The sequence below is a fragment of the Amborella trichopoda genome, chromosome 7 (assembly GCF_054954075.1).
Source record: "Amborella trichopoda isolate Santa Cruz 75 chromosome 7, AtrichopodaSantaCruz75HAP2 v2.0, whole genome shotgun sequence".
In the NCBI taxonomy this organism is placed as follows: Eukaryota; Viridiplantae; Streptophyta; class Magnoliopsida; order Amborellales; family Amborellaceae; genus Amborella; species Amborella trichopoda.
In genome coordinates, this window is record NC_142342.1 from 10,549,689 (window position 1) to 10,621,777 (window position 72,089).

At 35.6% G+C, this 72,089-nt stretch overlaps 2 protein-coding genes across 11 annotated transcripts in view; both read left to right on the plus strand.

Annotated features, from left to right (window-relative positions):
• The first annotated feature begins 15,726 nt into the window (after positions 1–15,726).
• LOC18444054 (3-isopropylmalate dehydratase large subunit, chloroplastic) lies at positions 15,727–41,600 on the plus strand. 7 transcript variants are annotated; one of them, XM_011628727.3, is made up of 15 exons: positions 15,727–15,975; positions 16,065–16,214; positions 16,296–16,466; positions 18,821–18,973; positions 19,131–19,199; positions 19,293–19,409; positions 19,639–19,713; positions 19,935–20,012; positions 20,124–20,219; positions 20,395–20,444; positions 23,155–23,209; positions 23,380–23,511; positions 24,356–24,403; positions 24,515–24,673; positions 41,170–41,600. In XM_011628727.3, exons 1-15 carry the CDS (start codon positions 15,928–15,930, stop codon positions 41,308–41,310), a joined length of 1,542 nt encoding a protein of 513 aa, XP_011627029.1. In that variant the 5' UTR covers positions 15,727–15,927; the 3' UTR covers positions 41,311–41,600. The 7 variants fall into 7 exon arrangements, 6 of the variants coding, with proteins under 6 accessions (XP_011627029.1, XP_088727371.1, XP_088727369.1 ...); XM_088871245.1 differs by having other exon boundaries at positions 16,296–16,452; XR_016058919.1 differs by lacking the exon at positions 23,155–23,209.
• Positions 41,601–58,533: 16,933 nt separating this feature from the next.
• The window catches only part of LOC18444053 (3-isopropylmalate dehydratase large subunit, chloroplastic), a 20,917-nt gene continuing 7,361 nt past the window's right edge, over positions 58,534–72,089 (plus strand). Inside the window, exons 1-14 of one of the 4 annotated variants that reach the window (XM_006854231.4) lie at positions 58,748–58,912; positions 59,013–59,162; positions 59,259–59,429; positions 64,157–64,309; positions 64,467–64,535; positions 64,628–64,744; positions 64,969–65,043; positions 65,288–65,365; positions 65,489–65,584; positions 65,768–65,817; positions 69,991–70,045; positions 70,218–70,349; positions 71,097–71,144; positions 71,227–71,385. In XM_006854231.4, coding sequence (XP_006854293.1) covers positions 58,865–58,912; positions 59,013–59,162; positions 59,259–59,429; positions 64,157–64,309; positions 64,467–64,535; positions 64,628–64,744; positions 64,969–65,043; positions 65,288–65,365; positions 65,489–65,584; positions 65,768–65,817; positions 69,991–70,045; positions 70,218–70,349; positions 71,097–71,144; positions 71,227–71,385 — 1,401 coding nt within the window. In that variant the 5' untranslated portion in view covers positions 58,748–58,864. The other 3 variants (XM_088871247.1, XM_088871248.1, XM_088871249.1) reach the window with 3 other exon arrangements.

A 72,089-nucleotide genomic window follows, 5' to 3' on the forward strand; every position in this document is an offset into this window, starting at 1 on the left:
GACAATGAGATCACTTACACACAAAGCTTATAAAATAAAGATCTTGGACGGAAATATCACTATTTATTAAAAACAGACTATTTTTCAAGAAGATGATGTCACTTACACACAAATATTTGAGAGGGAGCATCCGATAAAAATTCAACTCGAGAGAGGAGCTCACTGTGTTTCGACCAAAGAGAGATCTCAAAATTTTCTAGGGTGGGAGTCCTCACCTCCCTTATTTAAATTCTTATAACATATTATTATATTATTTTATTAGGCTCCACCTCATACCTGAGGTATCGCGTTAAAAGTCCGTTTTTAACATATGAAAACCACATCCACTAAAGGACGTGGCAAAGCAGCAAGCAAAAGCTTAAACCAGGTAAAAAATTTTGAAAATAGTGATGGTCCCTAAGGACCATCATGCTCATACGAACCATCACCTATTTAAAAGTAACTTTTCTCTTCTTCTTTTTTTTTTTTTTGAAATTTTAGGATTGTTACATTCTTCCCTCCTTAAAGAATTTTAGTCCTCCAAATTTGTGTACCTGATTACTGAAAAAGATAGGGTTATTTTTCTCTGATATCGTCTTCTCGTTCCCAAGTCGACTCTTCTCTTGAATGGTACTGTCATAATACACGGACCAAAGGAATCTCCTTCTTACGCAACACTTGCACCCTTCTATCCAGTATCAAAATTGGCTGCTCAATGAAGGATAAGTCCTTCCTGATCAGTAAAGGTTCATATTTCAAGATATGGGATGGGTCGGGCGGATATTTTCGTAGTGAAGATACATGAAAGACATTATGGACGTTTGCCAATTCGGGTGATAAGGCAAGTCTATAAGCGACGCCTCCGATTCTTTCCAGGATTTCAAATGGTCCGATGTAACGTGGGCTCAACTTTTCTTTCTTGCCGAATCTCATAATGCCCTTTATTGGTGAGATTTTTAGGAAAACTCGATCACCTTCTTCAAATTCAAGATCTCTCCTTCGGTTATCGGCATAACTCTTTTACCGACACTGAGCTGTCCTGAGCCTTTCATGAATTAATGTTATTTTATCTGTGGTTATCTGGATAATTTCTGACCCCAAAAGCTTTTTTTCACTAACCTCGTCCCAACATATGGGTGACCTACATTTCTTTCCATACAAGGCTTCATATGGTGCCATCTGAATACTGGCTTAGAAGCTATTATTATAAGCAAACTCAATCAGGGTTAAATGGTCATCCCAGCTTCCTGTAAAGTCAATAACACAGGCCCTCAGCATATCTTCCAAGGTTTGGATGGTCCTCTCCATTTGTCCATCAGTTTGGGGGTGAAAGGCAGTGCTAAAAGTGAGTCTCGTCCCTATGGCAGACTGTAGCCTAGCCCAAAATTTAGAAGTGAACCGAGTATCCCTGTCCGATACAATACTAACCGGAACTCCATGCAACCATACTATTTCCTTAATGTACAACTAGGCCAGTCGATCCAAAGTGTACGTCGTGCGAATCGATAGAAAGTAGGCAGCTTTGGTCAACCGATCCACAATGACCGAAAAGCTATCATGTCCTGAATTTGTTCTAGGCAAGCCAGAGACAAAATCCATAGAGATGTGCTCCCACTTCCATTCTGGCACAAGTAAAGGCTGCAACAACCCAACAGGCCTTTGATATTCAGCTTTTACTTGCTGGCATGTTAGGCATTTAGACACAAATAATACTACCTCTTTTTTCATATTATTCCATCAAAAGGTTTTCTTCAGGTCTTGATACATTTTAATACTTTCGGGATGTATCGTATAAGGAGCGTGATGTGCTTCTTCCAAGATAGTTTTCTTCACACTCTCATCATTTGGGACACAAATCCGACCTTTGAATATTTACGAATCCTCACCACATATAGAGAATTCATCTCTTTTTCCTTGCTTCACTTCTTCTACAATTGTTATAAGCTGAGGGTCTTTCTTTTGTGCCGATCGAATCTGTTGGATTAATTGGGGTTCTGCCTTAATGTTGGTAATCATACTTACCACACCATTAATGGACAGAGTCGGATGCCAATCCTCTATTTCCTCTAACAATCTCATTTCTTGGATCATTAGATGAGCTAAGACTGCCGTAGATTTTCTACTTAGAGCGTTAGCCACAACGTTCGTTTTTCCTGAATGATAATGGATTGTACAATCATAATCTTTTAAGAAATCCATCCATCTTATCTACCGCATATTTAAATCCTTATGAGAGAAGAGGTATTTCAAGCTCTTATGATCCGTGTATATTTCGAATTGCTCACCATATAAATAATGCCTCCATATTTTCAAAGCGAATACTATTACAGCTAGCTCCAAGTCATGAATTGGATATTTTTTCTCATATTCTTTCAACTGTCTGGATGTATATGCCACTACTTTCCCATATTGCATTAATACACAGCCCAAGCCTTTATGTGAAGCATCACTATAAATCACAAATCCCCCACTCCTCTCAGGAATAGTTAAAATAGGTGCTGAAGTTAATCGACCTTTTAGTTCTTAAAAACTCTCCTCACATTCACTTGTCCACTCAAATTTGACATTTTTCTGTGTCAATCGAGTCAATGGGGTTGCGATTCGAGAAAATTCTTCTACAAATTTTCTGTAATATCCTGCCAATCCCAAAAAGCTTCGAACTTCAGTCACATTACTTGGTTGTTTCCAATTAACAACGACTTCAACCTTTGAAGGATCAACTGATAGACCTTCTTTTGATATGACATGTCCTAAAAATGTCACTTGTTCAAGCCAAAATTCACATTTACTAAGTTTGGCATACAATTTCTTCTCTCTTAATATTTACAATACCATTCTTACATGCTGCTCATGTTCCTTCTGATTCTTGGAATAAATAAAAATATCATCGATGAATATCACAATAAATTTATCCAAAAAGGGCCTAAAGATCCGATTCATCAAATCCATAGACCATCATGCTCATACGAACCATCACCTATTTAAAAGTATCTTTTCTCTTTTTTTTTCTTTTTTTTTTGAAATTTTAGGATTGTTACAGGTTAAGAGCTAACTGTTAGGAGCTAGCTTGTGACATTGTAACTCAAGTCACATATACTATATATATGGGTGGGGTTCCATATAAGCATTTCCCATTCTTAAGTACTTCAAAAATTTTTATATTGAAAAACTCCTTCCAAGTGAGTTTTCTGATCCAATACAATATAAATAAACTATGCTCTTTAAAGAACCCTAGTAGGATTACGTGCATTGCACGTAAAAATGAAATAAGCAATCATGTAAATAATCACATAAATATACAACAGAAAGCTATTGGTTTTTTAGTTAGACTCATCTCTAGCCTCTAAACATGATGTCTCTACCTATTTTACATCTATTTTACATTGCATAAAATTACATCAATGTGTTAGTCATGGAGCATTTAGTGTTTATAAAAATCTGTGCTTTGATATTTAGAAATTGGTTATAAACTATTTAATATATAAAATTTGCTAAAAAAATAATATCATTTTTTGTATTTTAAAATTTCTAAAAAAAAAACGAATCCTAACTAAAATTTCAAAAAATAAAAATAAAGTATTTGAAATTATTGAATAACAATTAAAGTAAAAGAAATTATAGAAAGTAGAAAGCATGTCTATCCCTAGAACTTAATGTAGCCCAAAAGAGAATCAAACATTTTGTTTTATGGAACACTCAATCTTCACCAAAAATAAAAATTCATATAAAAGCTACGTCATCAAATTTCATCGACATATCAAAATGAAAACACAGTACTCAAAACAAAGAGTCTTGAAAATTAATTCATAATATATTTATATAGAAAATTTTTACTATAATTTTCTTACTAAAAATATTAAAAATCATAATAAAGAACATTAAGAATCATAAATATTTGTAAAATACCATAAATAATTTTTATGGAGCATTACGGTTTTTAAAGAATAAAAAGGAAACCAAATATATCCTTGAATAATATATATATATATATATATATATATATATATATATATATATATATATATATATATATATATATATATATATATATATATATATATATATATATATATATATATATATATGAAGAAACTGCAAATTAGCTATAGGCGTAAATGAACTGTGATTTCGCATACCCTTATCACCATCCAAACTTCATCGCACAGTCATAGTTGTCCGGTAGTATTTTAATTTTATTTTTTTTAATTAATCAGAATGGTCTGAAATTTGGAGCGTGCGTACTTCTTAGTGAGGTGCACTTAATAAGATATGAAAAAAATCATTCGAAAAATATTAATCTACCAAAATCACTAAGATACACACGTTCCAAATTTCAAGTAATATGGATTTGTAAAAAAAAATGAAAATTGAAACTCTACTGGACAATTGTGACTGTGCGAAGAAGTTTGGATGGTGATAAGGGTAGGCAAAATCACTGTTCATTTTCGCCTATAGGCGTTGCTAAGGGTTATATATATATATATATATATATATATATATATATATATATATATTTCCTTACAAATTAATTTTTTAATGATATTGAAAAAGAACAAAAATAAATATTGATGACAAAAAAAAGAAAAATTTGTTAGCTTACATGCATAAGTGTTTCACTATAAATTTGAAGACAAATCTAAACTAAATTCAATCAATTAGCTTTTTAATAATGATAAACTAAAAATATAAAATTTATATGATAAAATAAAAAAGATGGACATATTTTATTTAAAGGGCGCGGTTTGTATAGAGCCTACGCTCTAAACAATCATACTAGAGCCGACATTCAAATAGTGTCAAAAAATGTAGTTTCAATATTGGAAATCTTTGTGATAACTTTAAAATATATTTCGTATTTATTTATAAAGTTTAAAGCTTTAAAAACAATTTAGATCAATAGATCAATGAAAACTTAAAAATCTTGAAAATTGATGGTCCAAAAATGCTTATAAAATACAACCTCTTCCAGTGAAATTTTGGAGGTAAGCTCAAATTTGATTGTTTAGAGCCTCGGCTCTATATAAACTCTTCCTTTATTTAAATAGGCTTTGGATATAATGAGATATCTCAATTAGTACTTAGTCACCAACCTACATGATACAAATAAAATATATGAAAAAAAGAAGATAAGAGAAGATGATAAAATCAACATATAATAGACACAAACTTTATTGACAAAGAAAGAAATGGAAAATGTATATTGGATCATATAAAGTTGATTATGACATTATGAACAATTGCTTCAAAAGTTAAAAATATAATGTTAGGAGGAGACACAATTAGATTTATGTGAACTTCTAAGATGAAAGCTTAAAAAGCAAATAAAAAAAGATATAAAGCAATATCTCAAAGTGAATATGAATTTTGTCGCACTTTATTTGTTATTTTATAACAAAACAATAATAGTATTAGGAGGAGATATAATTAGATTTATGTGAACTTTTAGAATGAATAACTAAAAAAAAAGTAATATTAGGAGGAGATACATTTAGATTTATGTGAACTTTTAGGATGAATAACTAAAAAAACAAACAAATGAATTTTAAAAGCAACATACTAAAGTGAATCTGAATTTTGTCACACTTTAAATAAGAGTGAAAACATCTGCATAGAAATAATGTATCGATAAAATTTGGTCAGGAATTGATACATCAAAGTAACAGACTTTCACAAAGAATATCTTATTAAATAATAAAAAATAATTATAAGATATTATTATTATTATCATTATATTATATTATTATTATTATTATTATTATTATTAAATTCTATAATAAGATAAAAGCGGTTTAAGAGAAAGTGAAATGTTAGAACATTCTTTCTTTCTTTTTTCAAATCAATCTCTGTCTCCATACCTCCCTCTCTATCCCCTTCCCCCCTCCTTCTACCTTCTCTCTCATGCCCTCTCTCTCTCCCCCTCTTACTCTCTCTCTTCTACCATCTCTCTCCCCTCCCCCTCCCCCTCCCCCTCTCATGCCATCTCTCTCCCCCTCTCACACTCTCTCTTCTACCCCCTCTCTCTCCCCCCTCCCCTCCCCTCCCCTCCCCTCCCCTCCCTCTTTGCTCTCCTCTCTCATGCCTCTCTCTCCCCTTTCTCTTTGCTCTCCTCTCTCATGCCTCTCTCTCTCTCTCCATAAAACATCGAATAAAAAAAAATTGTAAGATCTAATTGGTATTAACTTTAAGAGACTTTAAGAGATTTGAAAAAAATAGGAGAAACAATATTGAGATAAAGACGGATATGGAAATCACATTTATACATACTTTGTCTCTATCTAATTAGGATAGGTCAACAATGTTGGGATAAGGATATATATGGAAATTTATTATCAAAATACAAAAATATTATTGATCTCTCTCTCACAAATTAGGATATGGAAACAATATTAAGATAAGCATTGACATGAAAATCTTAAAATATCTCTCTTTCTCTGTCTTGGTGTACTCTAGACATTTTTGAGATCTTCTATCTTTTTCTCTCAAATTTAATTATCTTATAAAATAAATTTCTATAAAATATTTATGTAGATCTCCCTTTTTTGCATACTCATTCTCTCTCATCTCTCTTGTGCGTACTTTCTCTCATCTCTCTTGTGTATACTATTTGTCTCTTAAATTTAGTTATCCTATAAAATAGATTCTTATAATCTCTCATTCTCTCCTAAAATCTCTCATTCTCTCTTGCATGTACTCTTTCTCTTCAAATTCTTTCATTTTCTCTCTCTTTCACGTACTTTCTCTTTCTCAAAATCTTTCCTAAAATCTCTCATCTCTCCCCTTGTGAATACTCTCTCAAATAAATCCTACTAAAATTTTGGTTCCCTAAAATCTTGTATTAAGAGATTCTCTCTTTATTTACTCTCATTCTATCCAAAAAAAACTCTCATTCTCTCTCTTACACATACTCCCTCTTTCCTACTCAAAATCTCTTTTAAAATCTCTCATTATCTCTCTCTTATGCATTCTCTCTCTTCTTCTCAAATTAAGACATGGAAACAATCTCTTAATTAAGATATGGAAACAATGTAGATGTGGAAAAAATGTATTATAGGTACTCTCTTTCCTTCTCAAAATCTTTCTTTATCTCTCTTGTACATACTCTCTCTCTTTCTCAAATTAAAATATAAAAACAGTCTCTATCTCACTCTTTAATTAAAATATGGAAATAATGTAGAGATATGAAAAAAATATAGAGATGTCTCTTTTGTGCATACTCATATTCTTTTTCTCTCTTAATTTAGGTATCTCTTGTGCATACTCTCTCTCTCCTTCTCAAATTAAGATATAAAAACCATCTCTCTCTCTCACTCTTTAATTAAGATATGAAAACAAAGTAGAGATATGAAAAAAATATAGAGATCTCTTTTGTGTGTACTCATATTCTTTCTCTCTTTAATTTAAGAATTCTAAAATAAGGTCCTTCTATATTTCTCTCTTCCCCCAAATTTAACAATATGTCCTACAATCTCTATAAAATTAGATCCCCTCCTTATTTTTGCGATATGTATCTATCCTTTAACTATTGCTTAATAATGTCTGGCTTAATAATATGGTATAAATAAATAATACACATGTATTTTTTCTTGAAACTAAGGCTTGAATAATTAATAGATGGTTCACATAGCTGCGCAAAGGTGCTAAGGAGGAATCTCTCGAGCTAAGGTTTAAAAAACCTCCCTAACCCACTTAGGGTTTCTAGTTGTTAAATAAGTCAAGAAGACCTTGAATCCCCCATGTGAAGCCGCCACTTAATCTTGGCACTTCATTGCTTATGTACATACACCAGCAATAATAATTGGAAAGAGTTTATATAAGGTTGCAACGTTAAAATGTAGAATTAAGGTGCACCTCAAAAATCCATCATAAATGATTGTTTTGATGGTAGAAAACAGTCTCATTGATCATCTCAACATCGAGATGTATGAATATGAAAAGAAAAAATATTTTAGAGTCCATTTTAGATACACAAAATAGTGTATCTTGCGACATATTATCTAGACCGTCCATTTTCAAGATTTTCAAGTGCCTACATATCTACTTGCTTTGAACCATTTTTTGATTTTAAGATTTTATAATTAGAGATGAAAATAGACTATCAAGCCATCCTAAAAAAAATTTACATCAAAATTATATTTATGATTAACTTTGGAGATGCACCTTAATTTGATTGTTTAGGAATGAAACCGTATATAAACCACACCCATAATTGTTTCTTATAAGCCCTTAATTTGTTATCAAATAGGCATGTCCTATGCTTCTATAGCACTCAGGCGGAGGTATTTTAAAGTTGAAGGGCTGACCGCACAATCCCGCTTAAGAATATGTATGACTGCCTTAGTTTTCATAAGTACATATATTTGGGTGGGTTTTCACTAAATTCGTTCAACCCTATATTTTTATTATTTTTTCAAATTTTTATTTTATTCTCGGAGTTCTCATTTTTTATTAGCCGATTCTTTAGTGTTTTGGCCGTTAGAACAAATTTGAATTGGCAATTTTGATTGAGACCGATTATTTTATTTGGTATTTAAAAAATATTAAAAAAACTCAAAAAGAAATAAGAAATATGCGAATTATCTAGTTTTTTGTTCTAACCTCCTTTAAAATTGTCCAATTAGAGTTGATTTGTTCTCAATTTCTAAAAAGAACCAATTCGGTCCAATTTTTAAAGAGATTGTTTACAAAGAAACCATTTATCTTTTGTCCATAGAGGAAACAATCATTCTTGTCCTTTAAATTTCAAAATAGGTGGTTGTAAGAATGTCATTGAATAGACAAAAAGTTCAAAAAATAATAATCTTGAACTTTGTAAAGCCATTCAATTCGATATCTAACGAGTGAAAATAATTGTAACTTCTATGTACAAAAGATAAACAGTATCTTTGTAGACAAGCCCTTTTAAAAAACGTACATATGCATTTGGATCGACAAATTAATTCCCCAGTGTGCGTGTTAGTCCATTTATGATTAACTTTGGAGATGCACCTTAATTTGATTGTTTAGGAATGAAACCGTATATAAACCACACCCATAATTGTTTCTTATAAGCCCTTAATTTGTTATCAAATAGGCATGTCCTATGCTTCTATAGCACTCAGGCGGAGGTATTTTAAAGTTGAAGGGCTGACCGCACAATCCCGCTTAAGAATATGTATGACTGCCTTAGTTTTCATAAGTACATATATTTGGGTGGGTTTTCACTAAATTCGTTCAACCCTATATTTTTATTATTTTTTCAAATTTTTATTTTATTCTCGGAGTTCTCATTTTTTATTAGCCGATTCTTTAGTGTTTTGGCCGTTAGAACAAATTTGAATTGGCAATTTTGATTGAGACCGATTATTTTATTTGGTATTTAAAAAATATTAAAAAAACTCAAAAAGAAATAAGAAATATGCGAATTATCTAGTTTTTTGTTCTAACCTCCTTTAAAATTGTCCAATTAGAGTTGATTTGTTCTCAATTTCTAAAAAGAACCAATTCGGTCCAATTTTTAAAGAGATTGTTTACAAAGAAACCATTTATCTTTTGTCCATAGAGGAAACAATCATTCTTGTCCTTTAAATTTCAAAATAGGTGGTTGTAAGAATGTCATTGAATAGACAAAAAGTTCAAAAAATAATAATCTTGAACTTTGTAAAGCCATTCAATTCGATATCTAACGAGTGAAAATAATTGTAACTTCTATGTACAAAAGATAAACAGTATCTTTGTAGACAAGCCCTTTTAAAAAACGTACATATGCATTTGGATCGACAAATTAATTCCCCAGTGTGCGTGTTAGTCCATAAAAAAAAAAAAAAAAGAAAAAAAGAAGTAAGCCAACAACAACAAAATATAGTACTAAGAGGGGCGCCAAGTTTCTTGTTAGACTCGCCCAGAGGAAGTAGCCCAATTCCTAACCCGAGTCGACAATTCCCGACCTGGACAGCACCAGGTTTTGAAATAAGAAAAATTACATAAATATCCATTATAGTTTCCGTTATTACCAAATAATTTTCGTTATTGCTCTCATGTCCCTTTTTTTCACTTCATAAATATTTTTTTTTAAAAAAAAATGTATTTTTACCCTTTTTCAGTTTTTTGTACAACTGAAATGGCTTGAATTTCGATTTTTCAAAATACAAAATTTAAAATTTTTGGTTTTTCAAAAACTGAAAAATTAAAACATTTCAGTTTTTGAATAACCAATAATTTCTTGCTGAACAAAACTCAACATAACTCCATCGTACGAACATAAAAGACTATTTTTCTTGATATTTTAGAGTTCTAAAAAATTTGTGTCCCCTAATACAATATCCTACGAACTTTTCTGTCCCCCAATTTACTATCCCACAAAGTTTAAGAGATTGGCTCTCAGTCTGATCGTGATTGGTACCTTTCTTACTTATGCATTATACTATTTGATTAATTTTGTCACAATTAATATAATATTATAATTTTGTATTACTATTTTTTATGTATTGTTGTCGTGGACTTTTTTTTGGTAACTATTGTTGAAGTTGTTTCTTTGTAGAATTATTTGTTGTTTATTTTGTGTTTGTATTAATATTTGTTGTTTTGGGTAGTTTATTGAACAATCGATTTATTTAGTAGTACATTATGTTGATATGTATAGTAGCACACTATATTATATTTGTTGTTTTGGGTAAATATTGTTCAACTTGTTTGTTTGTATTAATACTTGTTTATTTTGTGTTTGTATTAATATTTGTTGTGTTTTATTGTTTATTGAATAATTGACTTTTTTTAGTAGTACACTATTTTGATCGATTATATAAAACTTACATTTTTATGAACTCTAAATTAGTTAGATATATTCAAATTTTTTGTATTCCTTATTGTATTAATTTTATGTAACACAAATTTTGGTGTTCATGTAATACAATAGCATTGACTATGGTTATCGAGGGAGCACAACTGGTATTTCGATATGGGGGGTCATTTGAGACAAATCCATATGACAGACGTGTTATTTATAAAAGGGAAAATTGAAGGTTACGAAGTATAATGGAAATAGTTCATTGGATGAACTAAAAAGTTATTTTGGAAATTTAACATCGTGTGATCCCAACAAATTGATTATTATGTACCACAACACAAGTCTATCTAGTAGATTTGATTTAATTGATGTAAGTAATGATATCGATGTATCTTTTATGTTGGGAGGAGAGTCTATGGAATTTCGAATGGCAGAACCTATTGGTGATGGCCCATCTACTAGGAATAGTTACATTTACAGTTTACACTTTCATATCTAATTTGCTTTATTTAAATCTTTTATGTATACAAATTGTTGTTTTATCTTACACACTATCTTTTGTCAATAGTCGGCGTAACGCTCGTTTACCTGATCGACATGAGAACATTCAAGTAGTGTCCGAGCCAAGCTTGTACCAGAGCATGATACAGAGGATACTACACCATTTGAGAGCCCATGTAGAGGAGTTGGTAGCAAAGTTCAATTGAACATTAGGCAATTTTTTGAAAATCTCAATGAATATCAGCATCATTTAGTTGATTTTGCTACCTACAATAATTTTGTTATGAAGTTTGACAAAAGTGAAGGGACAGGTATGGGCAAGTTGTAAGTTAGAGGGATGTACATGGCAAGTGTGATGCTTACGCGTTGGTAGTACGACATACTTCAAAGTGAAGTCCATGATTAAAAAGCACACATGCAGAGGTCCAATGGGGATGGTCCATCAGCCACTAGCTTGTAGTGATTAGGTGACAAAAACAATTAAAGCCCACATTAATGACCAACCCAAAATTAAAGTCAAAGATATCATAACGGATATCCAACAAGATCATGGTGTCACGATTTCCTACATTCAAGCTTGGCAGGGAAAAGATGTTGCTAGAGAGATGATAAATTGATCACATGAACAACAATACAATGACCTCCCCTTATATATGAAGAAGCTCAAAAGAACCAATCCTATAATCAAAGTTCGCTTCCACATATATGAAGGCAGGTGCAAACGACAATTGATTGCTTTTCGTCCATGCATCATGGGGTTTTACTAATGGATGCAGGCTATTAATGTATATTGATAAGACATTTTTAAATGGAAAATATCAAGGCATATTATTGTGCGCCATTGCCGTAGATGCAAATAATGAGCTCTTCCTAATGACATTTGCAGTGGTTGAGAAGAAGAACTACCAGAGTTGTTATTGGTTTTTAAGTATACTGAGTGAACTATTGAATGAGTTTGCTAATATGTAAGCCTTAACAATTGTATCAGATCAAAAGCCTGCTAGAAACATTTTTCTAATGCTTTCCTACATGTGTTTCCAGTATTCTGCATGCAACATATGAGAGAAAACTTTAAGGGCTTTATGAAGAAGTCAACAACTATTGTAGTATTATATATGTTATTTTGGAAGGTTGCCCGTAAAACGACTATTTGTGGGTTTGACAAAACAATGTTTAATATATAGTGTACCAACCCAGAAGCATATGAGTGGATTAAGAATATCTCTCCTAAATCTTGGGCAGATGCCTATTTTTCAAAGGTGAAATACAATCATCTTACCTCTAACATAGTCGAGTCATTCAATGCTTGGATTTTATCTGCTTAAGAGAAGTCATTCATTGCAATGTGTGAAAAATTAATGGTACAGTTAATGACCAGGTTTGAAGAGAAGAGGGAGTTAGCTAATAGTTGGAGCGGCATGCTAGTACTGAAAGACAAAAAATTATTTAACTTGCAAAAGATGAAGGCAAGACTTTTATATACAGATATATCCACCATGGGTACGTAGTTTGAAATTCACTATTTTGAGAAGAAGTACAATGTCAATTTAACTCATTGGACGTGCAATCGTAGAAAATGGCAACGTTGTGGCATATCGTGTAGTCATGTCATTGCAGCTAGACCATATGCACTTGGATCCCACTGCATACTGCCTTCAGTATTTCACAGTGAAATACTTTAAAAGGGCATTTCAAACTCCCTTTGGGCCTATCCCGTATGATATTGAGTTGACTTGTATGTTCAACTGGACAGTGTTGCCACCAATGATGATATGCCTTCCCGGTAAGCCGAAAAAGCAGTGAAAAATATCAAAGACTGAACAGTCCACCACCAAGTCGTTGAAGTGCAAAAGATATGGTGCAATGAGTCATAATAGGAGGATCTGCAGAGAACCGATAGGCCATTAGGGAGTGAATCATAAATTCATAATGCTGTTTAGATTGCCATTTTGTATCAAATTGTTATTTTGATGAAATAATGAAGATCTTGAATTCGATGTTGTCAATTTTGTATTTTTGTACTTGATGTTATATACGCATCATTACATATATTATACGTAATAAAAAATGTGATATGTTTGTTAAAATAGGTGGAGATCATACTTGTATGAAAGGTCAATAGTCTCCTTTTGCACTTTCCCTAATATTAAACAACAAAAGGCAATGACTTCATACAAACTGCTTTTCTAATAGTGTTGAAAAACAAAAAAATTCAATTTTTCGGTTATTCAACAATCGGAAAATCAAAATTTTTAGTTTTTGTACAACCAAAAGCAAAGGGTTTTCGGTTGTTGAACAACCGAAAACTCAACTTCAAATTCTAGTAACCTTATAAAATTTGAAGTTGTATTTTCGGTTGTTGAATAGTCGAAAATATAAAATTTTCGGTTTTGCAACAATTGAAAATAAGACATTTTCAATTGTTGAATTTGTGTTTCGCAACAAAGGAAAATAAGATATTTTTCATTGTTGAAACACCGAAAACTCAACTACAATTCCACCAACTTTAGGGCCTATTTGGATAGAAGGAAATTAGGAATCTTAGAGATTTGAAATCCAAAAAAATCTATAGATTTTCAATATCAAAGATTTCTTTCATGATTCAACAAATCTCTTGTTTGGATAAACTATACAAAATTCATGGATTCTTTGCAATCACTTTCATGTCCATTGTTTGGTAACAAAACTTGATACAATTTCTCTCTCTAAAATTTTTATATATACTCTCTCTCTCTCTCTCAAAAACTCAAAAGATAGTGTATCTATAAACAATTTGAGTTAGCTTATCTCTCTAAAATTTGATATGGTTTCTCCCTCTAAAATTTAATATACTTTATATCCAAAATTTAAAATTTGAAATTGTCAATCTAAAAATTTTGAGATAATTTCTCTCTTTAAAATTTTTAGGTGATTACTATCGCTAAAATTTAATATAGTTTCTCTTTCTAAAATTTTAAGATTTTCTCTAAAACTTAAAACTTGAGATAATTCCCCTCTTCAATAATTTTGAGATAGTTTCTCTCTCTAAACATTTTTAAGTAGTTTCACTCTCTAAAATATGATATAGTTGTTCTCTCAACTTTTAAGATACTTTCTCTTTCTACAAGCTAAAATTTGAGATAATTTCTCTCTAAAAAATTTGCGATAGTTTCTTTTTTAAAATTTTTTTATGTGCTTTCTCTCTCTAAATTTTGATATACTTACTCTCTTAAAATTTAAGATGCTTTCTCTCTCTAAAACTTCAAGTTTGATATAGTATCTCTCTCTAAAATTTTGAAATAATTTCTCTCTTGAAAATTTGATATATTTTCTCCCTTAAGTTTAAAAATTTGAGATACTTTCTCTCTCTAAAACATAAATTTTGTGATAGTTTCTCTCTCCAAAATTTTTGAGATAGTTTCTCTCTCTAAAATTTTTTAAGTAGTTTATCTCTCTAAAATTTGATATAATTTTTATCTTTGCAATTTTAATATATTTTCTCTCTCTAGAATACCAAATTCGATGCTTCTCCCTAAAACTAAAAAATTAAGATAGTTTTTTTCTCTGAAAAACTAAATATTTCTCTCTAAATTTTTTTTTCGGCCGTTACTCTTTCTAGAATTTATAATAATTTTTCTTTAAAAGTTTAATAATACTTTCTCTCTCTAAACTTAGGACTTGATATAATTTCTCTCTCTAAAAATTAAAATATGAGATTGTTTCTCTCTCTAAAACTTTTGAAATAGTTTCTCTCGAAAGAATTGAGATAGTTTTTCTCTTTAAAAATTTGCATGTACTTTCTTTTTCTAAAATATGATAGTTTCTCTCTAAAATTTAAAATTTGAGATTGTTTATCTCTCAAAAATTTTGAGATAGTTTCTCTCTCTCTAAATTTTTTTTGGTACTCTCTCTCTAAAATTTTAACATGCTTTCTCTCTCTAAATGTTAAAATTTGATATAACATTTTGAGATAATTTATCTCTTTAAAAAATTTAGTATTTTTTTTCTCTAAAATTTTAACATACTTTTTTTCTCTAAAATTTTAACATACTTTCTCTCTCTAAAAGTTAAATTTTGAAATAGTTTTTCTCTCTAAAATTTTGAAATAGTTCATCTCTCTAAAAAAATTGATATTTTCTTTGAAATTTTAACATGTTTTTTCTCTTGAAAAGTTAAAAGTTAAGATAGTTTCTTTCTTTAAAAATTTATTTCTAAATTTAAAAATTGAGGTACTTTTTTTGTCTAATATTTTCGTACCAACCAAGTACTCTCTATGTTTTAGGTCGAGGGAGCCAATGAGTAAAATCCATGGGCTTTGCAAATACAAAAAAAACAAGTTTTAATGTAAAAATTAAATAAAAAAAAATAAGCCTCATTTTCATGATTTTGATTTTACTGATTTTAAGTACCCTAGTCATTTAGCAATCCAAATCATATACTTTAGCAAAATCTAAGATTTACGAATCCATGCCTTAAAATCCACCGAACGGGCCCTCCTGGAGTTTGCAGTAATATTACCGAAATTTTTCGTTTTGCAAATGAAAATTAGGCCGCCGCAGCCGCCGCCGCCGCCGCCGCCGCCGCCTATCCTCTCAAATGGCATCAGCAGAGACGTTACTGGGCCATAAAACCCAGCGACCAAGCTCCTGAGGAAAAAACATCTGTCGATCATATGGTTGCTGAAAATCTTACTCTTTCTTTCCACCATGGCTTCAGCTGTTATGGCTTCCACTTCTACACCTTTTACTGACAAGGTACTCTCTCTCTTTCCTCTCTCTAAGAAACATGAAATCCATGTTTTTCTTCATTGACACTTATAGTCCGTTTATGTGTGTGATTTCAGAGCAAGCTCCTTTCTTCATCCTCTTCTGCCGCTTCTCTCTCTGGATTTCTCCCTGATTCCATCCATGTCAACAAGAAAAAGTCATCGCTTGCTATTCATGCTGTCATGGCTCCACCTCAGCCGCAACGACCTCCTTCCACCACTGGTTCTGTGAGTGCCACCCATTTGTTGAGCCTCACTCTTATTTTCCTTTCCCTCTCTGTGGGTTTCTCTCTCATCTTGGATTTGCAGGTGAAACACGCAATGACGATGACGGAGAAGATACTGGCTAGGGCTTCAGAGAGGTCGCACTTGGATCCTGGGGAGAATGTATGGGTGGATGTTGATATTCTGATGACCCATGATGTGCTTGGGCCTGGAGCTATTGGTATTTTCAAGAGGGAATTTGGTGAGAATGCAAAAGTATGGAGCCTTTATTTGGGTTTTTGGTTTCTCGATTTTGATTCCACGGTTTGTCAAATTCTAGTTTTGGCATGCATTAGATTCTCAAATTCTAGTGTTGGCCTGCATTTATTTAATATGCTTACATAGACAAAAAATAAAACACCTATAGAATGAGTGTAGCAGAGATAACAATGTTGAGATGGATGAAATACGACACCCATAGAAGGGCTTGGATGAGGATATTGAGATGGATGAGTGACAAGACAAAAAGGAAAAGAATTTATAATGTATTCGGGAAAATTTAGACGTGGCACCAATAGGGGATAAGATGATAGAGAGTAACTTAGGTGGCCTAGCCATACTTGGCATTAATAAGTACAACACCTGTTAGGAGGTGTCAGTTAGTTCGAAGAGAAGGACTGAAAAGGGCAAGGGGTAGGTTCAAAAAGACGTGGTTAGAAGTAGTCGGAAAGGATATGGGGACTTATAGCCTCACCGAGGCATGACTTTTAATAGAGCAGAATGATATACCATGATTCGTGTAGCCGAATCCCATTAATTGGGAAACGGCTATTATAATGATGGTGATGACGACATGAACATGAAAACTCATTAATCCTATGTGGTACTCATAGATGTTGTCACTGCCATTGCTGCTAATAAATTCATTGACATGGTCTTCTTCATTGTTGTTTAGTTTCCTTATCAGGAACTTGGTGGTTACAATTGAGAAATAAATAAATAAATAAAGCAATAAAATTTACAAGTGATAAGTTTGAAGGAGAACAGAGTTAGGGTGGCATAAAATTCCATAGTTCTAACCCTATATTAACCACCGTATGGGCAGAGATGAAGTTCATTATGCAAAATTGCATTAAGTTCAAATTCCATATGGTTCCCGCATACCCATTCCCTTGATAATCATTTGTGGAAACTCCACTCTAATATAAACATGAATGAATGTGGGGATCTTCTTAGATGAAACCTCTAGAACATTTGAAGACTGAGTGACCCTTTTGGTTCCATTTGATCCTGATAAGAAAGATATCATGGACGTTTAGGTATTGTGTCCACCGGATTCATCTCTTCCTAAAATTAACAATCCTAAGCATGCAATCGTAATTTTTCATTTCACATGGTTACAGAATTTTGTTAACTCAATTTTACAGAAAAGCATTATATTGGTTTTTTCTTGACATTAAGTGAAATGCTGCATCGTTATATCTATGTTTAGAATCCTTGATCTAATAGCCAACAAGAGCATGACATCAAAGATTTGCTTAACCCCTTAGGACCCACCATCCCCTTCCTATCCCTGTTACACTTTTACAATGACTTTGTGCAGACACCCACTAAGCTATAGGCCAGAAATCCCTGAGTTCAGCCATTAGGGAAGAAGAGCACAATAAACTATGTAGGTGCCTTGCCTAACATATTAGCTTGACTTTGGAGCTTAGTAAATTTTTGAAAGTTTTCCATTAGTTTTGTGCCATACTTGGAAAAGGGTGTGCACATCTTATAGGGGCGCACTTGATAAAAATAAAAATGAAAATGAAAATGTTTCTGATGATATAACACTATTAAAATATCCCTGTAACTTTCATGGGTGTTTTAGTTATTTTCTAAAATAATTGTTATTTTTGCTAGGTGCCCCCATTAAGGTGAGGGCGTCTCTTTGGTATCGGTTTTAAAGAAAGCTTTGTCAACTGATATTATCTTGCCGGTAGGCATTGTCTTAAATTTAGTACTCCATAGGGAAGGCTAAGTGTATCATGTCCCTGAGATCCAAAATCGATTAGTTGTTAGGGAAGAGCATGATAAACTGTTTAGGTGCCTCACCTACCACAATGGTTTGACATGGGTACTCGGTAAATTTTTGTAAGTTCAACATTAGACATATCCCCACACTTGGATAACAGTGGGAAGGAACCATTAGGTCGAGGTGCATGGCCTTGAACAAACCAACTATCATCTCTTTTACGTTGGTTTAAAGAAAGTTTTGACGGCTCATATTATCTTGCTAGTAGGCATCGTCTTAGATTTAATATTGTATAGAGAAGACCTAGCCAGTAGATATACATTCGTCAGAGGAAACCACCAGTGCCGTATGTAGCTTTCTCTTTTCTTTGAATAGTTGTCCCCTACCATGACTGCAAAATAGCATTCATCTGATCCTTTTGTATGAGATTAGTTGATACTTGTATCGTATATTAAATGAACATGATTTATAACTACATTCACGTACATGTCAATATCTATAGTTTATGTTCGTATCAGTATGCATTGCTGGCTAAGATCAATTAATTATAATATCTGTCCTTAACACTTTTGAATTATGATGATTTTGACATACTTCTGTTTTTGAGTGTTAGGTTTGGGATTGTGAGAAGGTCGTAATTATACCGGATCACTATATTTTTACAAATGATGAACTTGCAAACCGAAATTTGGATAGCTTGAGGGATTTCTCCTTGGAGCAGAATATTAAGTATTTCTATGATATAAAGGATCGTAGTAACTTTAGGGTATGCATCTCTGTCTCCCATCTCATGTTGTCTCAACTCTTGGAGGTTAAAAGCCTTAGCATCTTTGTTGTATTAAATGGTTGATTTGGAAATCTTATTGCTTAAAGCATCTCTTGGTTAATGTCCCATGATTTAAAGGACACACCCTTTCCCACAGGCAAACCCTGATTATAAAGGTGTATGCCATATTGCCCTTGCTCAAGAAGGACACTGTAGGCCTGGTGAGGTATGCTTTTTTTTCTTTATTCATAATATTGATCAATGACTAGGTGGAAGGTTTCTCTAGAACAGGTTTTCAAGCTTTCGATTTTCCATTCAGGTCCTGCTTGGAACAGATTCCCATACATGTAATGCTGGAGCATTTGGACTGTTTGCTACGGGTATTGGAAGCACTGATGCCAGTTTTGTAATGGGAACTGGGAAAGCTCTGCTTAAGGTAAGCCCCTTTAGTGTCTTTCAGTGCATTGAGGTTACTTTTTTTCTTCTTTCTTTTCTACACATATGTACATAAGAATGTGAAAAGGCACGATGTTGGCAGTGATGGAATTTAATACACTGAAAAGTGATCACTACTGCATCTACTGATTGATTTTGTTTCTTAGCTCCTTTTGAGGCTGGAAATCAACAACTGCCAATTATAGTACTCCTGATTTGTGGAAGTGCAGGTTCCACCAACTTTAAGGTTTGTCTTGGATGGGGAAATGCCTGACTATCTTCTTGCTAAGGATTTGATTCTTCAAGTAAGAGTTCCTGTTTTAAGTTTATTATGTTCTTGCTTTCTCATTTTTCAACTAGTTAACATGTTATTCACGGTTGGCCCTTCCCAGGCATTGTTGAATCTTGTTTACATCAGATGTTCTATTTCATTTAACTTTAAAATCGTTACGCCTTTTCCATATCCGTGTATAGTTTACAACCACTGTAAGAGACAATAATGAGAACGTGATTGCTTCATTTGCAGATCATTGGTGAAATTACTGTGGCTGGTGCAGCATATAGATCCATGGAGTTTACTGGTTCTACTGTTGAAAGTTTGAGCGTATGTACTCATTAGCATCTGGCTGAAGTGGTTTTTGGTTGTTTAAATGTTGTGTACTTGGTTCATTTCTTTGCAATCTATTGGAACTGTGTACTTTATTCTACTTGATAGATGGAAGAGCGGATGACATTGTGCAACATGGTCGTTGAAGCTGGCGGAAAGAATGGTGTCGTTCCTGCTGATCAAACTACATTCAGTTATCTTGAAGTGTGTGCTATCTCCTGTGGTCTTGACATCTTTGGATTCTTGGGAATAACTAATGCCAGTAGTCATCATTTTGTGAATCTTGAATCAGTTTTGATGTAGTTAAATGATTGGGTCATGTTTGCTGAGGATCTTCTCTTATGTTAGAAAAATATCTGATGATGATTCCTTTTTTCAGGGAAAAACATCTGCTAAATTTGAACCTGTTTACAGTGATGTAAAAGCCAAGTAAGACCAGATTTGAATTTATCATGATTCTATTTATCCTTGAGGCTTTTTAGAGACCATAGTGTTTTGTTTTGTTTTGATTTTCTGTATGTATTCTTTTCATAGACACACCCTCTAGAGCCTGATAGTCATTCCTACTAACCAAATATTGTTTATTTCCAACATCCATTCAGTTATTATTAACTATATATGTTCAACTATCTCGGTTCTATCTTTTTTCAGATGAGTATGTTTAGAAATCTAGCCCTGCTTCCTGTTTCAAGCATTTAATTATTTCTTTGTTTTTGTCCATTTTCTGTGATAATTCATTATATAACCCCCATGTAGGCTGATTGGATGAGCGCCGCCTGTTTGATTGCTTTTCTGACAATGCGCTTTTATGAGTGCAGAATCAGCTTCATGTTAGATATTGATACTGATAAATTTCCCTTTTCTTTGGTAATTAGGTCTGGACTTCTGAAATGGACATTCAAGAGTCCTACTGGTGTTAAGTTAGCTATGAAATTGTTATGGGGCTGACAGACGGGCTGGGCTAGCCTATGGGCTGGGATTGAGCCACACTAATGGCAAGTGGGCTTGTCCCCTGTGGGATTGAGCTACACTAATGGCCAGTGAGTTTGTCCCCTGCCAGGCATACTAAGAGCCATTTATTTTCAGTCTGAGCCAGGACAAGCTTGGTCCGCCCAAAATACTAAAGACTATAGGCTGTATTTTATTAGTCTTTATATTCTATAATCTATGCTCTAGAAGTTCATATTATAGTATATATCATAGGTCTAAAACCTATGAACCTTTATATAAACATACATATAATCCATAGATTATAGGTCTAAATCCTATGAACCTTTATATAACATTGAAAGGTTATAGTCTATTGACTATAACCTTTCTATAGTTCATATAGGGCAAGGGAAAAAAAATCCCTAAATTTACAACCCCAACCAATCATTCTCTCTTCCAACTCAAAACCCTAACCAAGACTCAGCTCTCTCCACAGCTCTCTCTCTGTCATTAAAACTTGTTGCCAAAAGGTGAAAATCTTCTGTTTTCGTTTTCTGATGGGCTCAAGATTGATGGTTGAGCCAGTTCCAAGGGAGGTATGTTTTCTAGGCATGGAATGTTGTGGGATTGTTTGGGAGGGAGGGAGGGGGGGAAGGGGGGTGGGGCGAAGGGAGGGAGGCAAGGAGGAGTTAACAAAATTAGGGGTACTTTAGTCATTTGAGTTGTGTTACTTAGACATGGAATGTTATGAAAAAATAGGGGTATTTTAGTTATTTGAGGTATGTTATTTAGATATGGAATATTATTGTGTTGTTGGGATGGGTTGGTTTGGTTGTTGTTTTTCAGTGAGGGGGGTGTTAGGTCCTGCAATGAAAAATAGGAGCATTTCCATCATGTTGAGCACACAAAAAATTAAAACAATGATGTGCTTATCAGGTCCTGACCATTTCATTTTCGTGTAGGGCGCAAGTCCCAATGTAATAATTCAGGATGGCCCCTGGCCTAGCCAGAATGCAGATTCAGGCCCAGACTAGCCAAAGAAAAAAAAACATTTGACAGGGTTCTGGCCATGTCTGGCACAGCCGCACAGCCTAAGCCTTGCCCAAGTCCCGCTCGTCTCGACCCCAATTATGATTCTCCTTGCTTAATGAGGGGTGTAAGTTGGCATTGAACCCATGGAGAAGTTATCCCTTGGCAGTTAGAGCCAGAATTTGGAGAAGGGTGGGAACGAAATTTCATTTTGAGTCCATGTCACACCCTAAACGTCATGGCAGCTTCCTTGACACGTAGACCATGAACAACTTCACTAAATAAGTATGAATCGATTTTTATAGGTCTAATCTCAAGGTCTATGAGAGATCTTAGACAATGGTTTAAAGCAAGGTCAGCAATGTAACGTATGTTGTTTTGGGGTAGATTCATGCTCCAGTAAGTGCATGACTGGCCAAACTTTGAAGTGAGCTCCTATCCTTAGTCAGGTTATGAATGAGCTTTGGAAATTCTGCAATGAAATTTTTGGATGTGGCTTGAGGGTCTTCTCTAGAAGATTTTGGAACTTGAGGCGCTCGGTTTCAATGGGTTAGAGCCTTTAGGGTACTTGAGTGAATAACAGTTTGAGTATTAGGAATTATATGCTCTTGTACATTCTACACATTCCAATCTCCTGAATGAGTTTTTATCATAGTTGTTGGGATTTCTCAATCTAGTTGGTGACCTGCTCCAGAATCTTGCTTCTTTGTTTTGGGAAAGGATCTTCAAAGAATCTGGATTTTTAAATTTCGGGATCTTGATCCCCCTGTTAGGGATCTTGATCCTAAAATAATGTTTTTCAAGCCTGCTGGCAATGCAACTATACTTTTAAAATAGTTGCATTGTTTACTGGCTGTAAAACAAAGGGATCCCTACTTTAAAAAGTATGTATGGACTATTGAAGGTTAGGAGACAGATCCCCAAAAGGTTTATATTTAGATCCCAAAAGCTTGGGATCTCGATCCCTAACATGTGCATTGTATGGACAACGAGGGATATTTCAGCCTTTACAACCCCCTCGCTTCTGATCCTTCTCCAGTTCGCTCCCAATTCCAACAGCTATGGTTTTTATAGCTATGATGAGTTTGATTTGATAAATTTTTATCATTTGTAGAACTTATTTGTAGATTTTGCATTATTCTTGTATCCATATGGACAGCTGATGTATCTTGGATTTTAGGTTTCTATATGAGTACAAATTGAATACTGCCAAGTTGGAACCTCTTGTTGCCAAGGCAAGTCATGGAAACATTCTTGAACTAAATATTTTGAAATTGAGATGCCATAACAGTGCTGTTACACCATTTTCTGTGCCTGTGACCAATGTATCATTTTTCAAAAGAGTTTTTACTCTAGGAAGTCCATTGTGATGAACCTTAATGGATTTTCTAACTTACTTTTGCAGCCCCATTCTCCTGATAATCGTGCTCTAGTAAGGGAGTGCAAGGATGTGAAAATAGACAGGGTTTATATAGGATCCTGCACTGGTGGAAAGACTGAAGATTTCTTGGCTGCTGCTAAGATTTTCTTAGTTTCGGTAAGGATTTGAATTTTCCATAATCCAAAGATGTTGCTCCTTTTTTCTTGACAATATTTATGGATTTGCTTAGCACTTGGTTCAATGCGACATGAAGTTAATCAATCTAGACTTCGCGAAGTTGTCATTCCGAGTGTTTCTTTGATTTCTCCACTTATCTTTTTTCTGCGTCGCTTTCTTTTGTCAAATTTCTATCTTATTCCCTAAAAGCAAAGTGTGGGCCGAATCTTTTTTGAATTGGCCAGCTTGGTTTTTGAACCCTTGACCTTTGTTATCCATGCTGGTGTCTCACTATCACGACAAAGGCCTAATTGACTTCATACAAATAGGCCAGCTTGGTTTTCGGATTGAACCCTTCACCTCTCTTATCCATGCTGGGTGTCTCACTACTAAAACAAAGGCCTGATTGACTTCATGGACTATTTTACTCTTGCAAATTTGTTTCTCCTTTTAAATAGTCGCATATGGAGATTTAAATGGCTTGAGGAACCCTGCTAAATTCATCATGATATGTAGATGTATGCTGGTTACCATGGTCTACCAAAAAAAAAGAAAATAAAATTGACCTTTTTTGTAGTTCCTATTTTGTCTCTATGCTATCTTATTTTTCCAAGAGAACTTCAGTTAGACAAAAGAATATGCCTATCCTATATACATGCTTTGTAAAACTAAAGGGAAAGGCTTAGAGATCCATTTATTTTACAAAAATGGCAACTGCATGTATAATATCAGATAGACGCACATCTTTTTCTTAACTTAATTCTTTGTGCCATTCAAAAAACAATTTACTTGCTGGCTAGTTGTATCTTTTACTTGTTCTCATAAGGTTTAATGCTTTACACAGGGAAAAAAGGTCAAAGTGCCAACTTTTCTTGTTCCTGCTACTCAAAAGGTTTGAAGATCAATTTATTTTGGCTTTCTCTATAAATATCAATTTATTTTGGCTTTCACTATAAACTGTGGAAGTATTTTGTATGAAACTGTGAATTTATTCGTATTTCAGGTTTGGATGGATTTATATACCCTTCCTGTTGCCGGATCAGGTGGTAAGACTTGTTCTCAGATATTCGAAGAAGCTGGGTGTGACACTCCAGCCAGTCCAAATTGTGGTGCATGTTTAGGCGGCCCTCGAGATACTTATGCTCGCATGAATGACGCCAAGGTTGGTTATTTTCTTAAATTGCAAAAATCTGAGTTTTAATTTATTTTCCTTTTTCTTTTTTATATTGGTAAGACTTTTTATTTTGTTTTTCTGAATAGATCTTTTATATTCTAACATGCCAGAGCCTATGTGTATCATAATTTCTGCCACAGAGTCAAGTGATTGCTAATGATCTAAAGTCGTACACAAACTTTTCAGTTTATCTTTCTTTGTTGATGTCTATTTCTGTGCCTATTATTAAAGCAACAATCTTAGAAGCCATTATAGCCAAGCCACTTATATATGGTGGAAGCTTGGTTGGGGGTTGGGGACCCCCTTGGAATTCAGCGCTGGCAATCTTGGAGCGAGAACCCTGGCAGATTTTGCTCCTCCTCATCAGGGGATCTCAATTCCTGATTAAAAGGGATCTTGGTCCCTATGGCTTGGGGTTTGCAACCCCAGTGAGAATGGGGGCAGGATCCTGGTTTGAAGAGATCCCCAAGGGGAGTTTCAATTTTTTTTGAATTTTGAATTTGATGTCTTTGATTTTGTGCTGATTTTTTGCTTTTCTGATGATTTTCTATCTAATGACTACCTGTCAATGATTTTTTTTTTTTCCATTTTATGGTTGTGGCTGTATCAGCTATTGAAAACTGATGGGATGACTCAGGATTGCCTGAGTCAACTTGAACTCATGGGGATCCTTGGTCCTGGATATTGCCCCAGGTTTTCAGAATCAGGCAGTTCTTATTTGTAGTAAATTGCCCTGTCTTGCCTGTTTCACTGTAGGGACTGGAGCGATTTCTAAGTCTAATTCTTCTCATGACCCTAAAATATCGTTTTTCTCAATTTTGTATGGGATTTTCAGGTTATAGAGTTCTCGCTGTCCCTCTGTGTGTGTGTGGGCAAGTGCTCCCATATACAATATACATATAGTACACCTCTCCCAGGCTCCCTGAATAACTCTTCCAGGCACTTCCAATGTAGGGAGCTTGCTCCTACTCCCAACAACTATGAAGCCAACCTTAGATACCACTTTTATCCTTTGTGGCTATGAATAGCTGTGAAAGTTTATGCCTTGTTTTTGAAGCCAACCTTGCAAGCCATATTTTTCATGTGCCTTCCCACTCCCTTGCAAGCCATATTTTTCATGTGCCTTCTCCTCCCACTCCTAGGTGTCAAGCCCAAAGAAACTTTTATTCAAAATTTGTTATGATTGTTCTCAATTGTGCTTCAGCCGCTAACTGGCTTCTAAGGACCCAGCTACCAAATGGGTCCCCTTTACTTCTTGGACAAGAATGTAACTCCAGAAGGGACCTTTTTTTTTGGTGACTTGCTGCTTTCAAATCATGTGTTGCTTTCTACGATTACTAGTCTACTAATAGTCTAATAGTCCCTCTGGGGATTTATATTCATCTTTGGCCATAGATCATTCATGTTTCTAAAGGTATTGCTTTCCTATTTTTTTGGATGGACATTGTCCTATTTTTCACTGCAGTTGTGGCAAAAGTTGCATGGCCCTGGTTATGCAAAAATAGCAGGCAGGAGACTGTACTCGAGAAGTATGTGGAGCTATCCTTCAGGCCTATGTGGCTATGTGTAAATTGATCCATCGGATGCCATAAAACACTGGCCATCCTTTATATAGATGAAGCAATTTGCAAGTCAATTGTTGCTTTGGAAAACACATCTTACCCTTGAAAGTAAAAGGGTAAGGTTTTGATGAGTCAGTGGACTCATCTGTTTAAATGCAGTCTCCCTCCAAAATCCATCCTAGAGATGGCTTTTGGATCCAAAAGTTTAGGGGTTGAGAATCTCAAGCATGGTGAACATGAATAAATTTGAAATGGTATTTTTTGAATATTTGTTTCAACAGTTTATTTTAGTTTTTGGTAGGGCCACATATTTTGAAATACATCTTAAAGATGGATGTTTGATGTATAGGGGATGCAGTAGAACTGCATCCCCTGATGTATCAAATTCGTTTTCTAAACTAAAACTGTAACAGAAAATTATCATGAAATTATGAGTATACTACATCATATATCATATAGCACATAGTAAGATTACTAATATCAGCTTGGAAGGGATAAAAGGAGTAGATAGTTTGAATGCCAGCATGATCAATTCAGAGTTGTTGCTTTCAACTTCTGTTGTGAGAAAGCAATTTGCATGTCCCCAGGCGCAATTAAGATGGACATGTGGGAAGGCCATTGAGGGGAAGTTTGGCGTGTCTTCCATGATGGCTTAGAAGTGTTTACCAGATAGGAGGCACAGGAGTGGCTTCTCAGTAGATTGACCTGTTATTTCATCTTCCAGAGAAGGCCACACCATATTTTGGAGAACTATAAAGAGAACCAGAATTTCAGGGCAAACCCAAAAGCTTGGGAAAGGTGGAAAACATCACGTCATAGAGCCATGGTATCGAGGGAGCTCAAAGCCATCCACTGGGAGTTAAAACTACAGGTAGGTTTCAATACTTCTTTTCGAAGCTTAAATTGCGGTTGGATCCTCCTGTGCGAAGGATAGTGCTTGTAGGCAGTGGGGCATAAAGGAAACAGTTCTAGAAAGTGTGTGGTGGGCTGTTCCTACCATTAGTAATATTTGCATGTAGGATCAAGAAGCGGGCCTTCAAGGATTTCGAGATTGCCATGTCAATATAATCAAGAGGCTGGAAGAGGTTTCATTGCTATTCCACCTCCACTTTGAAATGGGAGTTGGCTGAATTCTGAGAATATAGTGCAAAGAGTCCCAGCATTAAAGCAATGTTAGCTAGCATTGGAAAACCATCTTTCTCTTATGTCGATTACGTTTTCAACTCTCAAGCATTGGGTTCTGCATAGATGACTTTCTGGAATAGTTCATGCTCTTAGGCGAATGTGGGGCTTTTATGCATTTCGAGCGGAGGTCGATCATATGCCAGTGTTTATGCATGGAAATGAGGTGATTGATGGATATCCTAAATATGGTTGAGTAATGTGATTATGTAGTACACATTCATCATATACATCCAAAAACATTGGATCAAGCCTTCTGAAGTTCTCAATATTCGATAAAGAAAAGCCTTGAAAAGTTATTAATAAGGTAGGATGAAGGCAAGTGAGGAAAGAGAATCAGCAAGGTCAATAGAAACTAAATTTGAAGGCTGGAGCAAAGAAAATGAATATTTAATGGGTGCAGGTCAATAGAAACTAAGCTTGAAGGGCTTCTAGAGGACAGAGAGGATGAGGAGTAGCAGAAGGAGAATGTAGCCTTCTAAGGGCTACAGTAATCAGATGCGTGGCAGCAATGGTCACAAACAAGTGTGCTGTGTGAAACACTCTTAAACAAATGATGCAGAACTTCTCCCATCTTGCTACTTTTGGTTTGGTTGTTGCTAGGTGCAATTTTGGTGCTTTTCACACATCAAAGTGGTCCTCTGGGTCTTTTTTTTGTTTTTTCCAGTTTTAGACCTTGGCATGTTGATGCAAATACTTTGGAGCTAAATATGCCTCTCTTTCAGGATTTTGTCATTTCTTGCGGTTTCCCCAAATTGTGTATGTGATGATTATGTGATTAAGACTCCAAAATTATGAGAAACGTCCAGAGAACTACACACTTAAGGAACAAATTTGTCCCTATGTTTCATATAGTGGGAAAACAAGGATTTTTTCATATGATTGGGCTCTTGAGGAGTTCTAGAGACTTTCATCTCTGTTACAGTTTACATCAACCTAGTTTACAGGTTTGAACACCTTAGACTCAGGTCTTGAAATACTAACAAATTCAAAAGAGGAAATATATACAGAAAAAGAAGAAAACACATCAGCACCATGGGCATATCATGCCCATATACCTGTATGCTGGGGCACTGTCTTCACTTCTGTACTCCTCCAAGGGACTATTGCTTTCAAGCAAGTCTGATTGTCAGTGTTTTTTCCCTTCAATACTTACATGTAACAAAGACATTCACCTTATGGGTTTTCTCTCTCGAAGCGTGCAAGAAAAATTTAAGTATAGGTAGTCACTCTCTCCCAACTGTTTTGAGTATGTGTGCATAAGAATGGCCAGGGATCAGCCCCCTTCTTTACTGCGTGAGAGGGGTCTTTTATAGAGAGTGAGTTGTTGATCTTCTTGTGTCTGCGAAGTTCATCCAAAAAGAACAACTGGTTGAGGACACTCTCACATGATGGTTTCATGGGATAAAGCTGAATCCCATTTATATTCAAATGCTTCCTCATAGAGCTCTTATTGATAAGATCTAATCTTCTTTCAATTATAAATTTAAATTTAAATAAAGAACCAACTTGTTTTGGCTGATCTTATCACGAGAGGATCTGGTAATTCTGTTATCTCTGTGTCAGTCAAGCTAGTCGGTCTATCTGAACACATCTTGCTTCTATAGATGTCGCTTCCTGGTAAGGAATCCTTTGGACATGAAACTTGGACTGGAAATAAAGGACTCAAAGAGGAATGCAATGGTCCAATTCTCATCTTAAATGGGTGAATATCGACGGAGATATGCCTTGCCGAAGTCGAGCCTTTTCTGCTATAGATCTGAGCAGCAAATCAGAGCATTGCGGGTTAACTGCTTTCACCACAAAAATGTGTTGACCATAGGGATTGGTTATGTTGTAGGGAAGGTCATGAGGATCACCTCCACCAAATTTGGTGCCAAAACTCCTCATATTCCAGGAGTCATGAGGGTCCGACAGTCAAGATTTGGGACAGTTTGACTGTTGTTCCAGCTCTAATCGCTTTCACATGGAAGACTCCTACGATGCTTCCCTCCCATAGTTGATAAGATAACTGAGTCATGAATCCAATGTAGGCCCCATGAGAAAAGTCTTTGTAGTTTGGGAGAAATCTCAACTTTAGTGATTGGAGGTCATCCGGGCTACCGTATGTCTGCTTGACAGCTAATGGATATACACCTTGACCACGGTGAGGGGCCAAATCATCTCCAAATGACCGAAAATCTTGGGACAAAGGGTTACCACACCTCAAGTATGATTGTCCCAAAGATTCCATGTCAATCCTCCAAGTATCATGAGAGAGTCCGTCGGTTGGCACATATCCTGGTGGTTCACATGGTGTATCAAACGACATCCAATTTATATGATTTTTGGACTAGAGACATATAATGACCCAATATGGATATCCATATTCAAGATATGGCTTTTAATAGAGTAGAATGGAAAACAAGGATTCATGTAGCCGACCCCAATTAATTGGGAAAAGGCTAAAATGATGATGATGATGATGATGGATGGATGGATATCTACAGATTTTCACCTTATTTCGATATGATTTGATAAGGTTTCCCAACGGTCATCAAGCCCCTCTTGGCGAATGGAATCTCTTAAGATCTATCAATTTGTATCCAAACTTCTCCAATATTGGGTAGAGAGGCATATAATGGCCCTAGGAATATAAGTCCAATTGCTTGGTCTCATATTGAGATATTTTGATAGTCTTTGACTGGGTCTGGCTGTTTAGGCATATGGTCATTGGCTATCAGAGCTTTCAAGGCACATTGGGGCCTTGGATAGCAAGTCTTGTATTACACCTCTGATATGATATTTGAAGTATATTTTGTTGATATATCATGAAATCATATTCATAAGCCTCTTTTGGGTCCCTCTATCAGTCAGGCCTACTGTGCTTAACGGTCGTTTAACTTTGATCCTGAATCAGCCTAGCCTTGGGATGAATCCTGACCATCGGTTGCATATCTTCTCATATGTTTAATACTTGAATTATGTGTCCAAAAATTACACCCAAACACTTGCCTCTTCCAATTTTTACTATTCTACAGCATACATCATCTCTTTGAGCTACTGGTTATTTTGTATTTGGGGATATAATTCATAGATTCCTACAAACTGTTTCTTGCAAATTGTATGTAGTTACGTACTGCTACCTTAATTGGGGAGCAACAGGAAATATTTGCTTGGGGTTTCTAAGATGTTTCCAAATCTCATGTTTTGTGCCACTAGAAATGCATTTCAAGTTTAATTTTCTACATCCTTTAACGAAAGCCCTCAAATTTTAATAATATTGAAGGGAAAACTAAAAAAGAAAAATACTTTCAAAAAAGGCTGAAAAAAAAATCACTTGATTGGAATAATGGGAACACAGACATTTGATGATTGTAAAATTCAAACCATTATGTAAAGGTACCATATGAACCAGTTTCTTTGTTGTGAACAGTGCCATGAATAGTACTGCGAACAGTGCCATGAACAGTAAAAATGAGCGAGAGAAAGGAAAAAAAGAGGAAAGGAAAGAAATGAGAGAAAAGATGAAAGAGGGGAGAGAGAGAGGTGTGTAGACTTATTTCCTATCCCGCCCACATGCACCTCTTAAACTTTATTTATAATAATTGAATGATAATATTATAGAAATGCCCTTTAAGTACTTTAGTAAAACCTAATGTCCTGAAGTTATATAAAAGGGACAAAGATACCCTATACTACATTCAACACTCGTAGCCACGTAATGATTTAATCTGTAACACCCCCCCTCAAGCTAGAGCATAGATATCACCTATGCCCAGCTTGGAACAAATCTGCTGAAAATGGTTACGACCAAGAGCTTTGGTAAATATATCAGCCAGTTGATCCTTCGACTTCACATATGGAGTTGTTATCTTCTTACTTGTCACTTTCACGCAAATAAAATGGCAATCAACCTCAATATATTTTTGTTATCTCATGAAAAACTGGGTTGTTAGCAATATGTATGGCTGTCTGATTGTCACAGGATATCTTCATCGACTCAGTAATCAAGAATCCATTTCCTTCATCAAGTTTTCACCACATTAGCTTATATGCAGTGCGAGCCATTGCTCTACACTGAACATCTGCACTAGACCTTGCTACCACATTTTCTTTCTTGCTTTTCCTGGTCACCAAAATTCCTCCAACAAAGGTACAAGAGCCTGTACTAGATCTTCTGTCTGATTGAGATCCTGCCTAATCAGCATCATAATAGTTGTCAATACTAAAATGACCATTCTTCATTTAGATGAGTCCTCGACCTGGAGCCCCCTTCACACATCACAAAATCCTTCTTATTGCTTCCCAATGTGGTATTCTGGGGGAATGCATAAACTAACTGTCAACAAATCTGTTTACATATTTCCTTTGAGACAGACTGATACCTCAATGCCAAGAAAATACCTATGTTGTCCCAAATCTTTTGTCTGAACATACCGTCGCAGATAACCCCTCAATTTATTAGCTCCTTCTTTATCACTCCTTGTAATAATGATATCATCAACATACACCACTTGGATTGTTTCCAAAGAAAATATTGAATGATCCACATGGCTCCTTCGAAACCCATATGCCATAACAATTATGCTAAAGTTCTCAAACCATGCACATGGGGAGTGCTTCAGTCCGTAAATTGTTGTCCTCAACTTTTCTTCAAACCAGGATGATAGCATCGATAACCTTTTTGTGTACGAGGATATCATAAAAGCACACACTCTTTATTGATCAAATATCTAATTTGTTAATACCAGGGCCTAGAACATGAACAAAACACACACACCCAAAAATTTGAGGAGGAATTGTTAACAAAGGTCTGTCAGGAAAGAGCAAAGAGTGTGGTGATTTTCCCTCTAAAACAGAGGAAGGCATGCGGTTATCAAATAACAAGCAGTCAATACAGCATCTCCTGAATAAATTTTTGGCACATGGATATTTAACAAGAAAGCACGAGTTACTTCTATTATATGACAGATTTTCCTCTCTGCTACCCCATTCTCTTGAGGGTTGTGTGCACATGATGTTTGATGCAAAATACCATGAGTGGTTAAATATTTCGGGAAATCTTGGGATAAGTATTCTCTGGCATTATCTTAACTGAGTCTGAATTTCTTTATAAAACAATTGAAAAATAGACAATGCCTCATATTTGTCTTTCATTAAATGGATCCATGTCATCCGAGAGAAATCATCCACAAAAGTTTAAGAAATCTGTAACCAGACAGACTTCGAACTCTAGCAGCGCCCAAATATCTAAATGAACAACTGCAAAATGAACAAATATTCGTTTATTGACTCTTGGGTGGAAGAAATCCTATGATGCTTGTGTAACTCACAAGCCTCACACTTTAATGTTGACAATGACTCTAATGAAGGAACTTACAACTTCATATTGTTGATAGATGGATGACCAAGCCGGCAATGCCATTGAAAGGGAGAAACACTGGAAAGAAGAGCAATACCAGCAAGTCTATGATCAAGATAGAAGAGTCCTCCAGAATCATGACCATCACCAATTATCTTCGCCTTTAGATCCTGAAAAACACAATGTGAAAGATAGAAAGTCACTGAACACTGAAGAGATTTGTTTAATTTACTGACTGACAACAAACTAAATAGAAACTGTGGAACATAGAGTGTGACAAATGAAAGAGCAGGAGTAGGACAAACAATGCCTTTCCCAGACACACAAGATAAGGAACCGTCAGCCAATGTAACCGAAGATGTGGAATCTAATTGATTGAGAGAAGAAAACACAAAAGTCTCGCCAGTCATATAATCAGAGGCACCTGAATCAATGACCTAGGGAGATGGCCTTTAAGACGCAAGAAATGCACAAGTACCTATATTTGCCAGAGTGGCAATGTAAGAGGATGGATGAGTAAGTGGCTGTTGACTATTCCTTATTAGCTTATCGAATTCTTCACGCGAGAGAAAAACTGTATCACTAGCATAATTAAGAGCCTGACTCTGATTGCTGGAGCCTATTGTATGTATTTCATCACTCTCAGAAACATACGCTGCTTGATTAGCCTAAGCGGGTGTACCAAAGTTATCCTGACATTTTTCAGCTGTATGATTAGTCTGTCCATATTGGGTGCACTTTCTGTTTCCTTGGTCTCTACTACAAATCTCTCCCTGAATCATGGCCACGCTGTCTATTACCATCACCACAGCCCCTACTGTCACCTCTAGCCATTGTGGAAGTCAAGGCAGATACATCACTCATACTGGCAGTAGATATAGTAACTCGTTGAAGACATGAGTACACATTGTTGAGAGAAAGAAGTTCACTACTAGCTAAGATATGGGCACGAACAGAATGATACTCAGAATTAAGGCCGGATAAGAAATTTGCAACTCTAAATTCTTTCCTTTGCTTCTTTTGAAGCTCCATGTCATTTTGCAGAGGTTGATACATGTTTAACTCTTCCCACATACCTCGAAGAATACTGTAATAGTCATTAGGACTCTTGTCACCTTGCTGTAAAAGGAACATGCTCTTATAGAGTTGATAAATTCGAGAAATATTTTCATCAGAAGAGTACATCTCATGTACTGCCCCCCACACTTCCTTGGCAATATCAAAAAACATGACATTTCTCCTCACATGGGGTTCCATATTATTCCATAACCAGGTCATAGTTTGATAGTTTTCCTTAAGCCACTCCTCGTACCATTATTCGACTCTTTTGGCCCATTTTTAGTCAGAAACTTAATCTTTCCCCTTGCACCCAGAAATACCTCCATAGACTGGGCCCATAAGAGATAATTAGGCCCATTTAATTTCTTAATAGTTGCTGGAATTCCTATCATGTCACTAATTGCAGGAATTCCAGGCTTACTTTCTTCAGCCATAAGGGAAAGATAATAACACTCAAAAAAGGTATGCAAGAATATATCAGCCCGAGCACAATTAGAAGCCCTAAAACACTGAATTGAACTTTATAAATTCACTGCATCACATAAACAGCAGTTTGCAGGGCAAAGGACTGCACATATAAGAATTTTCAATCACTTTTGAAGAGAAAACTTATCATTCAGGCATCACTGATCCCCAACAAGACTCCAATTGCTTCAGCCACACACTTTGAGATATTTCAGAAACTATTCCTCTCATTTTTCACATCCAAGAGAGGAAACTCCAGCAACATTAATATTCACAGCAAGTGCAGGCCATCATACTGGCTCCTGCACACAAAAAAACCTAATGCCACTTGACAAAATAACACCTCACGAGATTAGGGTTTCCTTTCACTTCTTTTCTATAGTTTTAAAAAAAAGTCCAAGGAAAGGAGAAGATCAATTCTGATCTGCTCTGATACCATGTAAACAATGATGTGAATAATGCCGTGAAAAGTGCCATGAACGGTACCATGAACAGTAAAAACTAGAGAGAGAAAGGGAAACGAAGAGGAAAAGAAAGAAAGGAGAGAAAAGATGAAAGAGGAGAGAGAGGGCTGCGTAGACTTATTGCCTAGCCCGCATGCACCTCTTGAACTTTATTTATAATAACTGCATGATAATATTACAGAAATGCACTTTAAGTACTTTAGTAAAACCTAATGTCCTAAAGTTTATAAAAGGGATAAAGATACCACATACTACATTCAACACTCATCACTACATAATGATTTAATCTTTAATATTAGTTATAAGTGATGATAACATCTTTATTCACTCATCAGAAAGAAAAAAAATAATATTGTTCTTTGTGATTACTATTGATGATAGATGTAACACTTAACAAACATTGATGATGGATGTTTCTCTCAAAAAAATATTGGATGTGTACCTTTTTGTTTTCATGTAATCATGTTATTTGTAATATGTGTAATGCATCACGCCATCATCTTGTTCTTGAATAATGGGAGAATGTGAATGGACTCACCCAGACGCAAACATATTTGCATGCATACAGCATGCATCTGAAATCGGCCATAAAAAGATTTTGAATTTTATTTACGATTCTCCATTCTATGATTCCCTCCAACTATCTAGGTGAAGGTCTGAACAATGATTAAAAATCAAGACCCATGGTCGGACTCACTAGGGTCCTGAGTCCTGAGTCCGAGTCAGTGATCAGACTCAGCTCAAGTCTCATATGCAAATAACTCTGAAAGTGCACCACCATCCATTTGATGAGATGATTAGATCTAGGCAATGGAGACTCTTTTTCCATCCCAAATTTTGTTGATGACTTCACATGCTAGATGTGACAATTCTAAAAGAGAAAAAATTGATTGAATTATTGAAGGCCATGATCTCAATGTCTACTAAATAAGGAGTCTAGATTCATTGTTGTTGAGTGATTCATTTTGACCTTCTCTAGGATGCGAATTCGATGTTTTCTTTTCGGTATTGGTTTTTGGGATGAAGAGAGTACAAGTGCAAAATATGGGAGCACATAAGTGTCAGGAACATAGTTTTTTAAAAGAGTAGTTTTTAAAGCGGTGTCATTATATTGTAATGTAATGGTGAAATGCAATCATATATATATATATATATATGAATCAGCAAGGATGGCTAATCTTGGGTGACCGATAGTGAAGTAGTATCGGTTAAGTTAAATAGAACATTCAAGTGTTCGCTCGGGAGGTTAATCTCTGATCGTGTGCGTGTCTGTTGAAGGAAGAATGACCGACTCATAACTCAAAACTAATAGGCGCGGAATGAATGAACCGTACCTGTGAGCCTCATGAGTGCTTGTCGTGCCACTTGGAAAAAGAGCTCTTTCTTGATGTCGTCTTCACTTCAACCTTCAACTGGGCGCCTTGGCCAAGAGACTCTTGCCGCGCCTATATATTTATTTATATATATATCTATCTATATATGTATATGTATATATATATATATATATATATATATATATATATATATATATATATATGAAAAAGTTTATATAAGGATGCAACCTTATAATGTAGAGCAACGGATGCCCTTCCAAAAACCATCGGAAAAGGTAATTTTAATGTTGAAAAACCCTTTGATTGATCATCTCGACATCGAGATGTATGACCGAAAAATAAAAAGATTTTTAAGTCTCAGAAATAGTGCATTTTACAACATATTATCTACACGGTCCATTTCAAGATTTTCATATGCTTATAGATTTACTTGATTTTAACCATTTTTGAAATTTAAAATTTTATAATTAGATATAAAAATAGATTTTGAGATAATCCTAACAACATTTTACATCAAAATTATATACCATGATAAAATTTGAAGGTGCACCTTACGTCTACACCTACGTATGCATCCGTATGCCAACTGTACCCATATATATATATATATATATATATATATATATATATATATATATATATATATATGAGCAATGATTTCATGCAACTGTTGTATAGTAATATGATGCAACAACCTTAAAAAACCATCCTATGGCCATTTGTTTGATCCAAATTTTGAAATATACACTCTTTTCATTCTAATGAACAGTCACAAAAAAAGAAAAAATTGAAAACACAACCTAGAAAGTATTTTTTTAGACCAATTAACATAGGCCGTTCATTTTGGTGAGATGCTTAGATCTAGGCCTTAAAATGATTTTTTCATTTCCAATTTTTTGGATGGCTTTATTATCATTAGATGAACAATGTTAAAAAAGAAAAAACTGATTTTGAGTTTCTAAAGGCCAAGATCTTGAAATTCACAAAATGAATGGTCTAGATTTGTTCTTGGAGGGGATTCATTTTGACCATATCTAAGGTTCAAATTGAACCTTTTTTTTGGGGGGGCTTGATTATTGAGATGAAGAGAGTGTGTGCAAAATTTGGGGTCATACAAATACCACCAACATGGTTTTCTAGAAGTATCGTTTTATTATACTATGATACAACCATTGCATTGGATTATTGATATATATATATATATATATAATCAGAGCTTTTTTCCACACAAATCCTGGTCCGTCATTTTGCTCTATCAAGGGTCATACTCTCAATGAGGCCATGAGTCCTCATATATTTTCTCGCTACTTCTAATCATGTCCTTTTGGACCTACCCTTTGCCCCATTTAAGCATTCTAGTTAAACCAACTCGCACCTCCTAATAGGTGTTGTATTGGGTTCGCAATATATGGCTATCCCACCAAATCTACTTTCTTACACCTTATCACCTATTGGAGCCACACCTATGGGTATGTTGTTTATTGACTGCCCAACATTCTTCCCCATGGAGCAAAGCTAGTCTCACAACTGTCTTATAGAATTTATATGTATATCTGTAGTAATATTTGCCATTTTTGTTTGAGGGTACTATGATGTGTGTATATACAATGCTAAATGTCAAGAAACCCCTCTCTATTGCTCCATCACAAGATCTAGCAAACTCCTATCACAAGTTAACAGTAGAATCTTCTCTTCCTACGATTTTTAGGCAACAAAGGGAAGCTCAATGCGATGCCTATTGATTCCACCACTCCCTTTCTTCAAAGGAGAAAACCAAGATACAATGGCTTGACTGTCTTGATATAGCATTACTTTCTCTCTCTATTTTTCCCATCAACCTACAACTACTACTTAACAAAAAAAAATGAAAAAGAGAGGCCTATGGGGATGTTTGTTTGGGCGAACGTTTGGTTTCTGGAGGCAAACCTTCCACCATATTGTAGCACTTCTGCGTTTGACGCACGGAACTGCCACAGTAAATAAAAGTTTTCATCTCCCGTTTTAAGCCCGAACTAGTTAACATTCGGCTTCTGTCGAAAACACAGAAGCCGAACTTTCAGAAAGTTTGAAGCAAATAAAAAGAAAACTATTGGTAATTACAAAAGCATTTACAAACTTAATGTGGGAGAATATCGCCCAACACAAGGTAATTATTCAAGGTTCATATAAAAAAATATTGGTTACTACAAAGCATTTATGAACTAAATGTGGGGAATAACATCAACCGACATAAGGTTTGATATGACTTACATGGAGCATTTAATGCCCGTCATTGCTTAACAGTAACGTCCTCTTGTGACTAACAGTATTGTCCTCGTCTTAAAATTTACACATGTAGCCCTACTGTAAATCAACCACTTTTGATTTGGGAAGAACCCACAAAGGAGCCAACATGAGTCTCCACTCCAAGATCAGTCTTTAGAAAAGATTTGGTTTGATGCTCAATAATTGCTCAAAATTAAATCTCCTTGGTCAGAATATGGATTATCTAAGATGAACGTTAGGCTTGGCAGGATCATCTTTAGTTGTAGTAAAGTGTTGTAGAGTTTCTAAGGCACTTGTAGGTGCAATGTGCTCGGCTTTTCCTTGAGAACTACCATCAAAATTAAGCTTAATACCGCTTATTGCTGGTGGAACCCAAACAGAGGATTTGTATGTTTCATGGCAGTGGCTCCAAGTAATTGTATGCCAATGTTGGCAGATGTCTGTTACTACTCTTTGCACCTCCAATATCTTTTCCATATTTGGATATGAACCTCATACATGGTTGTGTCCCAACATACACTGATTGCTACATTCCTAAAGGCTTTCTCAACTTTGTATACTAATATGGGTAATGTTATCCATACCTAGTACGTGCTCTCAGGAACTATGGTCTAATTCTGTTCAAGCAGCCAAATGTTGCCTGCTCTGTTTTCAGGATAAATTATTATTTATGGCGTCCAATGTGGTCCAGAATACTTGGTAACCTCCCTTTTACTTGATTATTTATTTGTCCAAGAGATGATATTTAGTATTGTAATATAGCTGATAGTTTGGCTTTTCGTGCCCATGCATACTAATGAGAAGGTTGCTTGAGGAGTTATATCTAATGTTTGAAGTCTTTTCTTTAAGGGATAGACATATTTACTGAAGCTCTTCCCAGTTATCACGTTTTGTGACTTAAAAACAAGTGGGCCATTCACTATACTTCATTGTCCATCGGGTATGGGAAGAAAATCATCTTTCTTATTAATTAGTGTTTACAAACTGAAATTTGACCTGTAATTCAGGCAGAGCCAAAACCGAGTCAACTTGCTGGAGTTTCTCAAATTTAGGGAGATTTTAATTTTGGAAAAAAGGTTTTGTACCAACCATAAGATCCATTCTTGACATGGTCTAAAGAGGGATACACATTTCACCATGAAACCTCCAACCATTTGTGGGTAATATTCCAATTGATTTAAATTTAAAAGCTGAAAACCTTGGCTTGAGTTTTTCATAGGAAACTCGTTCATGTGCCAAATCTAGACATTGTTGAGGCAACTCAATTCTGATCAAAGTTTTTTAGCACTCATGGTGTACTTCATTTTTTATTTAACCCAGGCCTGAAGCGACTAGCTTAGTAATTTTCAAATTGATTTAAATTTAAAAGCTGAAAACCTTGGCTTGAGTTTTTCATAGGAAACTCGTTCATGTGCCAAATATTGACATGGTTGAGTCAACTCAATTCTGATCAAAGTTTTTTAGCACTCATGGCGTAAGGCAGGATAAGGTATGAATAGGATTGGGTACCGAAAGCAACGAATGGAGATTCGAGGGATTAAGTCCTATTAGGTCCTAGAAAGGGTGATCTTTCTCAATTCTTTATCAGAAGAAGGCGAAGTAAGTAGGAGGACACAGGGCTAGTCAGCAGTCCCCATAAGCTAAAGGAAAATAGATTGAAAATGAAAAAGAAAAAGGATTCAATAAATAAGAAATAAATAAAAGAAATTACCTAAATTCTAAAAATTAATACAAATTAAGAAAAGGAATTCTAATCTAATTGTACTTCATTTTTTATTTTCTCTTTAATGTTCTTTTGTATATCTCCCTTAATATGGTAGATCTCTGTGTGTGGGTTCATTGCACAATTCCAATATTTCATTCTTTTAGAGTGTAGGTCTTTTTGAATCGTTTTGAATGTGCCCAAAATTTATATGCCCCTTTTCCATTTCCTTTAATGCACTGTAGTGCTTGAGCAGACAGGCCTGCATGTATCCAATTACATGCCCATGTGCACTCCATCAGTAACTCACCTATTACTGGATCTCGGAATACATCAGTACTTTTGGTTCAGAATTGCCAAGGCATAGCATATCTTGGTGCTTTAGATTCTCCTTTGAAGTTCTTGTTTAAGAACATATAATCATAATTGTCCTGATTAAAAGATTAATCCAGATAAACAACAATTACTTTTCTTTTTCTGATAGTTATCATTTGAAGATGTAATGCAATAATCTAAGGATATATTAAGCTGGATGATACTGCTGAAATGGATGAGTTAAAGAAACCTGATGGGATATGGGTGTTTTATGCTGTTGGATTGTCCTTGATAATTGGCTCAAGGAGCCGAAGGAGTTGCCCAAAAAAATGCTTTTCACCCCTGAAAACTTCCTCTGTTATACTGATTCTATGATTTCGTTTGTTCTACAGATTCCATAGGGCTTTGTGTTGTATGTTTATTAGGCAGGTTTAAAAGGCTAGAAGAGTGAAAATGTTGAAAGGAGTTCTAAGTGGCAGACAGATTTATACTTGTATGATTGAATTTTCAATCGAATGTAATCATAATTGAGAAATAAATTTGACTCGTTACTACAATCTTGCATTCACCCCGATAGACCTCGAGATTGACATATCACATATTGATGGCTAAGGCCATCATTTCAGCATCATGATGGATGAACAAGGGTCCTAGTAGTTTTTAAAACCTTTTACCAGTATCTTTCCTTTTTGTTTTCTTCCATTTGTGTATGCTTGTTTTGTGTGACTCGTTTATAGATTTCTATGAGTCTTTTTGTTGGAAAACTTAGCTTGCATGCAAATGACTTTGTAGGTGTGCGTGTCTACAACAAACCGAAACTTCCCTGGACGAATGGGGCACAAAGAAGGCCAAATTTATCTGGCGTCACCTTTCACGGCTGCAGCATCAGCTCTTACTGGTTATGTCACCGACCCAAGAGAGTTTTTGCGATAAAGCACTGTAATCTCTATTCTCTACCCATGGGCCACGATCTTCCACACCCACGTTACGTCATGATTTGATTGGTGGAGGGGGACAGCAAGTTCTTTTCACTAATCATCGTGTATATAAAATTCTGGTGAAATTTTTTGGTTGAGTTGGGATGCTTTAGGATATGGAAGTTAATCATAGGCTCAGGTTTGTGGTTGAATATATGTTTTGAGTTGCACTGTATTTGCACTCCTTTATTCTGGGTGATTTATTATCGTATGTTTCTCGTGCTTGTTATTCCCATATAAAACAAATATGGCATACCACCTCTACCTCTCTCCTCTCTGGGTATGCACGCAGGAGTGGCCTTTTATTCTTCCTGGGGTGAGGATAGGTTTGTATAAGGTGTCAACCTATTGAAGGTGTACCAGAAAACTATGCCGAATTTGTACAAGGTGTCAACCTATTGAAGTAAGGTGTACCTAAAAACTTTGCCGAAAATGCAGTTTAGGTGCCGCAAAGCCTTGCGGTAACATGAAAAAATATTTTTTCCCCTAATTGCGAAATTTAAAGTTCCGAAAATGGTGATGGTCAAACAGATTTACAAACACTTGAAAATCTTGAAAATAGATGTCTAGATAATATGTTAGAAGAAGTATTTTTAGGACAAGCAATCCTTTAATTTAATGTTTATGAATCTCGTTGTCGAGATGATCAAAATTTGAGGTTTTCCATAATAGGAGGAACCTCTTTTTAATGGGTTTTTTAGATGCACTTTATTTGTATAGTATAAGGTTGACACCTTGTATAAACTGACTTTATATAATATTTAGGAAAAATTAAAAAAAACCTAAAGATTACACTTTCAAGATTACATTTTCTATGTAATTTACTTCCAATTTAACTTTCTCTCATTTTTTTTTTCTTCAAAACAAGCTTTCTATGCAAATACTTTTTTTTTTTGAAATGGAAATGCCCTTTTTATGTGCAAAAATCAATTTGGCCAGATTTGACGTTGACTTTCAGACTCAAGTAGCACACTGTCGGATTGCACTTACACAGTGTCGGAGCCATGTGACTCTAGAGTGTTTCACTGTCGGATCCACTTATACAGTGTCGGAGCCCTGTGACTCTCGAGTGTTCTATTGTCGGATTGCACTTACATAGTGTCGCAACGCTTGATCCACTGTCGGACCGCACTTATACAGTGCCAGAGCCCTGTGACTCCAAAGTGTTCCACTGTTGAATCGCATTTACACCATGCCGGAGCCTCGTGACTCGAGAGTGTTCTACTGCCGAATCATACTTACACAGTGTCAGAGCATTGTTGTGATTTCAAAAACTCTTTCTTCTGGATTGCCCTCATAGATTGTCGGACCCTTTTCTCACTCTCTGTCCCTCAATTTGTTTTCTTTTTTCTTTATTCTTTTTGCTTTTGAGTAGTGTTACATGTTAGCTAATAATAAGGAGAACCGGAGTTATATGTTGCTTTTAGGTGGTTGCTTTTAGGTGGTTGATTTGGAGCCGAGAGATAGAGCTAAAAATCGAGCTTGGGCTTTGGGGGCTTAGGCTGGATCGAAGAAATTGATAGTTGTTTCACAGAGAGAGAGATCGGGCCTTGGATTCAAAGAGACAGTAGAAGAGAGAGAGGGTAGGACTCGGGTCAAAAAATCCTTCAAAAAGGAGAGGGGGAGAGCTCGGGACGGGAGATGGCGCAAAGAAGAGGGAGGGAGGTTACGCCGTGAGTGCGTCTGTGGAATGTGGTTCCTCTTGCAATAATTTTTTAGGTCTTGTAGGGAAGGGGTGAGGGAGAGGCGTGGGTAAAGGGTAAAAGGTAAAGTAAGGGAGAAGAGAGGTAAAGGGTACAATAAAGATAGTTTTGCCTTCTTTTAAGTTTTGGGATCGTTAGGGGTATTTGCTAGAAAACATTGGTTTGGGGACAAAAGTTAGAGGAACAGACTCGTTGGGGGGTAAGATTAAGTTGCATATCAAGTGTGGTATTGGGGGTCATACGTAATTTTCCTAAACTTTTTCGTTCTTCCTGTGACCTTTTAGGAGTAACGTTGCATATATGGTAATCTTGTGGGAACAAGTTGTACATTTGGTCTGGTTACACCTAGTTTGGGGGTTTGCTATGATTTGAGATTTTCTGCGCAAGTATATATGGCTAGGTCTTCAGTCCTAAAATGATTGAGTAATTTCTTTGATATCCATGTCTATGTCATCTCAAGCAATTGACTCATGGATTTTGAAACATTTGTACTTCCTATTGTTGCAAATATATTTACACGTTGATCTTCAATTCAGTGTCCATCTAGTTATTTTGTCTGTGCCCCTTGGCCTTTTATCAACAAAAAAGGGGCAGGCTGTGCCAGTACTATTTCCATAGATGAAACCCTCATGATTTACTACCACAATGATGTTGTTCGGGATATGCCCCACAAGACCATCAAACAGCCAATCAATGACACACTTACAAATGCCAATGTGAGGCGCATATAGCGTGTTCCCTCGTGAGTACACTGTAAATTCTTGTTTTGCACCCCAAATACCTACTTACATAGATTTTGTTTCATCCAAAGGTTTGCGAATGATATTTGATTCGCCTTTTGACAAGGTTACATAGAAATGGAACTTGAGCCGTAGTGCTATGAAAACCCAACTGCTACCATCTTGACCCGAGCCCAATTTCCTAGCATGAGATAAGAAGATTTGGAACTTCTAGGAACCTAATTTGATTGTCCTTCAAATTGAAAGTCAATACTTGAGTGGCCATTCATTTGGAGCAGTGTAGTGTTTTTCAGGCTCTGAGCATTTTCCCTTTTAGTATGAGATGAATATATAAATTGAAGGTTTAGGTCAAACAAATCTCTGTTAACAATGTGCTTTGCGTTTGCGAGGAGCAAGTGTACAATTTTGAACCATTGGACCATACAATTTTTTTGTCGTTTGACATCTCAACTTGGGGCGTATAATGAATGAGTAATGATCCTATGAGACCCTCTCACGCCCATGTGTGTAGGACATCAAAAGATCGCTTTTAAAATTGGCACAGATATCTAGAAAAGTCAAGTATCCACCAATGTAATAACCTTTCTAGAGATTTGTGTCAAATTTAATGGTGATCCTTTACACATACGTGTGGGACGGTTTCTTCATTCAATTACTTTTGCCTGGATTGAGTTTGTCTACAAATTGCAATGGTTCTCTTCATTCTTGCTTTTGTGAATATTTACAACATAATGAAAGAAGATTGTGCATGCATTGTGCATTTCTGGAAATGACGCAATGGACTCCTGTGTAGGGTGGGCAAATGGAGAATTGAGGCAACACTATTCAAACTTTGAATTCCATCTCAAATATAATTCTTTACTCTTGTGTATATTGGTGTTGAATTTTATTTTTTTGGTAGTTCAGTGGGGAAGAGGTTAATACTTATGGTAGGAATGAAACTCAAGATGTCGAATTATAGGGCCTTGCTATCTTGACTATGTAATTCCCTAACACAATCCACAATGTTTATATGCTAACATATTGGAACTGGATTTAGTATCCCAAACGAAGGGTCAGAAGCCATGATTATAAAGGATGAATGGGTGGCTTCATCACCTCCAGGCTTTGCCTAATACCCGGTCAAGACAACGGTCAAATATGCCACATGTGTAGAATATATTGGCCAGTGTTTGACTACTCGGTCCGAGTGCCTAGTAGTCGGGTTGACTGCTTGGGCTCGGTACTATGGTGAGCCCGGTTACCTCGAGTTAGGTTTCCTACTTGGAGAATTAAAAATAAAAATCATTAGAAATACATAAAAATAAGGAATTTATTCATGACGATTTTTATTTTTATTTTATTTTTTGTATCGCTTTGGCAAAGATTGAAAGATGTTTTCATATTTTCCCATCTTCTTTGGATTATTTCAAAAAATCCCAGTCACAAGGTGATTTTTTAAAGGAAAAAGTTTTTATAACGTTGCAACTTTAAAATGTAGAATTAAAGGTGCACCTCAAAAATCTATCATAAAAGGTTATTTAGATGTTGAAAAACCCTCTAATTGATCATCTCGATGTCAAGATGCATGAATATGAAGAGAAAAATGATTTCGAGTCCACGAATATTTTGCAACACATTATCTGGATCATCCATTTTCAAGATTTTCATGTGTTTATAGATCTGCTTGATTTGAATCATATTTAGAGTTAAAATTTTATAATTAGAGATGAAATAGATTCTAAGCCATCCTAAGAATTTTTTATATCAAAATTACATTTATGATAAAATTTTGAGGTGCACCTTAATTGGATTGTTTAAAGTTTCAACCTTTTTCAAACCACACCTTTTTTTAAAATCTATTTTTTTGCTATTTCGGTAACCTCATTTTGAAGAGTTTTGCTTAATATTACTTTAAACATACATTTCCTATTTTTCTAAATTTCTTTTGTATTTTTTAACCTTTTTTTTGCTGATACAATACTCGTCACTACTCGGGCCGAGTTACTCAAACTTGGCTAGCGCTTGGACTGAGTACTCGGCCAAAGTCAACCTTTCTATATTGGTTGATACATAATGTCGCAAGAGCCGATTCAGTATACAGGTTTCAAGATTTCAATTGAAAATTGCCACTTTCTATATGTCATGACTTATTTAGACAGTTGGAGTGGTTGAATGCCATTTTGAGGCCATAAAGAGCCTTACCAGGGAGGGCCTCGTCCGATATCCAAAATCAAGAAAGTAAAATAAATTACATTTTTAATGCACTGAATATTATTATATATTTTTCAAAAAGAATAGATTTGTAGTTGATATAGCGAGAGATATTTTAAGAAATAACAATTTTGCATTCACCAATTTTGCCTCAAAATAGCATTCACCAAATTTGCCTTGTAACTTGTTCACGGGCACGGAGTGGTTGACCTAGGATGCATCACTTAACTCAGCCATTGGCTCTCTTTTCTCTTTTTTTTTTTTTTTTTTTTTTTTGACAAGAGTACGGACTTTTATTAATAAAATTAAGTTACATGAAATTGGAAAATCAAATCAAAGACTCATAAACAGTAATAGAATCCAACATTGTACCCCGCTTTGCCAACCCTTCTGCCACTTCATTGACCTCCCTATACACATGATTGAAAGATACTGCCCACTAAGTTGTAATCTTCATAACCTGCATCCATAAAGCTCTTAACTGCAAGGTGGTTTAGACTCCTTATTACACCAATTTATCACATTAAGCGAGTCCCCTACAAAAACAACCAGTCCACTAATTTGCCTCAGTCCACAACAATTTCACCCCTTGCAATACAATAGTTATTTCGGCGTAATTAGCAGATAAACATCCACAAGGGTTTGCAAAACCTAAAACAACATCACCTGAACTATCCTTACAAACACTGCCCACACCAACCTAACCCGGATTGCCAAAGATGATCCATCAAATTTTAGTTTAAAACAGCCTATCACCGGGAGTTGCCATCTACATTTCGGTCAAACCTTGACAATGTTAAAAGTTAGACAATGTTAAAAGTTATAAGACCAGGCATGTTCAATTCAATATCTACCTTAGAAACCCCTCTTCCTTCCTTAGTAATATTAAACCAACTCCAAATATCTTCTACGCTTCACCTCCTTTAACTCCAAAGAGACACCCTCAAACGTTATTTAATTTCTCCCCAACCACAGTTCCCAAACAATTGCAGCACCAAAGATGTCCCAAATGATACACCCTACCTTCAGTATCATTGTAAATTTAAGGTGATCTACGATGTCCTTATGTGAATTGGGACAGACTAATGGAATGCCAATCTTTTGCATTGCCCATTCCCATAAGTGATCACCATTATCTTCATCATTTTTGCAAAGAAGACGCATATTTACTATAATTTTACCCCTCTTCCTGAGATTACCTAATGTCAAAGCCTTATCATGCTTCATAATCCGAACAAAGGCCAAAAGTTTATGTAGAACTTTCTTGCCTTTCAATTTCGGATTGGTCCACCTACTTCGATTGTAAAAGAGAATAGAATAGGTTGATTTGACTGAAAAGAATCCATCAACTTCAACGTCCCAAAGAATGCCTCTCAAACAAGTTGTTTGATAAATTATGGAATGTCTCTTACCCCATTATAATATGGATGACTTAGGTAAGAAGAAAGGATCTACATAGCAAAAGAGAAAGAAAACGAATCCATCCAAATGCCTGATGATATTTTGAGAGACAAAACTCGAATAAATCAGAATCATTAATCAAACCCTTTTAGGAGAACTTCCAAAATTAAACTTAGCAAGATACAAGCCCCGCGGTGGAATAACTCTAAATTCTTCATATTAGAAACCCAAGGGATAAAGAACCTTAAGATAAAGCCAAAATCAGTTCCATCTTCAAATTAGAACTTAAAAACCTAGAGTCAGTGGCATGACGAATCCCAAGCAAAACCTCTACTCATCTTCAAGCGAAAACATCTGAAAAATGCTCAAGTCAAAAGAACCAAGTCAGAAAAGCACTAGGTAACTAAGCAAGATGCCAGTTGACATCTCGATGAGCCGTGATGGGAGGCTGACCATTTAATTATAGTCGTAGATATCTACTTCTTTGATGCTTACCTATTTCTCGAAGAACAAGGTGCATCAAAGAGGGACAACTATAGATACCCATTTCAAAAAGGAAAAAGTTTATATAATGTTGCAATCTTAAAATGTAGAATTACATATGTATCTCAAAAATCTATCAGAAAATGTTATTTTAATGTTGGAAAAAAAGGTAATTTTAATTTTGAAAAAAGCCTCTAATTGGTCATCTCGATATCGAGATATATGAATATGGAAAAAAAGAAGAAGAAGATTTTGAGTCCAAAAAATAGTGCATCGTGCAATACATTATCTAGACCGTCCATTTTTAAGATTCTCATATGTTTATAGATCTACTTGATTTTAACATTTTTTGGATTTTAAAATTTTATAATTAGATATAAAAACATGTTATGATACAATTTGGGGGTGCACCTTAATTGGATTGTTTAAGGTATCCTTTCAAAAATGACTTTATTTATGAAACCTTGAACCTTGCATCACACTAGCCTAGTGCACCATATGGCACACCAAACCATGGCCCACACCTAAATCATAATCTAGTCATGGTATATTTCCTAAATATTCTAAATATCCCAATTAAGGAGAATGACACCCAATAGGCTGGTTTCAAACATGAAGAAAGAGGACATATTCGCAATTGTAGAGCTAAACTCCACACAATGTATGGACCGACACAAAATCCTATGAAAAGGGAAACCATAGAGAATTCCACAGAAATTTGAGTCGAAAAAAGACTTTGTGAGGCATATTGCATTGCTGATGACAGATAGCCCAACAACGTCGGGTGCTTTGGTTGTTGGGCTGCCTAGCTGATCTAATGGACGGTCAATGTTAAATTATGTTGCTGGGAACACAATTTAAGTTGTTTTTCTCTATAGATACACCATTTTGAGCTGCCTCAAGGACTCTTTTGATAACTTATAGAACCTTTTCTCTGGATCCTCAAGTCTAACACCCTGAAACCCTAATCCCTCATAAACCCTTATCCGACCCTATATCGAGGTCATCAAACCCTAAACACTTCCTGCAACCTCAAATCGTTTTCTAGCCATGAAACTTAGAGAAATGTTCACAAAATCTTTAATCCTACAAGATCACAGAGGGTTGCTCCCCTTCCTTTTACCTGCCAGACACCCCCTAGGCCCTTCGTGTGGTTCACATCTTACCTAGACTAAGGTCACAGAGGACTTAGTGGTCGTGGATTTGGCTGAGGATCCTCTTGAACAAGCAACTCCAGGGGACATTATTTTTGCGGATAATCTAATGGAAATTATAGCTCCCCTAGCTGTGGCGCTACCTATTTCCAATGATGTTGAACCAATGCAGCTTCAGGAGGAAGTCTCTTTGCTTACTTCAACAACTCTTGTTTTAGCAGACCAGTTGGTGGCTCCTTCTACTCTTGTCTATGGTTTGCTGCCTCATTTGAGGATGGAAGATCAATAGAAATGTGCAAACCAAACTGAGGAAGAGGGCCACTTAGTTACTGCAAACCAGGCTGCGTATCTTTCTGTTATGAATGTGGGACACTTGGGTTTCAACAATATGTTTACTAATATGAGAACCTCCTTTGAGTCACTGCCAGAAGTGGTGTTTGCGGCCATGGATGTTGTGGTCAAAGTTGTCCAAGAACTTGCCACAAGGACTAAAGAAACCTCGGATACCACCCATTTGAATGAAGACCCAACTCAACCCTCTTCTGGGCTCCCTGATCTTGAATTTCGCCACTTGGACCATGAAGTTTACGCTCTGGTTTCTCGGTCTAAGCAAAGCCAATCAGCTACGGATAATTCTAGGGCTACTCGCTCCTTAGCTAGGCTAGCAGCATCTCGCAGTGCTTCTGCGCCCCCCCACTGATGGAATTGTTGTCAAGTCGGGTCTAGTTCCCTCGGGCATCAATGCTAAGTCAAGCAGAAGTAGATGCAATGATGACCCTTGGTCCTCTATTCCTTCTTGTCCTTTTGAAGATGGTGGCTTCAAAGGACATGGTGAACCCTCTTATTGCCCATGAAGATTATTACTTGGAACATGCGGGGTCTCTATGATGATCGACGTAAGCAAGAGGTCAAACTTCTTATCTCTAAGTATAGGCCTTACACTTTTATTTTGCAAGAAACTAAATGTGCTTCTCTTTCTTTTTTGGAGGTTAAGTCTCTTTGGGGTCATGGTTCGGTTTGTTTTGAATGCTTGGACACTATAGGTTTTTCTGGTATGCTATGGGTCTTATGGGAACCAATTGCTTTTCTATGCATAAATGTTTTTAAATCTTTCTAATTTAATGTTATCACCTTTGAAGGCCCAATCAGGGGTTTTCGTTGGGTTCTTATTACTGTGTACGGTCCAAACATTAGCACTTTGAAGGGAGTTTTTTTGGATGCTTTGAAAGATTTTAGTATTTCGGTTGGACTGCTGGTGTGTATAGGGGGATTTTAACCTTATCTGCGACCCTGATGAAATATCATCATTATCCCAGTTCAACTCTCATATGCTATTCAATGACTTCATCATGGGGAACGATCTCTTAGATCTCCCAATCACTGGGCCCCACCACACGCGGTCAAACAATATTACACTCTCAGTTGATCATGTCAAAAATTGATCATTCCCTTGTCTCAGACACCTGGGAAAGTTCTTTCACTCTGGTCGAGATTTATGCTGTCACCAAGCTCTCCTCAGGCCACTTGCCTATTAGCCTCAATATGGATGATGTTTTATCTGGAATGAAACCGTTTTGTTTTGATATTAACTGGTTGGAATAACCTAAGATTATTGAATTAATCAAGCAATTCTAGGGCAGTATTTATGTTTTAGGAAGCTTTATTTTTCGTCTTCATAAAAAACTAAATAACCTAAAACACAAACTGATAACTTGGAAAAAAAGCATACCATTATCAACTCAAGGTTAAGATAGAGACTACCTTAATGGACTTAGAACTGCTAGAAAACTTTATCCAGGAAAACCAAGCTCTATCTAATGAATTGCTAGCCAATAAAAGTAGCTCGCTGAATAAACTTCATGATTGTCTCCGTATGAAAGAAATCTACTGAAACAAAGATCTAAGGTGAAATGGCTTAATGAAGAGACAGAAACACCAAGTTCTTTCTGCTATCGTAAGTACCCGTATTAGAAAAAATGGCATCACTGCTATGGCTATTCCTGGGGTCTCTGAAGGAGACTTATTGGCTTGTGATTAAGCCATTATCAATAATTTCATAAATGCCTTTTCAAGTGAGAACAATCTGGGAGTTAGACTTGATGGTATACCTTTCAAAACATTGTTGCCTTTTTGGGCTGAATAGTTAAAAAAAGAAGCTACAAAAGAAGAGATTAAAGCTACAATCATCTTACTACCTGGGGACAAAACACTTGGCCTTGATGGCTTTCCCCTTATTTTCTTTCGGCGATTTTGGACTTTACTCAGAGATGATGTTGTTTTAATGGTCAATGATTTCATGACTACTGGTAAGGTGCTTAAAGGAATAAATTCAAATTACATCTCTTTGGTTCTTAAAAAAGATATAATTGCTGAAATTGGTGACATAAGGCCCTATTAGCCTCTTATTCAGCCTCTACAAAATCATTACAAAAGTCTTAGCAGGGCGACTTAAACTGGTCCTCCCATTAGTTATCTCTGATGAATAATCTACTTTCATTAGGGATTGCATGATTACAGATAACATCCTCATTGCCTAAGAATGCATACATTCAAGGAAGTTATCTGAGCAACCGGGAGTAGTTGTTAAACTAGACATAAAAAAAGCTTTTGATAGAGTCGAATGACAAGTTCTTCAGGAAATTACGTGGAGGATGGGTTTTGGGGGCAAATGGATTTCCTAGATTACATGGTGTTTGTCTTCGGCACACTTTTTAGTTCTTATTAATGGCTCCCCGAAAGGGTTTTTCCAAACGTCTAGGGGCATCAAACAAGGGGACCCCTTAACAACCTTCTTTTTCACTCTAGTTGTAGAAGGTTTCAGTTTAATGCTAAAAAATATTTGTCAATGCATGTCTTCGTACAAGTTTCTCTGTTTCTACTGCGGGGCGAACAATATCTCATCTACAATATGCAAATGACACCTTGATTTTCTGTGATGCCACGGAACTTCAAATCTACAGTTTAGGCACCTTTCTGCTTTGCAGACAACTAGCTCTTGGCCTCAAGGTTAATTTCCATAAATCCTCGATTGTTGGTATTTCTTGCTCGAGGGTTCTCCTAAATTCTCTTGCTTTGGTACTAGGCTGCAAAGTTGACTCGTTTCCTATAAAATACCTTGGGGTGGCGATTTCAAATCGCAAAATCTTTCTCGAGCAGTCTGTGACCCCTTTAACCATAGATATCAAGTTAAACTGGATCTTTGGAAGACTAAGTCTTTATCTCAAGGGGGACGCATCACCTTGGTCAAGTCCACATATGCAAATCTCCCTATTTATTTGATGTCTACCCTTCGGATGCCTAACGATGTTATCAATCTCATTGAGAGATATATGAGAAATTTCATCTGGGGGGATATGAAGGATAATCACAAGAAAGACCACTTGGTGAAGTGGGATCAGATATGTATGCCCTCAAAATTAGGGGGAATGGGTATAAGAAAGTTAAAACTTATGAATTGGGCACTATTATCTAAATGGTGGTAGAGAATCTTCCAAAATTATTCACATCTTTGGAAAGAGGTATTAAAGGCTAAGTACGGTTATGACCATCTCACGCACTCTATTAAAAGGGGTAGAGGAGGAAAATTTTCTATGCAAATATGGAAGGATATTTACAGTTGTAAAAATAGTGTCTACAACAACATCATATGGGTTATTGGTAACGGAGAGAATACATACTTTTGGTTTCTAACATATGGATGGGTGACGTGCCACTCTATTTTGCCTATCCTGATATCTTTGCAAAAGTTACATGACCAGATGCTAAAATATTGGAACTAATTTCTTCCTCTCCCTCGAACAATATCCTTTTGCATATCGAGTGCCTATATAATAAGATTCCTGATGCAGTTATCAATCAGCTGCAAAGTCTTCTATATCAGCTTGACCAAGTATATATCTCTCCCAACTTTGAAGACAACATTATTTGGGAATCAGAAAATGACAACCTTTTTTATGTTAAGGCTGAATACAGACTTCTGCATATGGATTGGGTGCGTAGTATAAAGCAGGCTCTTTGCTCTATCTGGAAGTGGCCAATTCCTTTAAAAATTCAAGCTTTCTTATGGGTAGCTTGCCAAGGGAAATGTTTGACGATTGATAATCTTCAAAGAAGGGGTCATATTCTCCCTAATAGAAGGGGTCATATTCTCCATAATATATGTCTAATGCGCAAAAATGATGAAGAGTTTGGTTCCTATCTATTCTTGCATTGTCCTTTCGCTATCAGTCAGTGGTATTGGTCTTTCTCAATATTGGGTCTTTTCTTGGTACTGCCTTTGGAAGTCATCAGTATCATTAATCATCTTATGCCGACAAGTTTTCCAAAGAACGGTGTTGTTTTATGGAAGATTCTTAAAGGAGTCATTCTTGGGCATATTTGGTTAGAATGCACAGACATGTTTTTTATGGGGTCTCACAGAGTCTGGAGGAGGTCAATGTTTGTATTTTGCTATCTTTAAGGAATTGGTTATCGGTGACATCTGAGGGTAGAGGAGTGGTTTGGACTGGCATTTTTGTCAATCTGAAATTTCTTGCCAACTCCTTTCCTATTTTGAACCGCTCCACTAGCATCTGGAGACCATCATTTGCTAATTGCCTCAAGCTTAACTTCGATGGCAACTCTCTTGGTAACTCAGGCCCAGCAAGTGTGGGTGGGATACTATGTGATAGTGCAGGAATGGTCATTTTCTCCTTCTCTTGGCCTTGTGGCTATTCGATTGCCAATCAAGCTGAAATGTGTGCATTGTTGCAAGGACTACAGATAAGGCTTGATAAGGAATACCGTGGAGATATCTTTGTTGAAGCAGATTCTTTGAAATGTAATCAAATGGTGCAACAGAGAACAAAGAGCTATGTAGTCCTTATTTACTCATTCAATTAAAATTCAGGATCTTTATGCTCTTCCTAACCTTAAGATCTCATTTGGTCACATCTTTAGAGAAGCCAATAGCAGTGTTGATGGTCTGGCTAAAAATGGTGTTTCTCTTCACTCGCTTCATGTCTTTTGACGCATTAATGTAACTCTTTTGTAACCCATGCTCTTGAAGAATTTCTTACATGAAAGCTCATAACATTTGTAAAAAAAAAAGAAGAAGTTTAATCCTATGCTTAGAGGCATATGCTCTCAGTAGCCTTTTACTCCAAAGTCTAACCCAAATATTTGAGGTGATCAGAGCGATTTACACGTATAAGAAAGTGGTATGATTTGTGCTCTACCTCAGGTGCCGAGCCTGTTGGCCTGACTTCCAACAAGAAACTATCATTTGTTTGATCTCACATTTATTATCTCATTTGCATTTATTTTTCTTTGTTTCATTTTTCATTTGTTATCAGTTTTAGTGCATTTGATCAGTTGAAGTCGGCAATGCACAGAGGGGTAGATCTCTTTCTGAGATTAATTCACTTGTGGAAATAATTTTTCATAATCTCTATCTCATTTATTAATTTAACTAATTTAGAGCTACAATCAAAGAAAGGTTTCTAAAAATGTCCCCTAGATTTGCTCATAAACTTCGATTGAAGTGTATTTTTTTAACAAATCATCTTGACATGAAAATTAAGGCATAATTACTTCTTGCAAGGGGGCATCCAACAAAATAAAAAAACAATATTCCTCATAATTCAAAATGACCAAAATGCACTACAAGTTATAGGGGCATTTTGATAATTATTCTTATTATATTTTTATTCTTCCAATTTTTATTAGTTGCGCCCTTGTGAAGAAAAAATGCCTCAAATTTCACATTAAAATTATATGTTAAAAAGAATTAAAAATAAAACTCTTTGAATCATCCGAACAGTATTAGATGCTCAAGGACTAACTTATAACATTATGAAGAAAGTTATCTCGATCGGTATGTTTACATTTAGTAAAAACTATACAACGAGTCCATTTATCTTTGGTACATGGTGATCACAATTAATCTTGACTATTAGATATCAAATTTGATGGCTGCATTTATTCTATTGACCAAGCTCAAACTTCAAAAAATACTTTCTCGAACTTTGTGACACATCCAAGCTATCAAATATTATATTGGATGGTTGTAAGTAGTTGTGATCTCCCTGTATCAAAGATAAATGGTTTCATTGTATACGATCCCTAACATTTAATACATGGGTGGCACCGTATATAATGATTTCTTATTAAAAAAAAAATTCACACTAATATTAAAATAAATTAATAAATAAAAAATTATCGCATCACAGTACAATAAATTAGAGAAGGATGTTTAAGAGCACAAAAGATTTCATTACGACTGAAAGAGTCCCATGTTAGTAAATGAGTTGGTGAAACCACCAAGATCTCATAGGTAGTGCCTTGAGAACCCTAAAACCCCCAACCAATTAGAAAGCGACATGAGGCAGTAATTATTTATTAGGAGAGTATAAATAAGTGGTGTGGTTTGTACAAGGCTGGGGCCCTAAACAATCAAAGTAGGACACCTTCAAATTGTGTCAATATTGAAAAATTTTGTGAGGGCTTGAAAATTTATTTTTATTTCTAATTATAAACCTATAAACACTTGAAAATTGACGGTCAAGAAAATGCATTACATGATGCATTATTTCCAATAACTCCTTAACACAAAATTCACTCTAATATGTATGTATGCACCCAAAAAAAAAGTTTCAAACGGCTTATCCGTACAACCCAAAAAAATAACGTCACCAGATTGAGCAGGGATCGTCCAATTTTTGACATTGAGATCCAAGTATTTTAAAAATTAAAATGTTAATTTTTATTTCTTTTAAATAGCCATCTAGTGATTCTCAAGCGGATTCTAAAATTTCCAATAAAAACAATCTTCTTATTTAGATTAACTATTCTACTAGGCCTCCAAAAAGCATTTAAAAACTAAGAGAAATAAGATACAAATTAGGTAAGAATTGCTCATTTATTTATTTAATTATTTTTTATTTATCTCAAATCTCCTAGAAAGTTGATAGAATAGTGGTAAAACCATAAAACCTAGTGACCCACTTCCTCTTAAAAATGCAATTCAATCAATCATACATGAAATGAACTATATATTTATCACTAACATCCTTCTAATTTTTAAAAATGGGCAAGCTTTATGCTTCCCCTACAACATAACTTATATACTTCTCCTTATCCAACCGTCCATTTGAATGGAGGGCTAAGATTGCCCAAATCACAATGTCATGTCTCTACACTATTTTATTTTTTATGTTTTTCTACAAACTATTTTAACACCAAATTTTGTAGGTCCAATCCTCTATTAAACTTGCACTGGCAAAAAATATAAAAAAATATTTTCAATAAAATAAAATGACCAAAATACCTTTGAAAGTTTCAATGGGTATTTTGATCATTATATTTTATCAAAAATTATTTTTAATACTTTTTATAGGTGCGCCCCAATGAGAAGATGACACTTACGAAATTTCATATTCATACAATTTGTATTAAAAACACTAAAAATAAAATACTTTGAGACGTCGGATCTAAGATCAAACGGTGAGTAGCACTCTTGAACAAAATTGAATGGTTAGATGGTAGGGGAAGCATATATCTTCTATGCTATGGGGGAAGTATAGAAACCTTTCCCTTTAGAAATTACAAAAGAACACGATTTATATGAGTCTATGTAAAAATGAATAGACCCTTAAAAATCTATTTTTGAGATGGATTTTCGGACCCAATTTTTTAGGTCATCTAATCTCTAACATGGAGATCATAAATATAAAAAAGTAAATACAATTTTAAAAATAAAAATAATATTTTCATGAAAAAACATTTAACCCGTTAGTTTCAATTATTTTTGGATGGACCACCTATTTGCATCCATTTTTAGGATGGATGCTTTATAACATGGGGCTACTTATTGTAGAAATGCAATCTCATTTGCATGAAACAATTTTCCATTATAAAAAGACTTACTTTTTATAAGAGAAAATTACATAAATATCTGGTATACTTTGCATTATTATTGATTTACTAAATAGTTTCCATTATTACATGTTTGTCTTTTTTTTATCTTTTATAATGTAATTTTTTTAAAAAGACGATTTTACCTTTTTTTGGATGTTGAACAACCGAATTAGAGGGTTTTTCAGATAGTCAACATCCGAAAATAGGCCTAAAGTTTAACGTTCACATTCCCATTTTTCAGGTGTTGAATATCTGAATTGAGGGTTATGTTGTATTCCTTGTGAAAATGGTTTTGGATGTTGCATGTCTGAAAAATATCACATTTTCGGATGTTAGACATCCGAAAATGTCATATTTTTTGATGTTCATCATCTGAAAATGATTGCGAAATTCCAGAGATTTTCTGAAAATTCAAAGTCATATTTCGGATGTCCAACATTCGAAGATGTTGAACATCCGAAAAACCCTTCAATTCGGATGTTCAACACCAGAAATAGGAATGTAAACGTTAAATTTTTGGCCTATTTTCGGATGTTGAACATCCAAAAAACCTTCCAATTCGATTATTCAACATCTAAAAAAGGGTAAAGTCATCTTTTTAAAAAAATTATGATATAAAAAGTAAAAGAAAACATACATGTAATAACATAAACTATTTGGTACATCCGTAATAACGCAAAGTATAACAGATATTTATGTAATTTTTCCTTTTTATAATTTATGTGCGTACGTATTTTTTTTTCATTTTCATTCTATACCTAAAATGCTCATGCTATCGATAGGGGTGGAATTACCATGCAAGCGCCATTTCGCTGCTTTGAGAATTGGAGCATTATGGTTCTAAAAGATTTGTGGTGAGGGCATTTTAGGTATAAATAAAATATACTGAAAAAACAGGCAATACGTATATTAAAAAAAGAAAAAGATTTTATAATTAAAAAATTTGTGAGATATTAGATCATTTTCCCTAAAAACTATAGTGAGCTGACCAGAGAAATTGATTTTTGAGGGAAAGCAAAATCCTCAGAACAAAAAATACTCATCCCAAAATTTCATATAAATTTTTTTTTCCAAACTGGGTCATATTTTATGGGGTAACTCAAATTGGTGTACTATGCATCCAGAGAGATAAGGTTGCAATCTTAAAATTAGGACGTATCTCTAAATATTGTTATAAATATAATTTTGGTATAAAAGAATTTTAGGATGGCTTGAAAATATATTTTTATTTTTAATTATAAAATTTTAAATTTTAAAAAGGGAAAAGTCTATATAAAGTTGCAATATTAAAATTTCGAACTACGGATGCACCTCAAAAATCGGTAAAGGTTCTTTTAATTTTCTCGACATTGAGATGAATGACTATGAAAAAAGAAAAGATTTTGAGTCCCAAAAATGACTCGTTTTACAGCACATTATATAGACAATCCCATTTTCAAGGTTTTGATATGTTTATAAATCTACTTAATTTTAGTCATTTTTGGGATTTAAAATTTTATACTTAAATTTGAAAATAGATTTTGAGATAATATTAAGAATATTTTACATCAAAACTATAAATTTGAAAATAAATTTTGAGATAATATTAAAAATATTTTACATCAAAACTATATATTATCGTGATAAACTTTGAAAGTGCTCCTTAAATGGATTGTTTAAGGTTGCAACCTTAAGGAAACCGCACCTTTTTTAAAATGGTTCAAATCGATAAACCGTTCAGATAATCTGTTAGAAGGTTTTCCAACATCCAAACAATATTTATGATGGATTTTTTATGTCAATCTCTGCACTATAAAAACAATTTCCTGACAAATTTTGAGGTCAATCTCTGCAACCTTATATAAACTTTTTCATTTTGAGGGAAGGGATAGTAAAAGAGCGAGAAACGAAAACCCATCTTCATTACAGAGTTGCTGGAAATCTTGCTCTTCCTTTCCATCATGAATTCAGCTGTTATGGCTTCCACTTCTACACCTTTTATTAACAACGTACTCTCGTTCTCTCTCTTTCTATTTCCTCTCTCTAAGAGAAAGCTATGATTTATGATTTCTTTATTGACACTGAGTCCGTTTATATGTGTGATTTCAGAGGAAGCTCCTTTCTTCATCCTCTTCTGCTGCTTCTCTCTCTGGATTCCTCCCTGATTCGATCCATGTCAACAAGAAAGAGTACCGGCCTTCTATTCGTGCTGTCATGGCTCCACCTCAGCCACAACGACCACCATCCACCACTGGTTTGGTGGGTTTTCTCTTATTTGCTTTTCCGTCTCTGTGGGTTTCTCTCTCATCTGTGTTTGTCTCTCTAGCTTATTTTTATTTGACCTTGGATTCTCAGGTGAAGCAGGCCATGACTATGACGGAGAAGATACTGGCAAGGGCTTCAGAGAGGTCAAATTTGGATACTGGTGAAAATGTATGGGTGAATGTTGATATTCTGATGACCCATGATGTGTGCGGGCCTGGGACTATTGGTATTTTCAAGAGAGAATTTGGTGAGAATGCAAAGGTATGGAGCTTTTATTTCGGTTTTTGGTTTCTGCAGGAAATTTTGGTTCTTACTTGTATAGTTTCTCAAATTCTAGTGTTGGTATGCATTCATTTAATGGGCTAACATGACCATGAAATGAGAACTCATTAACCCTATGCGATACTCATGGACAAAGGATCAAAATTATGAGCCCTATGTGATATTCATGGACAAAGGATCAAAACTATGAGTATAATCTCAAAGAAGTATGCTAGTTATCAATGTTACAAAAGGTGGCCGGCGGCGCCTAGGCGGCTGGGGGTCTAGGCTACCAGCTCCTCAACAGAACCTAGGTGGGCGCTGGCGCCCAAGACCTAGGCCTCCCAATAGAATAAAAAGTTCGTTTTACGATAAGATATTATGTGAAAAATTGAAAAATACATATTGATACATATTTTAGTCCATAATTCCCATTTCAAATTGAGACATTAAAAAATACATACCTAGACATATTTTAGTCCATAATTCAAGATAGCAACATAACAAGACATCGATTCATCATCAAGAAAATGAAAGAAAATAAGAAATAACACATATGAGTAAGAAAATAAGCAATAACACATAAGATTTAGGGGCACATGGCACATCAAATGTCTATAGTCCACAATTACACATACACTCATCCAGACTTTATAAGTCCATATTTATAGTTCTCACATAGTTAAAACTTAAAAATTTACAAACCACAATACACAACCAAGAGGAGGAAATTAAAAATGAAAGAAGCATAGACTTGAAGACTCAAAAGAGTCTTCAATCATCACTCATCATTAAAAAAAGCAGGGTCAGCTGCATTTGCATCATATGCCTCGGAGTCGAGGCCATCATCATCAAAATTGTCTCCCTCCTCAACATAATAGTCGTCTTCCTCTGTCTTTTCTGGATCTGCCTCTGCTTCCACCCTCATCCTCCTCCACCCTCATCCTCTGGGAAGAAGATCTATTAGATCTTCTAGCCCTAGGAGGGCCGACTGCTGTTCCTAAGGCCTTCATGACCATATCTCATGTCAATCCTTTATGCCCCTCGACCTCATCATCATCAACCAACCACTCCATAGCATTATCCATGTTTTTTTATCTAAGGGGGTTTCTCTTATCTCCCTTAGCAATCCTCTCCTTCAAGTATCGATTATACTTTGCATAGTCTAGGTCATTAAGCCTCTTTGATTCAAGCATGTTCCTTCTCTTTGTTTGAATATCTAATATAATACTACAAAACTACAAATTTACAATTGACATAGTGATCAGTAATTACTAACTAAGTAACTAGTAACTACTAAAGTACTAATACAAATTAGTATATTGTAATTTGTAAACTAAATTAAGATCTCAAATTTACTTCAAATCCGCTCACAGCCGGATGAGGTAGTGGTTAGTCTCAAGATCCAAATGGCCAACTTTTGTAAATTTGGAGCGCTACACCCATGTTGGCTCCACTGTTTAGATGCAAATTGATTATGAATTACAATTGTTAACTATATATGAACTATAGATTATGGAAAACAAACAACAAACATGGAATGAAACTTGAACTTGAGGAATTTAAGAATATTATTACCTAGATCCTAAGTTGGGGGCTTCATCCTAGGCCCAAATTGGCCAATTGCCTCTACCAAGGTGTAGAAACTGCTTAGGTGAGCGGCATTGAAAGGAATGCTTGTCTCATGAAACCATTTAGCAATGTACTGTGCAACTCTATCTGTCTCTTCCTTCTTGATTCTATTCTCAATAGTTCTTTGTTTCTTTGTTTTCTGTCCTGCAACCTTAGGGTCCAGCTGAGGCAAAAAACTATCCATAGGCCCTCTAGCTTGAGGCCTTTTAGGCCCCTAACTCGTAGAACTAATTACAACTCCCTTTCCCTTACCCCTAGCCTTGGATATAGCAAGTTGTTCCATCTCTTCACACCCATCCTTCATCATCTTCAAAATTGACCCGAAACCTAGACCTCAAATTTTCTATTGATGTCTCTCTCTCTCTCCTCTTTTTTCTTTTTTACAATACTCATATGAGTTTTTATCTCCTCTCTAATCATATGAAGAACTTTTTTACATGGGGCAACATCCCCCTTGATACCGGAAATATGTTTCTTAAACGGGTTTATGCCCCATTTGTATCATTTACACAATAATTGCATCTTATGCAAGTTTTATTCAAAGGATTCGGGTTGTAGCCATATTTCCAACCCGGATCACTACTTCTATTAGATCTTGAAGAAGACATCTCAAAATAATACAAACAATCTAAAAAATAATTTTTTTCACTTCGCGCTATCTCCAAACTTCCACCATTGAGATGCTTTCTAATCTCAAAATCTTCTATAAAACCTCCAAAACTAAATCTAATCTCAATAGGTGATGTTTACGTCAATTTCTCAGTTTCTCTCTTAAAAATGGGCTCTAATGGAGATTAGGTTTGAAATAAACTTAAACCCCACATTTTTGCCTCTTAGTTTTATAAAACAACCCAAAATTGCCTCTCAATGAAGGGCATTTCCATCTTGGATGGCTGCTCAGGGCCTATTTTTACCCAGGCCCTCCGGACTGTCTAGGCGCTGGGCAGTCCGCCTTTTGGAACAATGCTATTTATCTAAGAGCATTGTGTTATTTCCTTGAATATGTGTGCCTTAGTTGAATGTAGTTCTACCAAATCACTAAGTTGTAATATGATACACTCAATGAATATAGGGGCACATAAGACTGAGCTATTCTATTTTTTAATAAATCAACTTTCGTGCCATTGTATTTTTGTCATCCATATTCGCCATTGATATCACCATAGAGAATTTGTTCCTGATGTAAGTATCATTGTCATCCTGATCACCATCTGTGTTATCGTTGTCATTCCTATTAGCAAATTCATAGACATGGTCTTCATCATTGTTGTTTAGTTTCCTTTCCTTATCAGAATTTGGTGATCACCATGTTCAAATTTACAAGTGATAATTCTGAAGGAGAACAGAGCTAGGTGGTATAAAATTCCATGCTTCATTACTTCCAACCCTATTTCTTTTTATTTCTGAACGACTTGCCACTATATTAACCACCCTAGGGGCAGAGATGCGGTTTGTAATGCAAAAACAATGCATTGAGTTCAAATTCCATGTGGTTCCAATCTACCTGTTCCCATGATTATCATTTATGGAAATTCCACTCCAACACAAACGTGAATGAATGTTAAGGATCTTCTTGGTTGAAGCCTCTAGACATTTGAAGACTTGAGTGACCCTTTTTGGGTCCAATTGATCATGATAAGAAAAATATTATGGACATGCCGGCATTCATCCACTGGATTCACCTATTCCTAAAATATTAGCTAGCTCAATCTTATCGAAAAGTACCATATTTAACTGAAGGAAAATTGTTTCATGCAGGCTGGACCACATGACTACATATGTGGTCCAAAAAGTGTAAAGCATTAAGATGGATGCAAGTAGGTGGTCCATCTAAAAACAATGGAAACTAACGTTCCAAATGTTTTCTTACTAGAATTATTATTTTTAGTTTTTAAAATTTACTTATTTTTTCATATTCATGATCTCCATGTTAGCGATTACATGTCCTTAAAAATTAAGCCCAAAAATCCATCTCAAAAATAGATTTATTAATAGGCTCGCATTTCTACATTTGTGGGCTTGGCTGCATAGAAACCAGGTCCTTAACTGAAATGCTGCACCCATATATCTATATTTAGAATTTTTGATCTCATCCATCAAGGATTTTCCTACCCCTTAGGGCCCAACCGTTGCCTCCAATTTATTACTTCACCTCTGTGTTATGATGTCTTTCATTCAGACTCCCCACTAAGCTATAGGACTGAAATCCCTGAGTTCCACAATCTATTACTGTTTGGGAAGATCATGATAAACTATGTAGGTGCCCCACCAACCATATTGGCTTGACTTTGGAACTCAGTAAATTTTTTAGTTTTCACCATTAGTCATGTCCCATACTTCGAAAAGGGTGCTAGGACCTGCTGGGTCTTGGCTCATGACCTTGACCAAACCAACTATCATTGTTTTTATGTTCGTAGTAAAGAAAGGTTTGTCAGCTTATATTATCTTGCTAGCAGGTATCACCTTGAATTTAGCATTGCATAGGGAAGGCCTAAGTGTATGATGTCCCTGAGGTCCACAATCCATTAGCTGTTAGAGAAGAGCGTGATAAACTATGTAGGTGTCCCACCTACCCTATTGGCTTGACTTGTGAACTCAATAATTTTTTGAAAGTTCACCATTAGTCATATCCCACACTTGGAAAAGCGTGGGTGGGAACCATTAGGTCGAGGTGCATGGCCTTGAACAGATCAACTATCATCTTTTTTATGTTAGTTTTAAAGAAACTTTTCTCGGCTCATATTATCTTGTTAGTAGGCATCGTCTTGAATTTAGTACTGCATAGAGAAGGCCTAACCAGTGTACCATGCGTGTACATTTCTCAGAGGAAACCGCCAATGTCTGATGTTGCTTCCTCTTCTCTTTGAATAATCTGTCCCCTACCATGATTGCGAAATCACATTCATGATCCTTTAATATGAGATTATTCAATATTTGTATAGTACATTAAATGAACATAACTATATGCACAAACATGTCTATATCTATAGTTTATGTTTGTACCAGCATGAAATGCTGTTAAAGATCAATTAACTATAACATCTGTCCTTGTCACTTTTGAGTTGAGTTTGACATGCTTCTTTTCTGAGCACTAGGTTTGGGATCGTGAGAAGATTGTAATTATACCGGATCACTATATCTTTACAAATGATGAACTTGCCAACCGAAATGTGGATATCTTGAGGGACTTCTCAGTGGAGCAGAATATTAAATACTTCTATGATATAAATGATCGCAGTAACTTTAGGGTATGCAATTCTGTTTTCCATATCATGTCATCTCAACTCTTGGAGAATAAAAGCCTTAGCTTTTTAGATGTATTAAATGGTTGATTTGGAAATCTTATTGCTTAAAGCTTAGCTTGGTTAATGGCTCCTTTTTTAAAGAACATGCCCTTTCCTACAGGCAAACCCAGATTATAAAGGTGTATGCCATATTGCTCTTGCTCAAGAGGGACACTGTAGGCCTGGTGAGGTATGCTTTTTTTCTTTATTCATAATATTGGTCAGTGACTAAGTGGAAGGTTTCTCTAGACCATGTCCTGAAGTCCTTCATCTCCCATTCAGGTCCTGCTTGGAACAGATTCACATACATGTAATGCTGGAGCATTTGGGCAGTTTGCTACAGGTATTGGAAACACTGATGCTGGTTTTGTAATGGGAACTGGGAAAGTTCTGCTTAAGGTGAGCCACTTTAGTGTCTTACAGTGAGCTTGATGTGCTAATTTTTTCTTATTTTTGTGTATTTTGTGTATTTTCTATGTCACGCACCATGTTGACAGTGATTGAATTTAATATACTGAAAAATGATGACTACTGCATCTGCCGATTGAATTTTTTTCTTGGCTCCTTTGAGGTTGGAAATCAAGAATTGCCAATTATAGTACTCTTGATTTGTGGAAGTGCAGGTGCCACCAACTCTGAGGTTTGTCATGGATGGTGAAATGCCTGACTACCTTCTTGCCAAGGATTTAATTCTTCAAGTAAAGAGTTGCTGTTTTAAGTTTATTGTGTTATTGCTTTCTCATTTTCAATTAATATTTTATTTCACAGTTTGCCCTTCACAGGCATTGTTGATTCTTGTTCACATCAGATGTTCTATTTCAGCGACTACATCAGATGTTCTATTTCAGCGACCCTTAAAATCATTAATCCTTTTCTATGTTAGTGTATAGTTTAGAATCACTGTAAGTTATAATCTTGAGAATGTGGTTGCTTCATTTGCAGATCATTGGTGAAATTACTGTGGCTGGTGCAACATATAAATCCATGGAGTTCACTGGTTCTACTGTTGAAAGTTTGAGCGTATGTGTTCTAGTGGGCTTCTCATTAACATCTGGCTAAAGTGGTTTTTGGTTGTTTAAATGTTATTTACTTGGTTCATTTATTTTAATCTATTGTAACTGTGTACTTGAATCTACTTGATAGATGGAAGAGCGGATGACATTGTGCAATATGGTCATTGAAGCTGGTGGAAAGAATGGTGTTGTTCCTGCTGATCAAACTACATTCAATTATCTTGAAGTATGTGGAATCTCATGCTAAACATGTCTTGACATCCTTGGATTCTTGGGAATAAACTATTGCCATTGTCATCATTTTATGTGAATCTAGAACCAGTATTGTTGCAGTTAAATGATTGGGTCATGTTTGCTGGCGATCTTATCTGATGTTGGAAAAATATTTCATGGTAATTCCTTGTTGCAGGGGAAAACATCTGCTAAATTTGAACCTGTTTACAGTGATGAAAAAGCCAAGTAAGGCCTGAGTTGTATTTATCATGATTCTATTTATCCTTGAGGCGTTTTAGAGACTGTAGTGTTTTGTTTTGTTTCGCTGTTTCTATCTTTTTCATCTAAAACCTGATACTCATTCCTAGGAACTAAATATTGTTTATTTTCAGCATTGATTTAGTTATTATAACCAATGTATGTTCCATTCTCTCAAATATCCTTTTTTCAGATGAGTTTGTTTAGAATTCAGGTCCTGTTTCCTGTTTCAAGCATATAATTGTTTCTTCCTTTGTTTTCGTCCATTTTCTGTGAGAATTCATTGTATTACCCGCATTTAGGTTCATTGTATGAGGGCTGCCTGTTTGAATGCTTTTCTGATAATGCCCTTTTTATGGCTGCAGAATCAGAGATTGATACATATAAACTTCCTATTCTTTGGTAATTAGGGTCTGGACTTATGAAATGGACAAGCAAGACTCAATAATGGTGTTAAGCCAACTATGGAAATGTTATAGGGCTGACAAACAGGCAGGGCCAGCCCATGTCAAGCCCGCTATGGAAATGTTCTACGGCTGACAAACAGGGCCAGCCCATGGCCTATGGGCTGGGTTTGAGACACACTAATGGCCAGTGGGCTTGTTCCCTGTAAGGCATAGTAGAACGAAATTATTTTTTGGGCTGGACCAGGATCAGATTGGCCCTGTCCAAAATATTAAAGATTATAGGCTGTATTATATCATAATCTTTGATATTCTATGCTTCTTGCTCTATAAGTTTGTATTAGAGTGTATAGTCCATATCACTGAGTTAAAAATCGGCAAGTTGCAACGAACTCGTCCGGTTTGACACCAGAATTGGTTCCCCAGTGTCGATTCTAGCGTAAAACGTTGAATCGTCCGATTCTAGAGAAGAACCGACAATTCTGTACTGTGTATGATGTCATAGATCACGTATACGTCACAAATCGGCTACGTGCCCGATCCAGCTTCGTTTTTTAAACCACTGACGTGGTGACTCGACGAGTTGAAAAGTGCACCAGGCTCCTCCACGCGTCAAGCTCGCGCAAACAAAAGTGGTAACCTCCTTAGTTTATATTAACTTACCCATCCAAAAATTGTCGATGTGGGACTATATTTTGCACCTTTTTTCAGCGGGCCAGTCAACCACCTGCATGAGCGTTAGTGCTCTTTTTTAGGTGCCATGCTTTTGAATTATGCGTGCTATGTTTTAAATGACCATGCTTTTGAAGTTACGGTATTAATTAACCTCCTTCCTTTATACTAACTTTTGAAGTATGCGTGTCAATTAAATGACCATGCTTTTGAAGCATGTCATATTAAATGAGCATGTCCTCTAATTTATGAATTTTAGTGTGGCATATTAATGAGCACATTATGTTTCCAAATTAACGTGTCATATTAAATGAGCCTTATCAACATATTTTTAATTAAATAAATTAATTAACGTGCCAAATTAAAAAAAACCATATAAAAGTTTTTGCTATTTATTAGTAAAATAGTTTTTTCGATAGGCTTTATTACCATATTTTATTTTTATTTTTTGTAGCTATTGTGCATGTTGCCGATATGATTTTTTTTTATTTTTGAATTTTGATATCTTTATTTTTCATTTTTTTGAGTACAGCTCTTTTGAATTTTTTTAATATCTAATATTAGAATTTATTGGGGGTTTTATTTTTTATTTTAATCATATAATATGGAAGCATTTTCTAATATTTTTTTAATCACATTTACTGTAATATTATAATTAATAGTTATATGTTGAATGATTAACATAAGTTCATACAGGGAAAGAACATCTCAATGCTCGCATATTGATGAAAAAATGAAAGTTAATAATGTAGTACCCCCATGTCCTATTGGATTCCTAAAAAACAACATTTATAATGAATTTTAATAATTATTTTGGATTTTTTTCGGCTTAATCCGACCAATTCGGCCTATTCTCGAACCGGATCGCTGATTCACAGATCCGGATGGGTTTTTGGGGTGCCCAATCTGGGGCACCGATCCGTTTTTTAAACCACTGGTCCATATACTATGGATTACAAACTTTATATGATCCATAGATTAGTGGTCTAAAACCTATGGACTTTTATATAATCTTACACCCTTTATGTAGTCCATAAATTATAGGTCTAAAGCCTTTGAACGTTTATATAAAACCATAACCTTTCTAAAGTCCATTTAAGGCAAGAAACAAAAAAGAAAAACAAACGAAAACCCCTAAATTTGAAACCCTAACCAATCATTCTCTCTCTTCCAATTAGTAATACTAACCAAGCCTCAGCTCTCTCTGGAACTGCCTTTCTCAAACTAGAACTCCCTGCCAAAATATGAGGATAGTCTTTTTTCTTTCTTTGATGGGCTCAAGATTGGTGGTTGAGCCAGTTCCATGTGACATATGTTTTTAGACATAGACCGTTTACATGGTTGTTTGGGAGGGAGGGAATTTTTGGGGTGTTGTGGTGTGGGGGGTTTGGGTGGGAGGGAGTTAAGGTGTCAACAAAATTAGAGGTATTTTAGTAATTTGAGGTATGTTTTTTTGACATTGAGTGTTATGGGAAATTAGAGGTATTTTAGTCATTTGAGTTTTGTTATTTAGACATCGAATATTATGGTGTTGTTTGGGTGGTTGATCTGCTTTCCGGAGCCCAGCCGTTTCATTTTTGTGGGCAGGATTCAATAGTATAATTCAGGATGGGCACTGGCCCGGCCATAAGACATATTCAGTACGGGCCCTAGCCTGACCAACATGTAGATTCAGGCCCACCCCAGCCAAACAAAAGCTTTGGCTGGGCCCGGGCCGTGTCTGGTGCACCCCAAGCCCTGCCCGAGCTCCACCCATTCTCAGCCCCAATCATGATTCTCCTTGCTTAATGAGGGGTGTAAGTTGGTGTTGAAGCGATGGAGAAGTCACTCTTGAGCAGTTAAAGTCAGGATTTGGAGAATGGTGGGAATGGATTTTTCTTTTCCAAGTCCATGTCGCACACTAGATGTCATGGCAGCCAACTTGACATGTAGGCCATGAACGACTTCACTAGAACATCAGCAGTAGTAGACTTTTATAGGTCTAAACTCAAGGTTCATGAGAGATCTTATGAAATGGTTTAAGCAAGGTCAACAATGTTACATGTTTTATCTTGGGGTAGGTTCACGTTCCACTCAGTGCATGAGTGGCCAAACTTTTGGAGTGTGCTCCTATTGGTAGTCTAATTATGAATGAACTTTGGAAATTCAGTTATGAAATTTTTTGGTTTGAGGGTCTTCTTTAGAAGATGTGGGAAATTGAGGAGCTGGGATCCAGTGGCTTAGAGCCTCTAGGATATTTGAGGGACTAATATTTTTGAGTATTAGGAGTTTATATGCTCCTGTAAATCCCGCATGTTTAGTAATAGTAGGAGTAGAAACGAGGAAGTAGTTAACGGCCAAGAAGTACAAAAAATACCCCACTTTCAATATCTTGGGTCGATAATCCAAGAAAATGGAGAAATTGAGGAAGATGTTGCATACAGAATTAGAGTTGGGTGGATGAAGTTGAGATGTGCAACTGGAATTTTATGTGATCACCACATACTAACAAAGCTGAAGGGCAAGTTCTATAGGACAACTGTGAGACCAGCTTTGCTCTATGCAGCTGAATGTTGGGCAGACAAAAAATAGTAAACCATTAGAATGAGCGTAGCGGAGATGAGGATGTTGAAATGGATGGATGGCAAGACAAGAAGGGATAGAATTTCAAATGAATCCATTTGAGAAAATTTAGGTATGGCACCAATCAGCGATAAGATGAGAAAGAGTAGACTTCAATGGGCTGGCAATGTGTGGTGCCGAACCAGTACAACACCTGTTAGTAGTTGCGAGTTAGTTCAAGAGGAAGGATTGAAAGGGCAAGGGGTACGCCAAAAAGGATATGGTTGGAAGTAGTCCGAAAAGATATGGGAACTTATGGTCTCACTGAGGTTATGACATTTAATAGAGCAGACTAGTAGACCAGGATTCATGTAGCCAACCCCAAATAATTGGGAAAAGGCTATGATGATGACGATGATGATGCTCTTGTAAATCCTTCACATTCCAATCTCTTGAATGAGTTTTGATAACTTTGATGAGTTCTTTGTAGATTTTGTATTAGTATTGTATCTATATGAATGGCTGATTTTATCATGGAATTCAGGTTTCTACATGAGTACAAATTCGATACCTCCAAATTGGAACCTGTTGTTGCTAAGGTAAGTCATGGGAACATTCTCGTACTAAATCTTTTGAAACTAAGATTCCATAACAGCTCTATTGCACCATTTGTTCTGCCCCTATGACTAGTGTATCATTTTTCAAAAGAGTTATTACTCTAGGAAGTCTATTGTGATGAACCTGAATAAATTTTTTAACTTATTTGTGCAGCCCCATTCTCCCGACAACCGTGCTCTAGCAAGGGAGTGCAAGGATGTGAAAATAGACAGGGTTTATATAGGCTCCTGCACAGGTGGAAAGACTGAAGATTTCCTGGCTGCAGCTAAGATTTTCTTAGCTTCGGTAAAGAGATTTGAATTGTTCCATGTTCCAAAGATTTTACTTCTTTTATTTTTACAAGTTTTATGGCTTTGCTTTGCATTTGGTGCATTGCAACATGAAGTTAATCAATCTAGACTTCAAAACTTGTCATTATGAGTGTTTCTTTGTTTTTCCCATTTTATTTATTCTGGGACACTTGCTTTTGTGAAATTTCCATTATTATTCCCTAAAAGCACTGTCTGGGGCTCTGGGCCTTTTCTTTTTTAATAGGCCGGCTTGGTTTTGGGAGCGAACACTTGATCTCTCTTATTCACTCTTTCCACTATTTGAACAAAGCCCTGATTGACTTTATGGACTATTTTACTCTTGCAATTTGTTTCTCCATTTAAATAGTCACACATGGAGATTTTAGTGCCTTGAGAAACCCCCCTACTGAATTTATCTATTATCTGTAGGTGTATGTTGGTTACCATGGTCTGCAAAAGAATCAACTTTTTATGTAGTTTCTATTTTGTCTCTATGTTATCTTATTTTTCTGATAGAACTTCTGTTGGACAAAAGAATATGCCTATCCTCTATAGATGCTTTGTTCTAAATTAAAGAGATCAGGTTTTGAGGTCTCCATTTATGTTGAAAAAATTGCAAATGCATATGTTAGTATCAGATAGACACATTTCCTATCTTTTTCTTTCCATAATTCATCGTACCAAAACAATTGCTCACTGACTAGATGTATATTTCACTCATGAGGTTTAATGCGTTACACAGGGAAAAAAGGTCAAAGTGCCAACTTTTCTTGTTCCTGCTACTCAAAAGGTTTGAATATCATTTTACTCTGCTTTCAATATAAACTGTGGAAGTAATTTGTATGAATCTGTGAATTTGTTTCCTATGTCAGGTTTGGATGGATTTATATGGCCTTCCTGTTCCCGGGTCGGGTGGCAAGACTTGTTCTCAGATATTTGAAGAAGCTGGGTGTGACACTCCAGCCAGTCCTAATTGTGGCGCATGTTTAGGTGGCCCTCGAGATACCTATGCTCGCATGAATGAAGCCAAGGTCGGTCACTTTCTTAATTGCAAAAAGTCTTGAGTTTGAATTTGTTTTCCTTTTTTCTTTTGGATAATTGGTAAGACTTTTTATTTGTTTTTATGAAGAAGGATATATGACATGTCATTTCATTAGAAGCTTCTTTTCCAAGTCATGATACACTTGAATGCTTTGCTAGGTTAGAGATTTGTTACTGTTCTATGCTAATTCTCTTAAGTGTGGCAATTCTACCATGCCAGATTGTTTGTTCCTATGTGTATCATGTCTGTCACTCAATAAAGAGATGCTAATGATCTAAAGTCGCACAAACCTTTTTGGTTTATCTTTCTTTGTTTATGTCTATCTCAATGCCCTGTTAAAATGACAATCTTAAAAACCATGAGAGCCAAGCCACTCAGATGCTAGAAGCTCTTTTGGGGGTTGGCGACCCCCGCTCGGAATCCGACTCAAGCAATCTTGGAGTGAGAGCGTGGGCAGAGCTTGTCCCCCATCATCAAGGGATCTCGAACCCTGATTAAAAGGGATCTTCATCCCTATGGATTGGGGATTGCATACTGAAAATGGGGCCGCAATTCTGGTTTGAAGATCTGCAGGGGTTGTTTCAATTTTTTTTTGAATTTTGAACTTCGACAGTTTTTATTTTATGCCTTTTTTTTTCTCTATTAATATGTTCTAGCAAATGAGCTGTCATTGAAATTTCTATTCCAAGATAA

Coding starts and splice junctions, on each gene's coding strand:
- LOC18444054 (XM_011628727.3), top strand. CDS start 15,928: ATGGCTTCAGCTGTTATGGCTTCCACTTCTACACCTTTTACTGACAAG. Junction 23,512..24,355: donor CTAAGATTTTCTTAGTTTCG/GTAAGGATTTGA, acceptor TGCTTTACACAG/GGAAAAAAGGTCAAAGTGCC. Junction 24,674..41,169: donor CTCGCATGAATGACGCCAAG/GTTGGTTATTTT, acceptor ATGACTTTGTAG/GTGTGCGTGTCTACAACAAA.